The sequence below is a fragment of the Apium graveolens genome, chromosome 9 (assembly GCF_009905375.1).
Source record: "Apium graveolens cultivar Ventura chromosome 9, ASM990537v1, whole genome shotgun sequence".
Classification (NCBI taxonomy): domain Eukaryota; kingdom Viridiplantae; phylum Streptophyta; class Magnoliopsida; order Apiales; family Apiaceae; genus Apium; species Apium graveolens.
In genome coordinates, this window is record NC_133655.1 from 276,996,746 (window position 1) to 277,068,834 (window position 72,089).

Below are 72,089 nucleotides of genomic sequence, written 5' to 3' on the forward strand. Positions count from 1 at the left end.
AATTCCTCCGTCAACAGCCATCACCCCTTCAACATCGTTTATTTTTGTGATCGATGTTAAAGAGGTTTTTTACATCACTTTTACTAGAAGCGGTGTTAAATTAATTTATAGACATCATTTCTAATTGAAATCGAGGTCTCAAACACTTTCTTAAAAAATAAAACACACGGAACTCTCTTTCCCCCTTGGTAAAAAATTTCTCGTTTATTTTTTGTTCCCCCCTTAGATATTTTCATTTCCCCTTCCCCCTCTAAGAAAATTTCATCCCCCCGCTCCTTAAACTCAGTCACCATAGTTTCAATTTCCAAACTCACTCACAAACTAAATTCAATCACTTACAAATTCACTAAAGAACCCTAAATTCAAACCCCCACATTCAAATCTTAGATTTCAAAAATGCCAAATTTGAATTCAATTAGGTTGAACCCTCGCTTTCGATTTTTATTAGTTCGTTACATAAGAGGCTTTAGATTGTTGTACTGACTGCAAAAGAGGTTTCATCTATCTCGGATCCCCTCAAACTAGTAAGTATTTTTGTAATTATTTTTTCAAAATTCAAATTTTGGTTTTTAAATTGACCTTTTTTTACAGATTTGTTAATTCTTCAGCATGGGTCATCTCTAAAGTAAGTCATTCTTCAGATTTAGTGTTATAGATGTATGTTTGTCAATTTTGGTTTTTGATTCAGCTTTGTATAGTTTTTTAATTTTAGTGCCTGATTGTTATTGATTGTAGGGTTATTTGTTTGAAATTTTTATAATAATGCTTTCTGACTATGTTACAGATTATATATTAAATTTTACCTTTTCAATGTGTTGAAGTGAATAATAATATATTTTTCCTTTCTTAATTTTATAGCACAAAAAATGCAAATGATGTATGCATAAAAATAAGATTTAGGATCGGAACGCCTACAACATGTACTCTATTAACCATTTTCACAGACGAAAATAACATCATATGACATATCTTTATAAGACGTTTATGGCTATATTTGAGCAGGATTATAATCCTAGGAGGTCAGGACTATCTGCATTTTTCTATCTTTCACTATGTTTGAAATCTAAAAGTAATAACTAATATTGGTGTTTTTCCTGTAGTGTCTCTTGCCAAAAGACTCGGTAGCACGCCTCGAAAGAAAAATTTTAAAATTATCTTTTCTGTTCTCTTATCTTCTCTCCATTTTCAAATTATGATTAGAGCGTAAGGGACAAAGGGAGTATAATTTATTTTTTGTAGTTTTTTGTTATAATTAATATTTTGTAGTTGTTATCTAAAGAGCAAAATAATATATATGCATTACTTTATTAAAAAATTAAAGGAAACACATGTTCCATGTAAATTCATAATTAATAAAAATTGGGAATGTAAAATTTCAAAAATGTTATTATGTAATTAATTAATTTTATTAAAAGAATTAATGTTAATCATGCAAGAATAAGTTTCAGGGGTTTTTTTTGTTTTGACTGAAGCACTGATATACATCTTTCATCTTTGTAATCTTTCTCCTTATTGTTAATTCTGGGATTATCAAAAAAGGAAGGAGTAAATGCAGCCTGTTTAACACACATACATATGCTAAAAATACTATAATACCCTTTCATTTTACAAAGCAAACTGACGATGTTAAAATAAATTGAAGGAAGTATGCTTTTGCATGCTTTTCCAAACTCTAGCGGGCATTTCGCTAGATATCAAACTTTAAGTACACAAAGTGCATAAATCTCAAATTTCAGGTACACAAACCTCAAATTATTCCAACTTTTATTGCAATCATACTGAAAAAAATAGATAATACATTTTCAACTTAAATTTATGTGCTTTGAACAGAGATCTCGACTGGAGTAGGTGCTATCCGAGAATTTATACTTAAATGTATGTACTTTGAACAGTGCATACATGATTTGAAACTTATAGATATAAATAAGTGGGAGTTAGAGCACCCACAGCGGTGGTGCCTGTTTTAAATATGCTGAGCTTATTCTCTACTTCACGTAAGAAAAAGTAACCCAGGAAAGGAACATGTATGTCTCCAACGCATGGTCACTTCATCTCACTTTTCAAAATTATTTTCACAATATTTTATACTCCCACACTGATTGTACTAACTTGATTATACACTAGTTTATTAACTTGAGCATTGAACTTATTTATTCATTTTCTAAAATTAACTCGATTGTACTAGTTTAAAATTCCAAATTAAATAATAATTTTAAAATTATAATAATCAAATTAAAGTGATTAAAATTTTAAATATGTTAATTAAATAAGACAAAAAAATGTAATTAAAATATATTATATTATTATAAATATGAAATAAAAATACATTAAATTTAAATGTGACAGTTAAAAAAATTAAAGATTATTATGAAACTGCGAGATATGCTCAACGAGGTCATATTTAAACTGACAATGTGTCTGTCTATCACGCATCTGCATACTATTTTGGACATATGTTTCATACGGGACAAAAGGTTCTTCCCTAAATATGGTTCCGGTAAACCATTTGTTGTATCATCATAGATTGGTAGTGGACCAAATTGAGTGGCATATGTGTCTCTCTCATTTTTAGCAATCATATTATGTATTATGATGCATGCTCTCATGATTCTCCCAAGATCTGCTCTGTCCCAAAAGCGTGTCGGACCACATACAATTGCGAAACATGATTGTAACATACCAAACGTTCGTTCAACATCTTTTCTTTGGCTTTCTTGATATTTTGCAAATAATATTGTTTTCACTGTGTGGACGAGTTATTGTTTTAACGAATGTTGACCATTTATGATAGATTCCATCTGACGAGGTATTATTTTAACGATCTAAAACATTTATGTCATTATTTGACCCAACAACTCTAAAAAATGCATGTCATATCCATAAATCAGATATAACAATTGCTTCCAGTATAATTGTTGCAAGTCCTTTTTGACCACTCATGAACATTCCCTTCCATGCTTTTGGACAATTTTTCTATTGCAGTGCATACGATCAATACTTCCCATCATACCAGGAAAGCCACGAGTTTCACCCATCAGTAATAGACGTTGCACATCATTCGAGTTCGGCTTTCATAAGTATTCACTCTCAAATATCGTACATACAATGTAGACGAATTTTTTCAAGCATTTAACCACAGTACTCTCTCCAGTACGAACATAATCATCAACAACATCAGCAGAGACATCGTATGCTAACATACGCATTGCTGCAGACCTTTTCTTCCCACTGCATCAATCCTTTGTTGAAAGTATGCATCAGAATTTGAAACATCGTCCACAATACAAAGAAAGACATTTCTTCCCATATGGAATCTTCGTTGGAATATATTTTCTGGGTATACTGGATTTAGTGAAAAATAATCACACACTAGACGTTGATGACCTGCTTCACGATTTCTGTAGATACTTGGACGAGGCGTGGATGTTGTTGAGCTTTGTTCATATATTTTCTGAAAAAACTCGAGTCGACGGTTGTGTTTAGCGTCATCGCAGAACTCTTCAATGAATTCTTCAGTGAATTCCTTAGAAAAACATTCTGATCTGGGTGTTTAATTCATGTTGGTGTTTGATGTGAATTGAAAAAACTAACACATCTAGTTTATATATAAGGTAAATATATTCCAACGATTTGATTCCAATGACTAGTTTACAAGCAAATAAAAATAATCACTACCTTCCCGCGGCTAGTTTACAAACACTAGCTTCCAACGGCTAGTTTACAAATAATAAAAATAAACAATATCTTCCAACGACTAGTTTAAAAATAAATAAAAACAAACAAGAAAAGACAAACACTAGCTACTTTCTTTCAATAATTTTCTCAAGCAGTTTAGCATGAGCCATTCGTTGAACATCATTCATTTTAGTAGTATCTACCATAATGACTTGTAAGTCTAGCTCACTTTGCTTCATCGCAAGCTCCTTTAGTCCAATTTCGTTTATCGATTCCATTATATCCATTCTTCTTTTGTCTGCAACTTGTATAGATTCATATTCGGTAACTTCTACAGCGGTGGCCTTCCCCTTTCCCTTCCTACTAGTTGCGGCTTTTGTAACTTTAGGACGAACCTATTCAATTTCATCTGATGTTGGTGTATCGTTATTTCCTTCTATATTCTGTATGATAGTCTAAATCTGTATTCTGAATTGTATTTATTGAGTCTGTAAAATTGTTAGAACATTAGACTGAGAGATTTTTCTATGAACATATTCAAGCTAAGGAATAAACTCTGGAAGAAGATCAATCAATGATCATGCCTCAGAGAAAAGATGTAGAAGCTTGGAGTTGAATAAAGCTATTCTATGAAAAATATTCAAAGTCAAGATATCGACAAGTCACATATCAAGTTATATCAAGAAGTCATTCGAGAAGTCCAGAATGACTTGTAGAGAAATCCAAAATGGCTTATAGAGAAGTCTCAGAGATATCGACAAGTCAAATGAAGATGTAGAGAACTGGAGATATCAACAAGTCATTTCTGCATGTAGAGAACTCAGATATATCGACAAGTCAAATAAGATGTGAAGAATTGGAGATATCAACAAGTCAATTTCTCATATAGAGATCTCAGAGATATCGATAAGTCAAATTATGTATATATAGATATCAGAGATATCGACAAGTCATTTCTACATGTAGAGATCTCAGACATATCGACAAGTTATTTCACATGCAATGATCTAGAGATCTCGACAAATCAAGTATACCTATAGAGAACTCAGAGATCTCGATAAGTCATTATACATATCGAGATGTCACTTCTCTATATGAAAAACTAGAGATCTCGACATACTTCTCAAATTTGGAATGCATACAAGTTCAAGATTCAAGATTATCAATCAACAAACGATCTATTCACTAGATTGAAAAGTATACAAAGTAGCTGAAAGAATACAAGATCAAGGGCCAATATTAACTGGACAAGGGTGGTCACAGACCTGCAAGATTCTGCACAGATTTGCTAAACTAGAAATGGAAATAGAAAAATGTTGCTTTAGAAAGTAGTTTAGTACATTTTAGTGCAAGTCTTGTAAACCCGTGTTGCTAGTCTATAAAGCATGCACAGGTCCTTAGTTCACAAGTAACAAACAGATCTAGATTTTCTTGTATCCTCCCAAGATAGAAGTTGAGTTCTTATTTTCTTAAGAACACATAATTTGTAGCAAGACAAACTTAATTAATACAAATTAAGTGAGTTTTGAAAACATTGTGCTTGTTGATTAATTATGCAAACATAATATCTCTACAATATCTTAACTGCTTTGTTCACCTACAAAAAAGGCTAAAAATCCAACAAACACATTCACCCCCCTTTCTGTGTTGCATTCAATATCTAACAGAGCACCTTCATTTATTCGTTACCACCTTTTTTTTGTTAATTGATAACACACGCTAGGGATCGAACTCCTGACCTCCCGCAAGGGGGTACAAGAGCTCAACCACTGCACCAACACTTTGTTGGCACCTTTTTTTAATTGCCATAACTCTTCTTTTAATGACATCGGGAGATTTTTCTTCGCAATATTATTGAATTTGATTCCAAAATGCCTCAGCCTTTTGATCAGTACCGATTAGTGGATCAATTGACACATTCAACCACACACTTATTGGGAGTTTATCTTCAACCCACTTCCACTGACCGATATTTTCTCGTACATCTTCGCTTTTTTCACAATCATCATTTAGATCAATAATATTTTCGTGGCCAAAGACCGGCACTTGTGTTTTGGGAGAATTTTGAATATTAATTGGTATTTGTTGAGTTTCAAATTGTGAATTTGGAATTGGAGAAAATGGATAGTGATAGGGCGAATTTTGAGGATACGAAAATGGAAATTGAGAATTCTGAGAAGGTGAAAATTGGTATGAAGAATTCAAATTTTGACAATTAAAGTTTAAATTTTGTGGGTTTGAAAAATAGGGATTTGGATATGGATATGGAAATTGATGGTTTATATTTTGAGAATTTGAATTTTGGTTTGAAGATGGGGGATTATTTGACTTCATTTTTTGTTGAGATTTTTTTGAAGTAAGGAGTGTGATTGGTATTTATAAAATTAAAAATGTTACCGTTTATATAACCGTAACGATTTTAACGTAAATATCACAATCTCACCTAATCACATGCATGTACAGTTTTGGCAACAAAGTATTATTAAAAAAATTAATGACCCCGACCCTTGACAGTGGCTGTGGACACTTTCAACTGTCCACTCCAATGTTTGTTTTTTCACTTGTCCTACCACTTGGACAATTTGTGTGTCGTCGTGCACGACTTGACCCCGTACTTATAGATGATGTATCGGCGACTCATTTCCTGACACGTCTTACTTTACGGGCACAATAAGAGCACCAATGACGACAATACCATGCTTTCTTTTCCTTGTCAGTGTTGAACATTGAGAATTTGATCTCTCCGTAGCCAAATAACGAAAGCTTCACTATTCCGTGTACTGGGCACAAAACTGGCCAACGCTTAAACTTATTTTTTTTATCGTTTACCAATTGCGAACAGTAATACTGCTTGGGGTCATGCTTGAATCCGTTGGAATCAGTAAGTGTGCAGCTCAACGGCCCGGTAATGCGACAAGTTTTCAACAACTCTACCACAATCAGCACATTATAATTCATTCCTTCTGTCAATGAATATATCCCGAATCTTCCATGCACTTGAATGAAGGCAGAAGTGATGTCTAAGCAGGTAAAAGACATCGGGTTTTGGCCTCTAGAATAGACATCACCGACATCAATATCAGTTGGTAAACAGTATAGACATCGGCCAAAAACCGATGTCTATTGTAGTGATATATTGTTCCTAGCTAGCTGTTCTTACCGAATTGCTCTGGCAGTGCTTTTCCAGTATCTGCTGTTTGAGCCCAAGTTAATATGAAAATTGCTGGCCACTATATACCCGACGACACTCTAAAAAATACAATCATAAATACATAAAAGCTACAAATTTTGTATGATTTAATCTTCTGAGCGCAACAGTAAATAACTTAATACCGTATTATTGCGCTGGGAGTACTGACCAGGAAGTATAGTTTATTAGCCCTTTGTTCGTTTATATCATCAACTCAACAAGAATAACTTATGTGTTCTCATTTACAATGTTTATGAGGTCAACATTTGAGGACCGCAGCCACGATTTAACTAACGAATGTTCGGTTGATAATTTAAAACAGCTACGGAGTATATATTATGATCTTCGTGTGTTTAATATTAGGATAACTAACATGTGTGTAAAGTAGTTCATTTTTTTAGGCTGAATGATGCTCTATATATTTATTGTCTGTTCCCTAGCCACGGAATATGTTAATGTTCTAATGTACTTCTTAAAAATGTTCTAATTATTGTTCAATATGTTAATGTTCTGGAGTCTGGGATGAAGTCAGTGTTCTTACAGAAACTTAAACCACCATCTTATAATTATTCATTTATATGATATTGCATGATCATCAAGCCACCATCAGTAGTAGATAGTTGATTTCTATTACACATCATGCTAATAGCAACCATCCCATGTCTGAGTTGCTTTTATTCATATTTGACAGATGGTATTTAGGACTAGTTCACCAGATACTGGTTTTATGTAGTTATATAAATTTGGGCACCACAACGGCTCCGATGACAACCATGCCATGCTTCCAAAAGCTATCATTGTTCATCATAGAGAACTTGACTTCTCCACATCCACAATTGTTGCGGGGGGTCTTAAATTCCCCAGCAGTGATGGATATGATTTCATTTCTTGGCATTGCCATCATGTTCTCAGTATGCTCTTGCTTGCATCCCTCTGGAGTAGTGAGGCTAAAGGTCACTGGTTTGTCAATGTTAAAATTGTTCAAAAGCTTCACCACAAACTTCACTTGGTAATCCAGTCCTTCTGTAAGTTTTTTCATCGCATATTTTCCATTAATTTCCAGCCAGCAGACATTAATTAATTCAGCAACTTCCATGCGATGTCCACTGTGTAATATCAACAATAAACAAAAACTTAATGCATTTGGTTAAATACTAATCTAGAATGAAATTTGATTAATTGATCTTTTTAATACTTCTGATAAGGCCATGCATTAACTCACTCAATTTGCATGCCCTCCCATTTCCAGTATCGGGTGTCAGAACCCCAAACGATTGTTAGTTCCCTCGCATCCTGATGCCCAATAAAACCCTGCACAGAAAGATCATCAAATATTTATGCAGTCTTTGTATCAATTATATATATGTCAAAACCTGCAAGGAATTTACATAAAATTTTTACTAATTAGCACTTATATATACCCACAAATTCACAACCAGGGCTTACCCATTTGTCCTGGTTCTTGGGACACTGCAACTTCTGGCCTGCCTTGGCGTGGCACAAAAGTGACTGACCATCAAGAGACCTAGCTACCTGAGCCATTTTCGAGCTTGATTAAAAAAACAAGTGCTACTTATTGTTTTCCTTTCAACTGCAATGACTTAAAACTATAACAGAAACCAGCATTTATAGTACTCTGAAATGAATCTCCAATAACTTCCAGAATAATGCATGCATAATCTTTTTCATTGCAGCTGGATTTTTGTTCCCACTTATTGTGGTCTTTGTCAGAAGAATAATTTTGATTAGTCCGGATGCAAAGAGCTTATCATATCGATCCCTTCAATTTTACACAGTGCTGATACAAGAAATTAGCATAAACAAAAGTATCTATCATGCTTCAAAGAATTTACATGCATGTAAGTAACCCTCATCTTCTGGCATATGTCAATGTAGTGTATGTCAATTGTTAGAATATATACCATCTATCCCTTTGTTTTGGACAGACACCCATTTTCTGATCCTGCATGTTCAAATTATTTTGGCTAAATAATTGAAATCGGCCTAATATAACAATCTGTTGTAGCGGCTTCTAAACCCACATTCAACACTTTTTTTTTCTGATTTCCTGGCAACAACACAGTTGTAGCCTAGTGTAAAAGCTAGGCAGTCCGGCAAGCTTCCGGCAATCCAACTGTTTCTCAGATGTTATAGAAGTTCAAACATGGATTTTCTTTAAATAGCAAAACGCTTATGAAGGTTAAACAAAAAAAATATTCGGATATAATTCTAATTAGTCTTTTTGACCAATAGTCGAATTCAGAGTTAAATGGGCATTTCTGAGCACACAATTACACAAAAATTGACTTGCGACGTAAGTGATGCATGCTTTGTAAATTTACCTGTTAAGTGAACAACAGATAAATCATCTTTCACAATTTTTTTAGAGTCTAGCCAACTAATGCCAGGTATAATTAGCAGTCCTCATCATCTATCTGTAAAATTCATTTGCAACACTGCTCATTTATGTTAATTGTATAAAGTTTCTTTGATCTTTGAAACTTCTGTGATGTGTTGTTTTACAAGTCGGCGACTCACCCTCGTCGATGATACATGTCAAGCTAATGTCACGTGTCACCGATCGATATTGTAGCTGTAATTAAAATGAGATCCTATAACCTGAAATATATTGATAATACTAACTTGCTTGGAGGTATGAACATGCACAACATTAAACAAAACAAATCTCAAACAGCATCAATGATGCAACCTACGTTACTCTGACTCGAATACGGAGTGTCGGACACGACACGTATCCGAATATCGAACTTACCAAGTCCAAAAATTGGGGACACGGGGACACTATCCTATTTTTGGACACGGGTACGGGACACGGCATATCTCAATAATAAACAAGTACGTTAAGATAAACATCTTAGTATAAAGTAGCAATAGAACTTTAATTAAACTTGATTTTCTATAAAACTTTACGAATTTGGCATCTTCTCTACTTTTCTCTCGTTCTTACTTCCTTTTTTCTTCTTAAATATTAGTTTTGAATATTAAGTGTGACTAATATTTGGTCTATAAATTGGTCAAAGTGTCACAGTTTTAGTCAAAGGATCCAATACAGAATAAGTGTCGTGTCCGAGTGTTCAAATATCCAGTACGAGTACGGCAACCTACAGAAGAGTCGGAGTAACATAAGAGGCAACCTACAGAAGAGTCGGAGTAACATAAGAGGCAACCATCGTGGATATGCTTTTATGTTTTACTATGTTGGCCACTACAGGTAGCCCTCACCCTTCTTGGATATGCTATTTATGCTTTAAAGCCAGTTATACAGATTAGGTATTCTTCAGTAGTGTATGTCAATTATTGGAATCTATCCTTTGGGGTCTATTCTGAGAACACTGCTATTCTCGATCTCCCTAGTTTCAGATGAATACCCGTATTTTGTGCCAAGTGGCATATGCCATATGGAACCATAAAAAAGAAACTATCAATTTAACCGGAGGTCAATTTTTGATTTGGGCAATTCCCGCCTATTGAATCATTAAGTTTTGACCTTCTTTCTGTTAGCGTTTTCATAATCCTACAATCATTTATTGCGATCTATAGTGCGCAATTAGACCCTCAAATGGGTTAAGTCGTGTAGAATATTTCGTGTATTTTAGATTTTTCGTTTAAGATCTCTAAAATTAAAATCATTTGGGTGACACTAGGGGTGAGCATCCGGTACATTCAATTCAATACTGGACCGAGCCGATCGGATAGATCGAAATACGTTACTATTTCTGAACCGGACTCAGTGTTATAGACCGGATCAAACCGAATCAAATTAATGTGATTCGGTCCAGTTTTAAATCGAACAGACCGAATTTTTTCTCAAAAAATGTATACTCTAAATAAAATAAAAAAAATTATTATTCATCAAAAAGCTCATCAGTTAATCATTAGAGCATATGCACCATGAGCACCTTTGATTTATGAATTCATGGATGATTAAATTGATGGAGTTGATTACTACTTCCTCCATCTCATATTATGTCTTATTTTAACTATTACGTAGTCAAGCTGACTACACTTTGACCGACAGACAAATATATATGTTATCTTAAAATATTGAAAATTACATTTTGAAGAGAATTAGATATATTTTCTAATGATACAAGTTTTTAATCATATTTAATTATAAACAAAGTGTAATTTACGGTCAAAATATAAAAAGTTGACCATAGACTAGTCAAAACAAGACACATTAGACTAGTCAAAACAAGACACATAATATGAGATGGAGGGAGTATTCATTAAAAAAATAACTATTTTGGCTACTTTTAATGCACCCATACAACACAATCAATTCATGGGTTAAATAATTAAATTTTTTATCATAAATTTATATTCATCTTTATTATTTTTGTTTGTATATCGACCGGTAATCGGATTAAGAGATTGTCGAGCATATGAAATACATAATTATAAATCTACAGAAGGAAGCTAATTAGTATCCATTTTCTTAAATATGTATATTTATTTGTATAAAACACAAAATATGTGAAAAGTTGCAAGTGTAAAAATATGTGTTACAAATAAATTTGAAAATTATAATTTATAGGCCAAAATATATCATCGTTAAAAATTGAAATATGGTTGTTAATTTTTTTGTACAGACTGTTGTATTGGACCGTTGCAATGGGTGAATATTGACCAAGAAAGTAGAAAAAAAGTAAGATAATTTATGCGGGATCCAGCTACTCACGGACATGGACAACTCCATTGATAATTAAAAAATTGATGGACTTAAAACTAGTCCGATACATGTTATATTTGGATTGAAACATGGATGCAGCCCATGAATCAATTTTTTTTGCTGCCCGCTGCATATGCTCTTAGCACTAGGAATGGCCATTGACTCCGGCCTGACTGATCCCGCTCTGATCCCCGCACCGAAAGTGGTGAGGATTCGGGGACTTTTGCGGGTATGGGCCGGGGAACGGGGACGATTTCAGAAAAAAAATCGGGGAACGAACTGGAGACGGTATTTTATGACTACACGACCCGATTCCCGTCCCCGGCCCAATTTTTCCCCGCTCTACAATATAATTATATATATCTATTTATCTTCAAAAAATATGTAAGTGTTAGAGATGTTGTTAGAGATGCATTTTCTATGTTGTTAGAGATGTTTTAGATGCTATCTTTTTCAAAGTATGAGGTGATAGTGAATTACTATAAATGTACTTTGATTTTACATAATATTTCATGTATTAAAAGACAAATATATTAAAATTTGCAGTATAATATTTAGTTTTTGCTATTTTTTTCTACATCTTGCATAAAAAAATTATTTAGTACAATTTTTAATTTAAATAAAATATCCTCTATTACCAGTAGAGATCCCCGTTCCCCGTTTGGGACGAGGACGGGGAATGATATATAGTCCCCGACGGGGAATGGGCCGGGGACGGGGATCAGGTTTGAAGTCGCGGGCTGGGGGTGGGGATAACATTACCCGGTCCCGTACTGACCCGACGCCCATCCTTACTTAGCACTCCACCAACATAAATAATTAGAGAGTTTAAAAATAATATTTAAATTAAAACAAGTCTTCAATAACTATTATAAATTATAAAATTTTAAATATTATTAAAGTAGTGTGATGCAAAGAGTTCCAAGAATCTATTCTCTATAGAATATAAATACCCTAAAAATTAGGATTTAAAATTATAATTTATAAGATATATTGTTAGGACCCAATTTGTTTGTAGAAGGGGGGTTGAATACAAACAGTACCAAATAATCGAATAAATGCGGAATAAAAAAATGTGAAACAAAATTCAAGTTAAATAAAAATATTATTAAACTTGAAAGGTGTTACAACAACTGTATCGATTACAAGGTATTAATCTCAAATCAATTATCACAAATCTAGAATAAATTCGACATGAACTTTTTCTATTTTTGCAATAATTAGAATCAAATGCTAAACGCGATTTGAGATTAAGTTCTAGGGATTTTGATCCGCTAGATTGTTACACAAGAACAAGATAAAGATTTCTAGTTGATTGGATTTAACTTTACAATCTAGAAATTGATCTTGAAGTTTGCAGAGAAGAATGTAATATTGTTCTGCTTCTTTTTCTTTTATTCTCGGATTCTGTATGTTGGATTATTGAGTTGAATGACTTCTGCTTCTATTTATCAACAGCCGAATTAATTGAATTGGAATGACAATCCTTTAAGCTTGTATGACAATCGGTGAGACTATCCTTTTGAGCTAGCAAGACAATCGTTTGAACCAGCATGACTATCGGTAGGACAATCTTTTGAACTGGCATGACAATCTCCTTCCTAGTGTAACTTTCGGTATGACAATTGAAATGACTTGGCATGACAATCGGTATGACAATCCAGATTGTCATGCTAGTTCATTTTCAATTGTCTTGCTGATTTAAGATTGAATTTAATCCAATTAAACTTCTGAAAATTCCTAAAATTAATTCTGAATTAATTAATCAATTAATTTAATTAATCAATAAATTAATCTTTGCAGATATAATTTATTTACTTAATTAAATTATATGACTTAATTAATTAATAGAGAATTAATACGAACCCTGAGCAGCATCCATTCTTCTGAATATCTTCTGAAAATCACTGAGAATTATGAATCAATTCCGCCACTTCAACGTTGACACTCGATGTACTGTCTGGTTCATGAGTGACTAACTTCCGTGACGTTTCTTCATGTCTTGACTTTGACGCTTTGATTTTCTTCAGATTAAATCCTTGTAATTAATGATACTCTGACGAGATCTCTGTCACTTGATTAAATCCACGATCTTGATTTATATCACTGAGGCATGATCAACTTCTTGAACTTCTTCCAGTGAATTAACTCCTCAAGTCTGTAGATGAACCTTGTTTCTGAATCCTTTGACAGATATTACTTTGCGAGATCTCTCTGACGGTCGATCCACTATTTACTTATTACATTCTTATTTGAGTTGAGTTGAATCCTCGAATATACAAATAGGTCTATGACATATGACTTACAATCTCCCCCTATTTGTTTGTTAGACAATAACACACAAATACCTAGAGGATAACTCAACTAACAAATAAGAAAAAGATATAAACATACATGCAAAGTAAATAGCAGAAAAGTTCTGGATGAGATTTAACATTTTCCAGATTCCAAGTAGATGTTCCTCTAGACTGAACATATCTTCAAGTAGTTCCATCTTCATTTGTACAACCATATTTCCTGTTGAGAAGCCCATATCTCTTGCTTCTCCCCCTATGAGAATCAACTGATTAAAGAAGATCACCTTCGTTTTACCACATCTCCCGTACAATAGGATCCGCAGATAAAAACCAATGGTACTCCCCTAACTGCTTCTTCCCTTACTAGGAAATCACCTTGTGTTTACCACATCTCCCATACAATAGGATCCGTAGTTAGAAACAACAATGGTGTGGTGTAGTGTACATTTTTAGGATCTTTTTCTTCCTCCCTGCTATTTCTCCCCCTTAGTTGAGGAATCCTCCAAACTATTACTTAAGCTTTTATCTCCCCCTTAACGAAGGAATGTATGCCGTCGTCTGAAGGAGTTCTCATATTTACTTGGTTGGAAAAGAAATAACAAGTGTTTCTCTTTCTTCCTCACTGTGAGTGTGTGATTCTGTTTTAGTGTACCTCACATGTGTTTCACTCTTCTCTCCACTCGTGTTTACCCTCATTCTCACAAGTGTATCACTCCTCTCATAGCTCCAAAAATCAGCTGTACCTGCAAGGAAAATCACCTTAGCCATCCTTAAGGAGGTCACAGGTGGTGCAATGGGAGTTCACAAATCCCCATCCTTGTTAAACTCGTCAGATGAATCTGAGTCATAATCTACAAGTTGCTAGTTTCCCTTTTAGGGTTCCAGATTTGAATTCTGGGAAGGTAAACAATGATCCAACGATTTTAGCATAAAGATCAAAGTTCCCTTCTAATGTCTGTGAAGACACTTCCTTGTGACTTATCAGGTAATATCTGAATCTGCACCTATGTCAGATCCACTATCCGCAGATGCATCCAGGGGATTTAAGCCTGGGGAGGTAGACACTGACCACTGACATATGGCTTTTGGATCAGTATCCTCTCCTAACACCTGTAAAGGCAATTGGTCCACTAACGAACCTTGAACAATCGAATCTGACCTTAAAATGGTCGAAACTCTTGTTTCCGTCAACTCATCCTTTGTGTGTGTAACCTCTCCTTGTGCATCAAGAATTAATTATGTTTGAAGTGGTGACACTACATCGGATACCTTGGCCGACAGGCAAAATTCAATAGACGCACCCTGTTGAGAGAATGAATCTAGTAACTATTTTTATGCCTTTTCAGCCATTACATCTTTTTGAGAAGATGTATGGGGGCTAGCAGTTGTCTCGGTTTAAATACTACTCATCTATGTAGGAGACAGAGCTACTGGGTTGACTACAGAACCTTCCTTATGTGGTGCACTAGGCACTATCTCCCTCACGCTCATTCATACTACATTTAGTGGTAAGAGAGTGTTGGTTGGTTCTGTTTTTGTGTTTGTCTTTACAGTCTGGGATAGACGTTGTGGGTTTTCAACCTCATGACTGTCAATGAAAGAAAGTCATTGGAGACTGAACCTGTAACACAGAACATATGGTAATAGAGAGAAAATGATTTACAATAGTGATTTCAAAAGATTTTACATGAAATAAGAAATCACTAATGTAGAAAGAAGTTTGATTTTGTTTTTCAATATGAATGAGTTTTCGATAAAACATTGATCACTTAGGGTAAAGTCTAAGTAATTCTCATTCATGTCAAAAGCTTACAAATATCTGCAACATAATGTTAACAACATATCATTGACCGATACTTGTCAAGTACTTTAGATACTAATTGTTATGTTGCATTAACAATATATCACTGCACATATAAAACAATATGATTGTGCCTAATGATAAGAGAGTTAAAAATATGACGACTCTACTAGTTCATATTAAACAATAACTTCAGTTAGAGTGCCATACCATGTTCTTGACGATTGCTTGAGTAGTACACTAGTTCATACCAACCTGAAGTGAGATTGTGAAGAAGAGATTACATAGTCCAATAGATCTGCATCTGCAAAGTCCATGAACTGTGGTGCATTGACTTCCTCTTTTGACTCACCAACCAGGAGTACACTTGTACACATCTTACTAGAGTCCAATTCCAAGTGTAATGTGCAGCAGGTGCCTAATATGTCGTAATATTCTCAAGTCTCGTCACCGGTGCTATATGTTAGATGATGCTTCCTGATAATAACCTAGCACACTATACAAAATTTTCAATGATAACATTCCCAGCTTGCAAACAGCCATATCCCTCCGTTAAACCTTTGCTGTTATCTCCAAAGGTAACCACTGGGCCAGCTTTCTCAACCACATTTGATAGCAGGGCTCTATCTCCGGTCATATGTCTTGACGATCCGCTGTCAAGAATCCACACTACCGGTTGTACCTGTTTAATGCCCTGCAATACAAATGGATTAGAACTTCTTCGGAACCCAAGCTTGGATGGGTCCGGCATACTTGTAAAATTGTCCTTTGTCATGCAAAACAACATTTTTAATTTTAACGATCTCAACATTCTCAATGACTGAACATTTGACCTTGTAAACAGCCTTAACAAATTTCTGTTTAAGCTTAGGCACAAATGTCTCCTTTCTAGCCTTAGAAGGACTAGCAGTCTTAGACCTATCATGCTTCTTGTTATTCACATGCTGACGAGGAGTAGTCTTATCATTAGACACATGCTTACCATTAAAATAAGCATACATCATATTAAAAGCACAAGACATACAATTAGCAACACCACATGCTTTATGAGAGTGATTAACAACAGGCAATTTATGCATGGTAGACATGGCATTATTGTTATCCAACTCATGTGTGTCTGAGTTAGTCTCAGTTGCTTTCACAACTTTGACTGGAACTTTCGACTCACTTGACTTGGAAACAATCTTCTCATTAGCATGATCCTCAGCACGTATTTCTTCTTGAATAACAGAAGAGGTCGCATCAAATGGTTCAGCAATTGATGCTTTATAGAGGGGTTCATCAACACCCTTAAGCACATGTGGTACTTCCCTCCCTTTAGCACAGACATGAGGAGGGGAGTTTATGCCTAATTCTCCAATAGCAGCATTGTAATCATAACCTATTCCAGATGTTTGATTAACAGCTTGCTTACTGTAGAACTCTTTAGCCTTCGAACAAGAATTGAAGTAGGCTCTAACCTTAGTCTCAAGACCGGTGATCTTGTCTTTGAGAATAGTTTCGAGTTTTCTATAACAGTCAACTCTATTCTCTAGAAAAGATACATGTTCTTTTAATTTGTCTTGATTAATATGCACAAGTCTTAATTCATTGACCTCTTTCTCAAGGTCTGTGATCTTTAAACTTAACAGTTCATTATCACGACGTGCACAATCTAAGTTACCTCTTAGATGATAAACCATTTCAGCATCAGAAAGTTTTACCTCTATTCTTGACGATGAAGCTTTTCCATCAATAGCCATAAGAGCAAGATTTCCTTCATCTTCATCTTCACTGTCAGTATCATCCCAGCTTCTTCCCTTTGCCAGATAAGCCCTTTCAGAGTTCTTTCTTACTTGCTTTGGCTTCCTACATTCTGAGGCAAAGTGTCCCAACTCATTGCAGTTATAGCATCTAATGGTGCTCCGATCAACCATCCCTGTTTTGTATCCACCACTGCTGGTGTTAGAGGATGAAGATCCACCTTTCTGGAATTTGTTGTAGTTGGACTTGTACTTAAGCTTGGGATTCTTCTTGAATCTGACATGGGAGAATCTCTTGACAATTTGGGCCATTGACTCGTCTTCCAATTGCTCCAGCTCTTCCAAGGAATAAAAATCATCACTTGATTGATTTGTAGTAGGAGGATCATATTCTGCTACTAACATATTTTCCTCAGCCTTGGAACACTGTACCATTCTCTCCAATTGTTGAGATTGGTGTTGTTGTTGACCTTCAGCTACAAGTGCAGTAGATGTGCTGACCATTCTATCCTTCCCGTAGACTTCCTTCTGTTGAATCTGCTCCAACTCATAGGTTTTTAACACTCCATAGAGCCTGTCCAAAGAAATCTCACTCAGATCTCTAGCTTCTCTAATGGCAGTGATTCTATGTTCAAGATGAGCTGGCAGTGTTAAAAGGAACTTTTTGTTGACCTCCCTGATTGAATAATACTTTCCATTGATGTTCAGGTTGTTGATCAACGCATTGTACCTCTCAAACACTTCAGTAATTCCTTCTCCTGGATTTGATTTGAAATGTTCATATTCAGAGGTTAGGATTTCCAACTTGTTCTCCCTAACTTCCTCTGTGCCTTCATTAATCACCTCAATAGTTTCCCACATGTGTTTGGAATTTTTACAGTTCATCACATGTCTGTTCATCAAGGGATCAAGGGAATCAATTAATATTAATATAAGGCTGGCATCCAAGGAGGCTTCTTCCTTCTCAGCAGGAATAAAATCTTCAGGCTCTTTTGGATAGGTTCTAGCTTCAGTAGTCACCACACCATCTATTATTACCTCCGGTTCAATAACCATCGGAGTTTTTATACCCTTCTTTAACAAGTTTGAATATTTGGGATTTGCAACTTGTAAAAATAATAGCATCTTCTTCTTCCACATTATATAATTCTCTTTATCAAATTGTGGAATTTTAACGGTTCCAACTTTATGTGAAGTCATTATGAATTTTTGAATAAATAAAAATTCAAGGAGTTGAAAAATCACAAAAGTCTAGGATCTTGATATGTTCGTTAATCAGAAGGCTCTGATACCAATTGTTAGGACCCAATTTGTTTGTAGAAGGGGGGTTGAATACAAACAGTACCAAATAATCGAATAAATGCGGAATAAAAAAATGTGAAACAAAATTCAAGTTAAATAAAAATATTATTAAACTTGAAAGGTGTTACAACAACTGTATCAATTACAAGGTATTAATCTCAAATCAATTATCACAAATCTAGAATAAATTCAACATGAACTTTTTCTATTTTTGCAATAATTAGAATCAAATGCTAAACGCGATTTGAGATTAAGTTCTAGGGATTTTGATCCGCTAGATTGTTACACAAGAACAAGATAAAGATTTCTAGTTGATTGAATTTAACTTTACAATCTAGAAATTGATCTTGAAGTTTGCAGAGAAGAATGTAATATTGTTCTGCTTCTTTTTCTTTTGTTCTCGGGTTCTGTATGTTGGATTATTGAGTTGAATGACTTCTGCTTCTATTTATCAACAGCCGAATTAATTGAATTGGAATGACAATCCTTTAAGCTTGTATGACAATCGGTGAGACTATCCTTTTGAGCTAGCAAGACAATCGTTTGAACCAGCATGACTATCGGTAGGACAATCTTTTGAACTGGCATGACAATCTCCTTCCTAGTGTAACTTTCGGTATGACAATTGAAATGACTTGGCATGACAATCGGTATGACAATCCAGATTGTCATGCTAGTTCATTTTCAATTGTCTTGCTGATTTAAGATTGAATTTAATCCAATTAAACTTCTGAAAATTCCTAAAATTAATTCTGAATTAATTAATCAATTAATTTAATTAATCAATAAATTAATCTTTGCAGATATAATTTATTTACTTAATTAAATTATATGACTTAATTAATTAATAGAGAATTAATACTAACCCTGAGCAGCATCCATTCTTCTGAATATCTTCTGAAAATCACTGAGAATTATGAATCAATTCCGCCACTTCAACGTTGACACTCGATGTACTGTCTGGTTCATGAGTGACTAACTTCCGTGACGTTTCTTCATGTCTTGACTTTGACGCTTTGATTTTCTTCAGATTAAATCCTTGTAATTAATGATACTCTGACGAGATCTCTGTCACTTGATTAAATCCACGATCTTGATTTATATCACTGAGGCATGATCAACTTCTTGAACTTCTTCCAGTGAATTAACTCCTCAAGTCTGTAGATGAACCTTGTTTCTGAATCTTTTGACAGATATTACTTTGCGAGATCTCTCTGACGGTCGATCCACTATTTACTTATTACATTCTTATTTGAGTTGAGTTGAATCCTCGAATATACAAATAGGTCTATGACATATGACTTACATATATGCCAAATGTCTATATTATGAAAATTATATTATATGTTATTCAATCCAGACTAAAAGATTTTTTTTGAAAATAGGGTCGAACCAATTTTTAATTGTTATCTATTCGGTCATGTTTAAGAAACCTTATATATGAAAGTTTCTCAAAAAAATCTTATATATGAAAATTAGGATCGAACCAAACCAAATTAGCTCGGTTTGTCTATTTTTCGATTTGGGTCGTACCTATTCTTATATTGAACTTAAAGATCCCTTATCTAGATTGTAATTATTGATACGTATCTTTTTAATTAGCAATTAGTTCCATAAGTTTCTGAATGCAGGTCAAGATTACAAAATGCAGTTCAAGTACATTACCCAAATGACCCTCTTACTAGTTTTTTGTGCATACGCATGACTTGAAATGTATACATATATATATATTATAATATTTTAACTGTTAATTCATTTAACTTGTATTTATAGTACAACTAATAATACATTGAATATATATTTTACACATAATACATTTAACCTCATATAATTTTCATTTTGACTTATATTTACAATACACCTATTAAACTTATATTTTACACATAATACATTTAATCTGATATAATTTTCATATTAACTTATATTTACAATTCACTTAATAATACAATAAACTTATATCTTACACATTATACAATTAATCTCATATAATTTTCATATTCTATCTCACCTATAAATATGTGACTAACTCTTACTTTTTATTTATATCTCTCTTTAAAATATCTTAGTATAATGTGCTCATTTTCAATCCATCATCTGACCGAAGAGTAAGAAGAGAGCTTCATCATCATCTTCAATCTATCACCATCATTTAACCGCTAGTAAGAAGAGAGTTTCATCATCCTTAACTAAGGCCACATAAAAATTTTGTCCATTTTTTTCAAAGTCTTGTCCATTTTTTTAATACACAAAAACTTCATATTTTTTTGCTCTTTTGATGATATTATTGTTTTTTTATTGAGAAATCTATATAATATGTGTTAAATTAATAAATAACTTTATTTTTATGCCCATTTTTAATCATTAATTGTAAATATGTGTTCTAGTTAATTTTTAACTAACTTATGCTCTTTTGATGGTAATATCTTTTTCTTGGAAATTTGTATAGTATTGCTAAAATTAATAGATAACTTTGTATTTATATCCTTTGCTAGTCACTGATTATAAATATATATTGTAGTTAAATTTTTAGCTAATTTTATGCCCTTTTGATGGTACTCTTTTTTTCTTGAAAAATTTGTATAATATGTGCTAAATTAATATTTAACTTTATTTTTATGTCATTTTTTAGTCACTAGTTATAAATATGAGTTGTAGTTAATTTTTAACTAATTTAAAAATAAATATATATATGAATACTAAATAGCTGCTAATACATGCATGTAATGTAAGATAGAGTAGTATTTTCACACTATTTGTTTTATCTTTTTTCAACTAATTTATAATAACTTTAGTGTTTTCACACCATTTGTTTTATCTTTTTTTAAAAAAAATTAAATTTTAGTTTTGTGCATTTTTTGTAATATATGCAATATCCATTAAATATAAAATAATTTTTCAAAATGCATATATGTTTTGCCATCATTTTTTTTGCCCTAGTAGAATTAAGATACAACATTAAATTAATAAATTTATATATATATATATGTATATTGTAAATTAATTAAATTATGTAATGTATTCAGTCTTGATTAATAAATTTAATTACTAATTAATAAAATAATAACTAAAAAGGTATATAACATATATATTGGTCTGGTTATAAATGAATCTAAAATATATATTATTTTAATGAGTAAAGTAAATGTAGTTGAAAAATGAAAATAATTGATATTAAATATAAAAGAAATTAATGATATTCAATGAATATTTTAAATTTGATGTGTTATATTTTCAATAAAAATTGACATGATGAATTATTTTATAAAAAGTTAAATATTTATAAAATATAAAATCACATATTGTTTTATATGAATAATAAGTCTAATTATTAATCTACTTAGTAATCAGCAACATTACTTAATAATAAAAGTACACTTGTATACATTAATTAGGGTGGTTGAATCATTTATTTAACACGAGAGGTTTTAACGTAATCTAACTAAACTCTATTTGGCAAAAGTGACCTGCATTTGGCACCGCCCGTTCCATATTCTTTTATATTGTGTGTGCATTCTTCTTAGTCGTTCCAATGCAAGTAATTTCATGTACGCATGATTCACCACTTATTATTGACCTTTATCATGCACATGCCGAAAATAACAAAATATTTAAATCATTTGATGATGCACCTATAATTTTTGGTATTGTTTAAATCCAATGTCAACTTAATTATTCGAAAATATATGTATTGATTCGTCGACTAACCGGCAATCAAAATCTTGCTATAAATACATCTCTCTGATAGATTCTATAATGACAAAGCTGGCTCTGCATAATAATCAAGATTCAGGAAAATCTCTGTATACTCATATATAAATGTCTCAACATGACATCTCTTCATTGTGGTCTGGGGCCACAGAAAGCAAGAAACCCCCCAGTAATTCGGTACGTACTTAAAATTTCGATATTGTTTTTACATGTAAATATATGCGTTCTCAGGGACACAGGGACACTCTGGTCACCTGCACGTATCGCCATGTCCAACACATCAAATCTTTCATAATATCAATTTGAAAATTCTATTTTCAGAAATTGTAGTCAAAATCTATGTCAACAAATTATTTCACAAAATTCATGTTGATTAGTTTTTATAAAAGTATCAATTCTCATATTCAGTTTTTCATAAATTAAAATATTTTACTTATTATTTTAGATTAATAAATTATTCATTTCCATACAATTTTTGGTTTTATTAATGGTTTTAATATGATTAACATGAAATGTATATAATTTCATTTATTTATATAGACGGCGTCTTCCGCACCCGAATCCCCTTGTTATTAATTTGTCGAATTTCTATATCACCTTATTATGCATTCACATTCTCGCACCTGTGTCTTGCTTCTTAGATGCATACATACTTGGCCATAAACTAATATATGATGTTTTGTGACTTCTTCAATTATAAAGAGTGCTACTGTGGGGAAGCTGAGTGCAAGAAATCTCTCAATCGTATGGAGCTCAGACTCTCGCTACTGGAAATCAACTACCACAGATATAGGGTAAGCTAGCTGCAAATTCCCAGAATTTTTAGTTAAGAACTTTTTTCTTTTTTGTTTATATTGATTTTAGTTTGTTTAAGCAGTGGTCTATTGGTTGACGCTGCTAACCTGGTGAAGGTATGCTGGCTACAAGTTGATGGAAAATATGAGATTAAAAAACTCAGTAAAGGAGTGCATTATGAAGTTATGTTTGTAGTGAAGCTGTTGGATAGCCTTAACATTAAGAAACCAGTGACCTTTAGCCTTACTCCTCCTGGTGAATGCACTCAGATGTGTCGAAAGAAGTTGATGAAAATGCCCAAGAACCAGATTTTAGGTATTGTAGTCGGAGATTTTCAGGCTGGGGAGGTGTTTGGATGCAGTGAAATCAAGTTTTCTATGGTGAATGTTGATGAATGTTGGAAACAAGGCTTGGTTGTAATGGGTGTTCTTGTTGTGCCTAAACTATAAAACGTACAATTGTTTTTGGTGCATGTTTATTTTTCAAAGGATCCTATTGAATATTGATTGAAAATGATAAAAAAAAAAAAAAGCATGCAAATGGCCCAAAATTGCTGCATGCTTCTTAGTGTATGAAGATATATTAAAATGATGGGCTTTTTATTTAAATACAAAATATTAAAGTAATTTCATTTATTTGAAATATTAGACTGACATTACAATAAACATGGACTTTTATGATCAAATTAACACCGACCGACGGTAGCGAGAGTTCAATTACGATCGGCAATAAAAAACGGTTATTTTTCTCAATCTTAATAAAAAAGAAAAGTATGGTCCATATTGCTGATGACATGTCGTTGTCACGTTAGCTGAACTCATACACGTGTGCACTTATCAGACTTATCAGTCTTTAGCGGGTCCTCAAACCATTGACCCGTGGATGTGACCAAAAAAGTAAATGGTCAGTGTTTAAATAACCGTCTTTCTTTGACTGTTATTTACCAAACTAGCTATTTATCCCGTGTAAGACATGGTCAAATTCTATAATAATTATTAATTTTTTTAAAATATTAGATATATCTACGTATTATGATAAATGAGTTAGTACTAAATTAGTTATATGATCGATATCTTAACATGATAATATTTTGTAATATTAATAATCCCTTTTATTTAATTATTCTTTTAAACATAAAATTTCAATATTTATTAAATTGAGATGAGTTTATATTTGTTTATAGTCTAAATATAATAATTCAATATGAAAGAAGACAGACAAATTATATGTGTATATATATTATTACACACATGCGCATTTTCTGTTTTATAATTTACTTTTCAGAATACGCAAATTATAATTATTGTATAAATGACTCTTCATATTGATTTGCATGTGTATTCTGAAAATGTCATTCTAAATTCATTAACAAATTCCTTCACATACGATAACAATCACTACCATAGTAAATTTGGCGTTTACGAAAACTCTAATTTGACTATATTTATGTTTAGTTTGACTCGAACGATGTTCTTATAATATTCTACGGTATTGTTACCATTAAAAATATTTTACATTTTTCATGCTCGAGTGCATTAACTCTAACAACGATTTTTCCTTGAATATAATCGGTATCATGATATATCCCCTCAAAATGATAAATTCTATACATTGTGTTATCGATTTGTGTTAAAATTATAATCTGATAAATATAATTAATGTAAAGTACTAGACTGTCAATATAAATAATTAAATTGTAATGTTTATATATGATAAAAACTAATACATGTATGTTAAATTCAATTCAATTCCTATAAAAATATTAAATACAAATAATACATACGCATTAAATAAAATGTCATTAATATATAATGATATGGGGCAATATATTAATTTCAACATGAATAAAATGTCTAACAAACCCCATAGATTATTTTATAAACGATTCACATGTGTATTCGTTCTAAATTCATTGACAGATTCTCTCACTCTACGATTAACAATCATTGTCAAAATCAATTTGTCATTAACGAAAATTTCAGTCCGTCTCTATTTATGTTTAGTTTTGGTTGAACAATGTTCTTATAATAATTTCCATTACCTCTACCATTAAAAATTATTTTACATTTTTCGTGCTCAGATCCACTAACTCTAAAAGCGTTGTTTTCGTTTAATATAATCGGTATAGTGGATATATCTCCTCAAAATAATAAATGTAAAATTAATATAGAGTACTTAATTGTTAATATAAATAATGAAATTGTAATGATTATATATAATAATGACTAATTAATACATGTACATAAATTAGATACATACAATTAATACATGCGCATTAAGTACAATATTAATAATATATACTAATATGGGGGAAAATAGTAATTTCAGCATGAATAAAATGTCTCACAAACCCCCTAGTTGCTCTCCTATATATATAATAGATACTGGCCGATTTTTATTGAATTATGACGGTTTTTTGCGGTCTTTAAAACTCCAGTTTCTTGTAGTGTGGATGCAAATTAACCATTAATATGACTAAACTAAATTTGACTTAAAAAATCTTTAAAAAACCGTTTTTGATGTTAATCGGATTAACATATTAGACTGACTACACTAAATCCGATCGAGAAGAAGCGGTCCAATAATGCTAAATAACCGTTTTTGAGGTTAATCCGACCATATTAACGAATTATAATTGATAATGACATGTTTCGTGTTTGGATTATGAAAAGAAAAAATAGATTTGAATTTATTTCAACAAAATAATAATTAAAGTGTACAAAATAGAGATTTGAGAACTGAAAGGATAAATCAGTTCTGTCCTTTAAAATTCATGTTAAGTTTATATTTTCAAAACACAACTTTTACTAAATTCATGGATAAAAATAACCTTATAACTTATAAGTTCACAAATATTGATACAGTCCAAGTTACGGACAACACAGTGTGTTGTAAATTGTGATGTATTTTAAACCCGGTGCTGTCAATGTCAACTAGAACATATATTTATTGCACAAGCTCACTACTCATCATGGACTGTCACATAACTATTTACATACCTAAAGTTTCGATGTACTTCAAATTTAAGTATATGTTTTAAAACAAGTTATGCAAAAATATATTGCAGAGAACATGTTGCATGAATAATTCTATCTAAAGGATTTAGTAATCTAATTAGTTTTAAGTTTTAACCCAGTAATAGAAAATATTCTGGTTAGCTTGGTGCGACATATATGGTGCAGTTGTCAAGCAAACGTGTGACTTGCTATAAGTTACTAACAAATGTATGCCTGCTACAAGCGGATGGAATATATGGTATTATGGTGTACATAGTTTGACAGAAGAAATGCAATATGAGGTGAAGATTGACAAAATCGGAAGACACATAATAACATCCATTTATTGCTTTTATTTTTTAGTATTAGTAGTGTGTAGTATTTACAGATGACGTGTGATACAGATAAAATATAGACAACACACAGCACCAACCTCGACATATTTACATGAGCATTACAACAAGTTCCTTATTTAAAAGATAATACAGCCATCTTTAAGCACTCGCAGAGACACTGACCGCATTCAGTTCAATATGTTGCTTCCCCTCGCTCTGCGGATGAATTGTAACGGTCGCTTGTGCTGCTTCACTGGGAGACCGGTCATCCCCCGTATGAGAAACAGCTATTGATCCAACCATGGGCCTCGAATCAGCAAATGTATTGTCCATTTCTGCATCATCCGCGGTAAGAATCTCCCACTCCTCTTTAAGGGAAGTAACTTGCAAGCCTTTCTCTTGGTGAGTTTCAATCTCGAAAGAGGTTGGTAGGATCACATAATCATTTATAGGATTGTAAAAAGGATCATGATCGGCCTTCAGCCAGTGTTTGACAATGCGGAACACGTGACGATCACATAGGATTCCTCTGTGCTCGCCTGGGACCCCAACTCGGGCTACTGCATCAAGCCCATCTGCCTGCAAGATTTAATTTCCGACTTAAAGATTATGCATGCTATGAATAAAAAAATAGGTAGTTCAATGGAACTACTATATAAGTGAATGGCAGAAATGTACTTTCAATTGTAACATCAGAAATATAATGCAGCATAAATAAGCACAAGTATGTGGCATGCAAGTCAATACCTTATAAAAGCACTAAATTTGAAAATACGTGAGAGACTGGCCATTGAAGATTAAACTTCCAGAAAGATTCAACTCAAAAAAAGATAAATCTTGCTTTACATAATTATTCTAGCATTTTAAAAATCTCTTATATAGAAGCATCCCCACAAGGACTTGCTGTGCAAGATAAGATTAGGAAATGATTTTCTAGAATATGGCAACTGTTGTTATGATACACACAATGAAACTACAATTTGTAATTAATTAACTCTGTACAAGAAAATTTCCAATTTATCCAAAAAAAAAAAAATCAAGGAACAATGCATTTAAGTGTACCTTTGCAGATTCCATTGGGACTGTACCATCACCATCAACGCATATGTAATTGGCCTGTAGAAATGTGGTTGGAAAATAAATACACAATTGAAAACCCTATTTACATATCCAAAACAAAATCACAACATGAACAAATAAACGAGTTTTAGTAGATAAAATACCAAGAGCAACGGTATCTCATGAATATCTGTTATAGGTGCATCTTCGCTTCCATAACTGCAGCAATGAAGAAAGTCAGGAAATATTTTTTCATTCTTACAGTAAAGTGTAAAACAGTAAAGTGTAAAAAAGTATAGCACAACTAAATTATTAAAAAAACAAAGTATAACTTTAGACAGCATTACCATACACTATGAGGTGTGTCAAGATTAGTGCCATATATATTGTAGAACTTAACTCCAGGAGGAACCTTGGCACAAGATAGGATCTTTTTTGTCTCATTGGACCATTTTAATATCTCCAAATTAAATGGTAGAGGTATATCCACACCATCGTGCTCGATCTGAAAAAGAAGAAAAAGAATGTATTTACTCCGTCATATTACAGCAAACCATACACTTACATCTTTAGTAAAGACAACTGACAACTTTCAGGACAGCTAAAATTCTAAGAATAATTGACCGTGTAATCAACAATTAAAAAAAATGTAGCACGTTAGCCTGTACACAATTTTTCCATCATGTTTTCTTGGGCATAATTACAATTTGGTGAAATTTAAAAATGGTTAACAGAAGTCGAGGAGAACACTTAGAATAGTAGTTTATAGTAAATTATGGAAGCTTAACTGCTCAACATATAAAAAACTCGGGTTGAGACTACCAAATTGAACGTTAAAATGACATCATGTAACAGATAAAGTACTGTTTTACTTTATTTTACATACTGAATATATCATTGCGATTATTTAAATGAATAACAGTTTATAATGACATTATTTAGATAAGGCAAAATCATGACGTGAATTTAATAATCATGCCAAGTTCATTGAATATATATCATCCTCCTTTCCAGAAAAAACTTCTACACAAAAGAAATGGTATACCTTATTTATTGAAAGTGCTTGAGTAATAACTGATACAGCTTCCACTGGAGGGTAAGACTCCAATAAAACGCTGGAATTTCCATCAACATCAATATTCTCCTTCCAAAATTGTAAAAGTGGAACATGGTCCCAACTAAAATCTAGAGAAGCCATCAGTTCATACAAGGACGGACATTCAATCAACTGAAATATCAAACAGTGTCGTTCGTCAATCAAAAAAACATCGCCAAAGCTACAAACAGATTATTTTTAATACAATAATAGCAGAATCTTTTAAATTTGCATCCAAAATTGGCATCACGGAAACATATAAAAAGGAACCAAGAAAATAGTACCAAGAGAAATATCACTGTAATATATCCTGGCATGATAGCACAATAATTAAATTAGCACCCACAAATTAACCCGGTTGTTAAAAAAGTAGAAAAAGTGCAAGTAACAAGAGATATATTATAGATAGAATAAAGAGAGGCGAGATAAATTACAAAGGAAAATATACATTTGATTGATTCTGATTGCAGAGTGCATGCGGGTTTATTATTTTTTTAAAAAAATCACTAAAACGAGAGATTGTAATTTCTATGTAGAATCAAAGAGAAAAACTACTGAGAAATAGAATGCTGGCAACATAAAAAGAATTCTACTTACGAAACATATAAACATTAGACTGCTCTTAACATTTAAGATTATAGTAAAATAATTTGCAGTCAGTTATTGTTTAAAGTTAAGAGAATATGTAGAAATGTAAATAAAAAATAAGTTATGCTTTTTGAAGAGAAAAAAAAAACTATTTAAAAAAAAAGTAAACATAGATAATATAAGGTTATATTTATAGACAGGTGGAAACAGAAATCATTAACTTTAATAGTAATATTTCTTATAAAATAAATCACTTACAAATTATAGAGTAGCATAGAGGAATTTTGGAAATTATGGGGCCTCAAAAATTTAGGGTCTTAGGTGAATGCTTTCAATTAATTAAAGAGAAATAAAACATTCAAAAGTATTCAATGTTCACCGAGTGAGAAATATTCACGGCTCGCACTAAGAATTAAGCACTACAATCACTATGAAGAGTCCTTAACGTATCTTTGTGACATGCTCGTGTATGGGTACAATTCTATAGAGGTTTGTAGTCGTATATACATTATAGACAGCTAAAGAACTACACTCTCTTTAGGGAACTGATGCTGGACAAGGAATTGTAAAGAAGAAAGACAACAAAACGAAAGATATAGATAGATCAACCAAGGAAATAACCAGAAACCTGAAGTTGATCCAACCTCGGAAGAACCACTACCCCTAGGATTTTGCAATCAAGAAAGAGAAGAATTTTTTAGGATCACAACACATTAAGAGAGAGCGAATGATATTGATTTAATAATCAATCGATGTCTTCCGATAATAAAAGATTACGTATCCTTTATATTTCCAAAGCCTAACTACCAGGTAGCAGCCTAATTAAAAAAGGAAATGAATCCTATTTTTTTCTCTGCCTAATTCCATATTATTCCTAATTATCTATATATACTATATCTTTATAAAAAAAATCAATTAATTCTAGTTCTATAATTAACTAATATCATAAAAAAATTACAACTTAATATTTTCATTTCTGTATCCGAATAAGGAACAGTTCCAATTTTAGCTAGCTTTTGATACAAACAAATTACTATAATGGAACATATTTCCAACAGTGTCAAGTAAAACAATATCCCGCAATTAAATTAATATTTAAGATAAATGTGCAAATATACATACCAGCTGGTGCATGTGCCATTTAGATACAAAAAAATTCTGTTGCCACCCCTCCACAAACGACATCCCATTCAAAAAGGATGATGTGACATACCCGGGTGCACCTGAAATTAATTTATATTTTATATATAGTTAGTCGATACTTCTAACCTGCAAAATTCTAGAATTCAGGTCATGGGTTTCTTGGTTAATGATTAGTACGTATAATACATTTACGGGAAACTGAACTGAATAGGATGCATGTAGGGAAGTTTGCATAATGTCAACTACTCGTATAGTTACGTATGTGAAAATTTAAGACACATGATAATTGAGTTGTTAGATGAGATACATTAAAGTCCCTGACGAAACCGATCTGTAACATGACTTCAGACTCCCGAAGATATGAGTCCCGTTTCAACAAGAAACAAACATTTTTTACAATTTGAATATGTCATTAAGTAGTTACACAAGATGACAAGCCAGCAGCTTACTCTATACATATGCTACATACTAGAGGGCTAAATACCTTGAAATGGGGCCGCAATTGCTATCCAGCTCTTCACATAACGTTCAAATAACTGCAAGGTAATAACATTCTTCAAGTTACTTTTATATCTAGAAATACAACTAGGTCAGGAAACCAGCAACCACACATTAAGAAGTCAAGGAAATAAAGCTAGATAGTTTTAAGAAAAGCCAAAATATCTAAATGTTTGCATGCTTACATCGCTGTGCAGGCTCATGAAGCATTTGACAAGAAGACCACCCATAGAATGCGTTATAATGTTTATCTTTTTTCCTCCTGCAGCAGTAAACATCAGCTCCAGTTTTTCAGCAAACTGCTCCAATGTTTCTCTAAACCTAATACATGAACAGGTAAGCAAGTAAATGGGTATCAGGTATCATTTTTAATAACTAGAACCACATAGCTGAGAATTTCTGATGTCCTAACACATGTATGTATCCTCACAAATAATAAGATGGCTCTAAATCAAAATTACTCATCAGGAAGAAAAAAACTGATTCTATTATTTTGATTATTTATAATTATTAAATCAGTAACAAGATACCACTTCAAAATTAATGAAGTTAAAAGCAGATACCCCTGACTCGACCCTAATATGACTTCTCTTGATGCTACATTGCTGGTAAACACTAAAATTTACAGTAGAAATGTCCAAGTAAATTCCAATGGAAGTCCTTTAGCTGTTGTCAGCTTAGTCACCACTGAAAAAATAAGGACTTGAAAACTGATCAATTCTTTTCCCAGAAACCACAAAGAATGTTTTCTACAAGTGTTCCCCAAGCAGATTTAGTGTTACTTAGCAATGTTAAAAGGACTCTGCATCGCGCCCGACACCCGAGAGTTAAAAAGGGACATGCATACTGAATATTTATTTTTGAGTGATTGAAAAAGTCGAGAGTACATGTGCTGGACAGTGATCGTTTGATGAAACATGCATTCAACACATGAATGACTCAGCTCATCTAAAGGGTAGCTAGCAGCTAAAGAAAAAAGGACAAAGGAGGTATTCATTTTCAGTGTGAGCCCATTAGAAGGATGGATTTTTACTCCATGCAATAAGGGTATACTATTATCCCCTAGGGAATGAATTAAGTTCAGCTTATTGCTTAAGCTTAGAAAATCCAACTAGTTCACAGATGTAATTCTTGATCTGACCACTTAAAACTCCAGAGAGGCACATCATTACAGGTAGTAAGATATTCAGAGATATAATCTAGAGCTAAGAATCGGGAATATGGGTGTGCGGATGCAAGTGTGTAGTGCAGGGATACACAATCTGCAAATATCATAATATGGGAAATCAAGTGTGAGGTGTTGCTGCATATATAGTACTTTATTAATACATATGATATTTTGCATGATAAAAAAGATATACAGAATTAAAATCTTTATGTGAATTGAATCAAATGCACAAGAATACCATCTAAAACACAAAAATTTAAGTTAAAACTTTTAATTTATGTGCACTTGTAAAAAGAATACGAGTATCTGTGACAGGGTATGTTGGCTAACGAAGTATCGCTTCCTGGATTTAGAGTATTAACAACAAAAATAATTAGAAGGAAAGATATATATATATATATAATATAAACATATATGTTTAAAAAAATAATGACTTCAGAAAATTCAGGCATAGCCTGGTTAACACTCATATGTCATAGCCTCATCCCTAACACATGAAAAATTCATGGGTTTGAAATTTCGTCCCCTCCCCTCGTACATAAAAATAATGAATTCAAATGTATATAATACGTAAAAAAAATTCATGGACAATGTAGATGGTACCTGTTGCTTTGCCGAAAATCATATCCAAAACCAAAAAGTGTTTTTCCCTCTTGGTAACCCCACTTGGTCATTTCCATGATCATATCATGAAAATAATTTACACCATCACGCCCAATGATCTGCAAAAGAAGAAAAGGAAGATCATAACTAGCTTATCCATGATCATATACTAAAACTGATTGCCAGGTATGAATAACTGCTTTTCATTATTTTTTGCAGATGAAGAACTTAAACAAAATAACTTCTATTTGCTTTTTGCACAACAAAACTTTTGATTTGGTAAAAGAATACTTCTTCTAATTTTTTGTTGCAAAATTGTTGGATTGTTCCAGTGACAATTTGTCAACTTGCTAACAAGGAATTTTTCTGGAAATCTTTGTATTAATTTTGTGAGTTCTCTGACAAAGATGGGGAGTTCTCTTAAAAATGAGCATCCTACTTTTGATGGAGAACTGAATTTTCATTGTTTAAATTCATAATGTAGATGGCACTATAGCTGTAAAGATGCATTAAAATAATGAGAGTAGTCAAAGGGTTGTATGGAAAGAAGACATTATCGTAATGTACCTAAATCAACAGTTGTATTCATCTGGTAAGAATTAGGATTCTAGACATAATTACTTTTAAGAAAGATGGTTGCACCAATAACATTTACAATGAGTTGATTCTGATTGTAAACTTTTGCACATGCAATCACTTTATGCTTCTACATATTTACAAAAGTCTAACAAATAAATCATACGTCAATGTCCAAGCTAAAACCGATCAACTGAGCATTGTTGGACTAATATATGCCATCTAAACACCTTATTCATCGCCAATGAAACACTTCCCTCTAATTGTTTAATTAACTCGAGTATCTATGCTGTTAGATCATCCTATTAATGCATACTGGATGACTAGTTTTCTTATCATCATAATCCATAACATCTTACACAATGTAAGTGGTTAAGTCCATGTCAATACTAAACATACCATGTCAGGATCCAATACGTCAATCGCATAAAGTCCATCTCTATCCTGAGGAACCACAATATTCGTCTTTTCATCCAATGACACAGATTTTCCTGTTACAACAAAAACCCTCGTCAGCCTTTAAATCACCGATCACACGATCATCCAAAATACACAGTAAAATCACTACAGTAATCATATTTCCCCTTCCGTTAAATTAAATTATGTACTTCAGTCAACAAATTCAAGTATTTTAAATTACAACTAACATCTATACATACAAGAGAGAGAGAGAGAGGAGGGAGGGAGGGAGAGAGAGAGAGAGAGAGAGAGAGAGGGAGAGAGAGAGACCTGATTTAGGATCAAACCTCGACCAAAGCTTGGTACAAAACTCACGATCCGACCCGAAAATCCGGACCCAAACCCGCTCCTCTTTCCCCTTCTCATCAACAGCTTTCAATATAGAACCAGCAATACCAGGAACAAGCAGAACCGGGTCAAGATTCGGGTCAACAAAAGGCTCCGGTTTCTTCAGTAACTTCAACCAAAGCTCAATTGATTTCACTATATCTTCCAATAACACCGCCATATTTCAAAACCCTAGTCAATTATACTTACAAGTTTACTTACAATTGAGTTTGAAATTGTGTAATTAGAGTGAATTGGAGTGATTAGGGTTTCGAATTGGGGGAAATTTGTGGTCAAAGATAGATAGATACAAATAGATAGATAGATACAAATAGATAGATAGATACAGTAGAGATAGGAAAAGATAGAGAAGGAGTGTGATTTGTATTACGCAAAGCAATTATTGAATTATTGGTTATATTTTGTCAAAGAGTCCTCTCCAACTTTAATTTTGGACTTCTTTGTCATTACGTATAAAATTAAAACTGCTATAGTTGATTATTTATTACTCCTAGTTAATTTTTTTTGGTGTATTAGTTGGTAATCTCTCTATCCCGCCCATTTATTTACATTTGAGTTAAATATGGACGTTAAAAAAAATAATAAAATAGTGGAAGAAAGTTAGAAAAGTGAGTAAAGTTATCACACCGATCGATATTTTATGTATAAAGTAGGTATAGGAAGGTAAGTAATGGATATGATTAATTTTTATATAACTAAAATTTTACTATTTTTAAAAAAATTTGAAACGTAAGGAATTTAAAGGAATATCCAAAAAATGAAATTATAATGAATTAGTTGAGATAGAGAGAAGTATAATATTCTAAGTAATTTAATGTATCTTTTATCTCCAACAATGTTTTTTATATTCAACAATTTTTATATTATTAAAAGTAACTTGAAGTCATGAAATTACAAAACAAAGTGAAAAGATAGAGCGTATATGTTGTACGAGACATGTCTGTGCTATAACAACACTAAGTCAAATGACAACCCTAAGTAAGTTGTATGATAATCTAAGTTTGCATTTTGTATTATAACACTTAAGTTTCTAAAAGTGTAATTAGATTATACTGGAGTACAGTTTCAAGCCTAAGAATAAAACTCTGGAAGAAGATCATGAATATCATGCCTCAGAGAATGTGTGAAGAAACTTGAAGTTGAATAAATCTGTTTTGGGAAAAATATTCTAAGTCAAGAAATCTACAAGTCACAGATTAAGTGTTATAGAGAAGTCATTCGAAAACTACCGAATGACTTATCGAGAAGTCAAGAAAAGCTTATAGAGAAATCTCAGAGATATCGACAAGCCAAATTGAAGACATGAAGATTGGAGATAACGACAAGTCATTTCTTTACTAGAAGTCTCTGAGATATTGACAAGTCAAAATATCACTAGAGAACTCAGAGATATCGATAAGTTGATTCTACATGCAAAGAAATGGAGACCTCGATAAGTCAAGTTCATTCGAGGACTCAGAGATCTCGATAAGTCGAGATTATACTCGAGAACTCAGAGATCTCAACAAGTCAATTTCACATTCGAGAACTCAGAAACTTCGATAAGTCATAACAACTATAGAGTAATAAGAGATCTCGATAAGTCACTATACTTATCGAGATGTCGAGTTCTCTATATACCAAACTGGAGATCTCGAGGTAAAACTCAAAGTACAAAATGCAGACCAGTTAAATATCTAAGATTATCAATCAACAAACAAATCAATCAATGATGTGAAAAGTCTACAAAAGCAGCTTGAAGAGTACAAGATCAAAGGTCAAGATTAACTGATAAAGAAAAGTCACAGACATGCACGATTTGCAAAGATACACTAAGCCAGAAATAGAAAGTTTTGGTTAACTTAAAGTAGGTTTTAGTTCATGTTATTGCATTCTGTGTAAAACCAGTGGTTATTATTCTATAAAGTAAACACTGGATGTTTTATTTCAGTTGTAACAAATAGATCTAAATTCTTGTAACTCTCAAGAGAGAAGCTGAGTTCTTAACATACACCACTAGAAAAATGCCCTTAGACATCGGTTATAAACCGATGTTTTTTTTTTCAAACCGATGTCTTCGCATGTGTAGAGAAAGGTAGGGGTCTTTAACATCGGTTTTTAGCCGATGTTAAAGATGTACATAGACATCGGTTTTCTTAGCAAACTGATGTATATTTAGCCCTTTTTTGAATAACATGTTAAATCTAGATTGTGAAAAATGGTATTTAGGAGGTTAAAAAGTACTATAAACATATAACAGGGAAGAACTTTTAACTAATAGACATCAGATTCTTAAAAAAATCGATGTCTTAGTCTGTATTTTACATCGGTTTATTTACTTAACCGGCGTTAAACATAACTTATAACATCAGTTTTACTTGAGGAAGCGATGTGAAACTTCTACTTTAACATCGGTTGCGTAAGTGAAACTGATGTACATTGTTCTGGAAGACATCAGTTTTCTTTTGATTTACTTTTATATACTTGCACAAAGTGATGTGTTTTAACATTTTAGACATTGTTTTATTCCTATAATTCGATTTATTTTATTAGTTTAGACATCATTTTTAGTTTAAGCAGGTGATATTTTTTTAGTTGCTTCACATCGTGCTCTTTATTTAAAATAAAAAGCTATATTAATAAAAATCAATCTGAAACCAAAATAAAAATATATAAAAAAACTTATATACCAACATTCAACCAACATATTTCTATATCTACATCAACATAAAAAACTATCTAGTTACAATCACATTCCTAACCTATCTAACTCACCAAAGAGCAACATCATATATTGAAGAAGGTAGAACTTGTTCTGCTAGAATTTGAAAAGACTCATCTTCCAAATTGAGAAGACCGGATGCAAAGGGGTCTGAACTTCACGAATGATTTCTAAAGTGAAAAAAATTGATCTTCATCGGAACATACTCAATTAGAGGTGTTCAACATCAAATCACCACTACAACTGCTCTAAGCAAGCTGAAATATACCAAACATCTTATTTTTTTTAAATGCTTAAAAGATTGTCATGCATACATTAAACAAATAAGCTAGATAGTAGTAGCTCAATAAAACATGGGCCTATAGAACCACTACTGAAAAACAAAAGAACAACGGGAAAACAGGGCCATAGGACCACTACTAAATGCAGACCTATGTTTCCCAGTCTCTTGATTTCACCTAAAGTACCAGTATGGGAAACCAACACTCGAGAATGGGTATATACCCGTATTCAAAATATTACTGAGGCGGACACTCACACATTGCCATGATAACACTTCCACCCGAGTCCGAGTACATAACTGTGAAAATAATAAAACTAGTACCAAAACCATACAAAACAACTAACACCTCAATCCATATGTGCAAGATGCAAATAAACTAATACATTTATTATATGGACTAAAATCAGTGTGTGTGGAATCAGTTAAGCAGACAAAAAGTGGAGAACTGTCAAACTAAAATATGGATCCGACCATATTAAGAACCTCATGTGCTTTAGTCTGTAGCTTCTCACTATCATTATGCAAAAACCATTGATTCTTGCAGTCAGTCTACTGCAACAAACAAGGAATAGTTAATTCTGTTATTCCTAGTGGACTAACAATGAGATTTACAGAAGGGGGGTTGAATGTAAATCTCAAAACTTTTTCAAGTTTTGAGCAGTTTATGAAAGTTGTGTGTTCAAGAAGAACAAGTGTGTGAATTGCTTTAAGCTAATACAGACAGATATATATTCAAGCACAAATGTAAAGAACACAACAGACCTTAAAAACTTTTCTGGTGGATTTGTTGTTCCACCAGAGATGGTATTTTAGAAAATCTGTGATTAAACAATGTTGATCACAGCTGCATCCTAGTACAAACTAGATGAATTTTCTCTCAATATTTTTCTAAACAGCTCTAGAAAATCTCTCCTCTAATTACTAGCTTCTACTTGGTTTATATATTACCAAGTGTACAAGTGAAGAACAATATAAAATACAGTAATAAAATAAGATCTTCACTTGCTTCTTTTCCTGTTCACTCCAGTACTTTGTTGACTATTGCATCTTTGTACTAGAGAAGAACGGCTGCTTTTTCTGTTGTTCCTGAAATTCGGCTACCACATCTCAGTTGTCTCTATCAACCCATGTGCCTCTGTTTGTAGGTACAACTACCCCTTATCAACGGCTAATCATCAGAACATCCGTTGAAGCTTTCATCCGTTGATGCACTCATCCGTTGAAGGATGTTATCCGTTGAAGCTTTCATCCGTTGATGCACTCATCCGTTGAAGGATGTTATCCGTTGATGACTTTATCCGTTGAAGCTTTAGAGACATCCGTTGAAGCTTAGCTTCTCATCCGTTGAAGGTCTTTAAGTCATCCGTTGATACCACTTCACTTATACAAAATTACAAGGCATGAAGTATTTACAATTGGCCTTCCTATCTGCATATCATCTAGTAGTCAACATGACTCATAGTTTCTCTCAACTTCCAAGAATTACATTTTAAATACAGAGACTGAAATATGCTACAACACTAGACTTATTTCTAAGTAAAGCTACACCATCAACGGATAGCCAAAGTGGTCTTATCCGTTGAGGCTACAGACACTAAATTTCTACTTAAGTATTTTGTTAAACATATCATCAAACTAATGCACATACATTCCTAACAATCTCCCCCTATTTATGTCTATAAGAATTGTAGGCATAAATTCAGGGTTAACTTGATGATAACAAAACACTTAACAGATATATGAATTAAAACTAAGTAGAAATTTAAAAATGCTGCAATAGTGTATGTACTAGGAGATAATTGAAGATTTACAGTGTTTCCAAGGACACTCCTTTAGTCTGAGCAAATCATCTTTTTCTTCTTTGTTCCCTGGTTTTCTTTCCTAGCCTTTTGTCATTTTCCTCAATTTGGAGTTGGAGTTGTCTGAAGAATTCAGCTTCATCTTCAACACTGACATCCAACTTAGATTGCATTTCTTTGAGAGTTTCATTGCTGGCAATCTTGAGTTGGTCTTCAAGTCTGAAAAATCTTCTGACTCCTTTATCATCTCTAAATTCCATCAACCAATGAGGTGATTTGTGAATTTTCATTTCCCTTTCTTGAATGAGTAAAGTCCTGGGTAAAGCATTGGGCTCCCTCCAAGTTTTCCTTATATTGGCTATCTTGTTGAGAATTTCAGTCTTGGCAGTTCTGGTAAAGCCAGAATCCTTTTGTATAGCTGAATAGACTCTAATCAAGGTAGAGTAGCCTTCATCCAGAATCCTGTGGAGAGGCCATGTTCTTTCCCCAGCTCCTTTATATCTGAACACTAATCTCTCTGGTAGCTGTCTGTAGGCAGCTATTCCCCTTACATCCTCCAGCTCATCCAGATAGAGTTCAATGTCTGAAATTTCTTTTATGTCACTGATGTGAACATAATCATCTTTAGAAATGGGTGACTTAGGCTTAGGTTTTTGTTTTTGAGTGAATTTCTTAGAGGTTATGGGAGGTGTAGATTTTGGTTTTCTTTTCTGTTTCTTTGGTAGTGGAAGAGTGGTTAGAAAGGTAGGCAATTTGATAGTGTCCCAATCAATAGGTTCCTCTTTTGGAATGATTGGTTCACCATGGATGTTTATTGTGGGATCAGCAACAAGGGGTTCAGGTATGGAAGGTAGTGGTTTAGATATAGATTTGGTTACTTCAGTGTTATCTCCACTCCTTCTATGTGCCTTGGCCTTTCTTCTGTTTCCCTTCTGCCATTCCTCTCTTTCTTCCACACTCTCACCAAATATACTCCCTAAAACCTCATCTAGGTTTGTAGTCTTGTCTTCACCCCTGACTTCAATCCCTTTTTCTTTTTCAACTAGACTTGACTTTAGCTGTTGTTCAAGCTTTGCTTGTGCTCTTTTGTCAGCCTTTAATTGCTTGTCTTCTTCCTTCTTGGCTATTGAGAATTTGGGATGTCCTTGCATCACACATATGCTCTTTCCCTCTCTAATGATAATAGCTCTATTTCTCCTTACAGCCTCATCCATGGTCTTTTTGAGATAAGCAATACTTCTGCCTATAATCTTGTTCTCATCAGCTTTTGGAGGAGGAAAGTCCACTTCTTTTAAAGGATTCTTTGTTGAGTCCTTATTGGATCTTTCATTGGGCTTGAGAATTATAGCTTGTAGTTCTTTGGAAGAAGCTTCTCCATCCTTATGACTCCCTACTGGCATGAGCTCCATGTTGATTGGTTCAATTTTTGTGCTGTATTTCACAGATGTTGATTTGTCTTGTGTAGAACCAAACAACAGTTGCAACCTTTCATCAATTCTCCTCCTTTGTTCTTTCACTTGAATTTCAGCTGCTGCTAGCTGAATCAAATCAATTCCATCAGGCTTGCCCTTGATTTGAATGATTGGAGAAGTAGTGATGGCAGGAACTAGCACTTTAGATATGTTGACTTTTGTAGATGGCTCTCCTTCCCCTTCCCTTTTACTCTCCCCCTTTTTGTTATCATCAAGGAGAGGGGTCAAGCCTTGTGCTTTTGCCAGCTGCATTAGGAGACTGGTTTGAGATTGTTGATTGTGAAGAATGGTGGCCACAGAATCTTCAATAACTTGAACTTTGTCTTCTAACTTGGCCAACCGTTTTTCAGTAACAGATTCTTTCTTCAATCTCAAAACCAAGTCCTGCAATGTACCATAGGGCATGACTGAATCCAATTTTTCTGAAGTATAGGTTTTCAAGTCAGCAATATCCTTCCTGAGATCATCCATACTCAGATTCTGCTTCACTTGCTGCAGCTTCATGAGATGCAGTGAGTCCAGGTGAGCTTGAAGGATAGCCTTGATACTTGCATGTGAAGTATTCTGAATGGCCTGTTGAATAGTGTTGATTTGTTTGACTAAAGAGACATTGAATTCCCCTGATCTATACTCCTTAGTCAAGGCCCATTCAGGTAGATTTGGAATTGAACTAGGGCCTTCATCTCCCCCTAAGTTCATGCTTCCATCAAAAGAAATAGAGTCATCATCATCAGAATTTGCTCCAAATTCCTCAGATGGCTCACCAGCTGTAGAAGGCATTTTGTTAATGGCAGCTTTATCCCTTTGAAGAGATTCTGTTGTGTGCACTAGATGTAGTGACCTTGCTGCCTCCTCATTGCCCTGAGCAGCCAACAGTTGATAGGCTGTCACAGGATGAGTAAAAGTGTCAGCATCCAAGGAAATGTTATCAATTACAGCTTTGTAATGTTGCTGAAATTATCTTTCCTTTTCAGCATCATCCACAATCATTGACTCATTAGCAATGGCTGGTTCCACCCTTGTATCTACGGTACCTGCTTTTCTCTCTTTTTCTCTATGTTCTTGCATCAGGGGCTCCCCCTGGCTCACACATCTCACTCCCTCACCTTCACCTACTAAGGTGGTACTCCACTCACTTACTTTTGCCATGCTGGAAGAAATAGCATGCATTTTTGAGCTCTCAATCTCTCCTTTTGCCTGGGAGCAACCCAGCCTCTCACTCAAATTGTCACTCCCTTCCCTCAATCCTAAGAGTGATTGCACAGTATTCATGTCTTCTACACTTGGAATTAATTCAGTTATTTGTGTAGAGACTGTCAACGGATGTGGAATATCCGTTGAAGATGAAACTGATGTTATCAACGGATAACTGCTGTTAAGCTTATCCGTTGAAGAACAACCACTTGTCAACGGATGAGTGATATCCGTTGAAGAAGGAAAAGAAGTTGAAATTGAAAGTGATATAACTGTTGAATCTGTGTAGATTGATTTGAGATGTGGTGACACAGATCCTTCAATTATATCTGAAAGAATTTGCGGGTGATCCAACAAATCATCTAAGAGATGATGATCACCTGTATTTGAGTGGGGCTTCTCCCTGAGTTGTAAAGAGGGAGAATCAGGAATTGATGGGAATAACATATCCACATCCAGAGATGGTGATGAAGTGTTTGGTGATTGATGTGTGATTATTGTGAGAGAATGGGGCTGTGACTCCACATTTATTGGAGTCACATCAAACTGAGTTTGAGAAGGCATAGATACAGATGGATGTATCTGTGCAGTGTGTGCACCCTGTGTTGAAGATTGGGTTCTGGCCTTCTTTCTTCTAATAAAGGCTTTTGTTGGTGAGTGTTTGGCTTTAGTGTCCCTCCCTCTTTTGTTCTGTGTTCCTGGTTTGGAACTATTTTCAATAGTAACATCCTTTTGGGAGGATGCTACTAGGGATGTGCTAGATACCTTTTCAACCACCACAACTTTTTGAGAAACTGTGGCTTGGCTAGCTTGGGAAGCACTCAACTTTCCTTCCTTATCCTGGGGGTTTCTTTGATGTTCACCCCTCCCCTCATCACTCACACCCTGTTCACTCACCTCAGGGTTAATAGTTGGTGTTACAACTGTTGTCTTTTGAGAAACAACAGAGGTGGATTTCTTTGTCTTGGATTTTGAAAGTTTAGTTTTGGTGACCTTGGTAGAAATCTGTTGGGGCATCACAGATTTCATGGCCACACTAGAAGATAAAGAAATAGAGAGGTTGGAAGAAGTAGGAGTTGTAGAAGCAATTACCTCACCTACCTGAGGTGCATTCATGATTGGTAAATATACCAATGGCACACTGCTGTTAAGATCCATTCTCTTCAAGTCTGCAAGAACTCTTTTCTCTTGTGCCCAGCACTTGAGTTTATTATTCTCATTGATTATGACTAAACCTTCAGCAACATGGTTAGCCAATAACATAAAGAATCTAGCATAATAGATGTTATTAGGTCTATTAGCTTTGTTACCCAATCTAGTACCTAATTATAGCATCACATAGTTGCTAAAGTTAAAATACCTATCAGAAACAAGCATATAGAGCATATTAACCAGAGATGAAGTTATGGCATCAAAATTACTAATTTTCCCAGAGAAAACCTTTATAAAGGCATCCCCAAGGAAACTCCATTCTTTCCTAAGGCCTTTTCTTCTAATACTCCCTAAATTAGCAGAGTTAAGAGAATAACCTATGGAATCTAACATGCTGGATACATCACTATCAGTGTGTGGTGTCATGGCATTGTTCTCAGGCAATTTAAAACATGCTTGTAAATCATCACAGTTAATACAGTGAGTTTTACCTTTGAGAGTGAAGGAGATAGTCATATCCATGGAGTTGAACTCAGCAGTTGTCCAAATCTCCTCAACTACTTCACAGAAAATTGTTGGGGCTTCCAGCATTGCATAGCTAAGTTTACAGTTTTTGATGAAGTCCATCATTTTGTGATAGTCTGAGTGGGCTTCATTCTTTTCTACCAAAGCTATGAAATTGTTCTTTTCATAGATGAACCCAGATTGAGACATAATCTTCACGACTGGTGCCATTGTTGTGAGTAGAAATTGCAGAGAATAACTTGAAGTTTTTGCAGAGAGAAAATGGTAAATGCTTGAAATTTTAAGAAAGCGTAAAGTAAAAATGAACAATCAGAAGGACTTATATGCTTTCTCAAATTAATAAACAAAAATATAAAATAAAGATTTATCAATAAATATGCGTTAGTGAATTTCAGCCGTTTAAGAATAAACTGTAAGTATTCTAAAAACTACCTTTAAAACCAATACATACAGATATATGTATGAGTATCAACGGTTAAGAGAATAGAATCAACGGCTGTTAAACACCTGAATCGATTGATGTGACATTTCAACGGATAAGGCAAATTGTCATCCGTTGAAAGGTACTTCAGTTTTATCCGTTGACGGATAAAAATTCCAGAAATGTATTTGTCTTTCAACGGATAATGACTATCCGTTGATAGAGCAATTTTGACTTTCAACGGATAGGGAACATCCGTTGATGGAATAAACTATGTTAAAAGTCAAATTTGTTCTTAGCAACTAATATATTTCAGGCTTCAATTCAAATTGCAATAAAGACATGAATTTTAAGAGTAATTAAGCATACCTAGCTCACTTACCAATCTTGTGAATGATGATTCATCAAGTGGCTTGGTAAATATGTCAGCAATTTGTTGTTCACTTGGAACAAAATGTAGTTCCACTGTACCATTCATGACATGCTCCCTAATGAAGTGGTACTTGATATCAATGTGCTTGGTCCTTGAGTGCTGCACAGGATTCTCTGTTATGGCTATGGCACTTGTGTTGTCACAAAAGATAGGAATTCTATCAACATGAAGTCCATAGTCAAGGAGTTGGTTCCTCATCCATAACACTTGAGAACAGCAACTTCCAGCAGCAATGTATTCAGCCTCAGCTGTAGAAGTAGAGACTGAATTTTGCTTTTTGCTAAACCATGATACAAGCTTGTTTCCCAGGAATTGGCAGGAGCCTGTTGTACTTTTCCTATCTATTTTGCAACCTGCATAGTCTGCATCTGAATAACCAATTAGATCAAAGCCAGATTCTCTAGGATACCAAATACCTAAATTTGGTGTACCCTTGAGATATCTGAAAATCCTTTTGATAGCAATTAAGTGAGACTCCCTAGGATCAGCTTGGAATCTAGCACATAGACATGTAGCAAACATTATATCTGGTCTGCTAGCAGTTAAATATAAAAGTGAACCAACCATGCCTCTATAACTTGTAATATCCACAGACCTTTCAGTCTTATTTAATTCAAGTTTGGTGGCAGTGGCCATGGGAGTTTTTGCAGATGAACATTCCATTAAGTTAAACTTCTTTAAAAGATCATAAATATATTTAGTTTGACTAATGAAAATTCCATCACTAACTTGTTTAACTTGTAAACCAAGAAAATAGGTTAGTTCTCCCATTAGGCTCATTTCATAATTACTTTGCATTAGCTTAGCAAACTTTTTGCAAAGTTTATCATCTATAGAGCCAAATATTATGTCATCTACATAAATTTGAACAAGTATACTAGAGCCATTAACATCCCTAAAGAAGAGAGTTTTATCAACAGTACCTCTAGTGAAGTGATTCTCCAAAAGAAATTTTGATAAGGTTTCATACCAGGCTCTAGGTGCTTGCTTCAGTCCATAGAGTGCTTTCAACAGATAATACACATGGTCTGGAAAATTTGGATCTTCAAATCCTGGAGGTTGACTTACATAGACTTCTTCCTCTAATTTCCCATTTAGAAATGCACTATTGACATCCATTTGATAGACTTTGAAATTGGCATGGGCTGCATGGGCTAGAAATATTCTGATGGCTTCAAGTCTTGCAACAGGAGCATATGTTTCATCAAAATCTATTCCCTCTTGCTGAGAATAGCCTTTAGCAACCAGTCTGGCTTTATTCCTTATGATAATGCCATTTTCATCCATCTTGTTTCTGAATACCCACTTTGTGTCAATAGGACTCTTGTTCTTTGGTTTGGGTACCAGCTTCCATACTTGGTTTCTCTCAAATTGGTTCAGCTCTTCCTGCATAGCTAATATCCAATCTGGATCCAATAGAGCTTCTTCCACTTTCTTAGGTTCCTCCTGAGACAGAAAACTACTATACAGACATTCATCTTGAGTGGCTTTTCTTGTTTGCACTTTAGATGATGCATCACCAATGATCAGTTCAAAGGGATGATTCTTGGTCCATTTCCTTTGTGGTGGAAGATGTGCTCTAGATGAGGTGGCCTCAGTATTGTCATGATGTGAGACAGAGTGTTGACTAGTTGAAACTCCCCCTGAGTTGTTGGTCCTTTGCAGGGAACTTGGAGTTCTATCAACTGATGATGTAAATCGATTATCCGTTGATGAACTATGATCAACGGATGCTTCATTTTGTACTTCAACGGATGATGCACTATGTCTTTCAACGGATACTGCATTGCCTCTATCAACGGATGCAGTATTTTGTGCATTATCCAAGGGCATGTTTTGAATCCCTTTTGAAGTGTCATCTCCATCAGTCTCCTCTTCACTATCATCACAATATATCTCAATGTTGTCAAATTTGAGTCTCTCATTATGTCCCTCATCTGTTAGTCCATCAATCTTTTTATCATCAAACACAACATGCACAGATTCCATAACAATGTTGGTTCTTAGATTGTAGACCCTATAAGATTTTCCAGCTGAGTAACCAACAAATATCCCTTCATCAGCCTTTGCATCAAACTTCCCTTTATGGTCAGATTGATTCCTCAGTATAAAGCATTTACATCCAAAGACATGAAGAAAGTTTAGAGTTGGTTTTCTTCTCTTGAACAACTGATAAGGAGTCATGCCTTTAGCTTGATTGATCAAAGAAATATTCTGAGTGAAGCAGGCACAATTAACAGCTTCAGCCCAGAAATATGTTGGTAACTTTGATTCTTCAAGCATTGTTCTGGCAGCTTCAATTAAAGATCTGTTCTTTCTTTCAACAACCCCATTTTGCTGAGGTGTTCTTGGAGCTGAGAACTCATGCATGATTCCATTTTCTTCACAGAACAGCCTTAATGTCAAATTCTTGAATTCAGTTCCATTGTCACTCCTGATATTTCTAACCTTCAAGTCAGGATGATTGTTGACTTGCCTGATGTGATTGATAATGATTTCACTTGCTTCATCCTTTAATCCAAGAAAATAGACCCATGAGAACTTTGAGAAATCATCTACAATCACTAAGCAATATCTTTTTCTTGCAATAGACAATACATTGACTGGTCCAAACAAATCCATATGTAGCAGCTGTAATGGTTCATCAATTGTTGTTTCAAGCTTCTTTTTGAATGATGCTTTCCTTTGTTTGCCTTTCTGACAAGCATCACACAAACCATCCTTTGAGAATTCAACTAGAGGGATTCCTCTAACTAAGTCCTTTTTGACTAGATCATTCATTGTCTTGAAATTCAAGTGAGATAGCTTCTTGTGCCATAGCCAACTTTCAACTGTGCTTGCTTTGCTGAAGAGACAAGTAATGGATTCTGCATCTGTAGAGTTGAAGTCAGCTATGTACACATTTCCTTTTCTAACTCCAGTTAGAACCACTTTATTGTCTTTCTTACTAGTGACAACACAGGCTTCAGAATTGAAGGAAACTGTATTCCCTCTATCACATAGTTGACTGATGCTCAGTAAATTGTGCTTGAGACCATCAACTAATGCAACTTCATTAATGATGACATTCCTTGTTGAAATCAAGCCATATCCCATAGTAAACCCTTTGCTGTCATCTCCAAAGGTTATGCTAGGGCCAAGCTCTCTCCTTGAACTCTGTGAGCAGGGAGAAATCTCCTGTCATGTGTCTTGAACAACCACTGTCCAAGTACCATAGATTTCTTCCATTTCCCTGCACACCATAAAATCAATCAATTTGATTTTGGTACCCAAGTTTCCTTGGGTCCATTCTTGTTAGCCTTTCTCCTAGACTTCATTCCTCCTGCATCTTTAGACTTAGGTAAGTTTGAGTCAACCTTGGTCTTAGATGTAGTTGGTTGAGGTGTAGGGTTAGTCACAGAATCATTTAGCACACTTGTAAAATTATTAGGCATTGATTGTGCAAACATGTTATTCCATATGGGCATATTGTATGGCATTTGAGGCATACTAAATGCAGCAAGATAAGGATTGTTAAAATATGGCATGTTTACAAAATGTGCATAAGGATTTTGTTGAGACATAACAGGCATAGCATGCAGAGGTGATGCAGACATATTAGGCATAGAAGAGGGTACAGTTATGGGAGTCTTCTTAATGGATTTACAATTAGCAGATAGATGATTAACACTACTACAATGCACACAGCTTTTTCTAGGAGCATACCTATCAGGTGTGTAATTGTTGTGTTTATTAACTCCTACCTTCCCATTTCTGTTGGATTTTCTTTTAGATTCCTTTTTATCCTCAACCATCTTGAGCCTATTATTTAACTGTTCTAAGGTCATGTGCCCTACATTCACCTTACTGACATCTTTGGATGTGCTTGCTTCTTCTTTGACAAAGTTCTTTGAAGTTGAACCAAACTTTTTGTTGAGTTTCTTTAGATTCTCTCTTTTAGAAACATCTGCCTGTTTTGATTGAGGAACCTTCAACGGATGCTCCTTTTCTTCCTTCAACGGATAACTTTCATCATCCGTTGATTCCACATCCGTTGACAGCCCATCAATTAATTCCAGTTTCTTTTTATTTTTATCCCAGGCAGTTTCACAGAATGATTCAATTCCTTGGACCTTAGCAATTTGAGCACTTACATCCCTAGATGTCTTCCAGGCTTTAATCACCTCTTGCTCTTTCTCTAATTGATTGGAAAGTATTTCTACTTTCTTAACAGATTCATCTAGTTCATTTTCAACAAATATACAATGCAACTTTGTTTTCTCTAGGTCAATCATCTTATCTTCTAACAAAGCATTTCTATTACTTAAAAACAGATTGTTCTCTCTAATCCTACTATTTTCTTTAGCAAGAGATTTGAGAGACACACACAAATGATACAATTCGGTAGACATGTCATTAAAAGCATCATTGCACTCTTCTTTAGTAAGCTGTGTTAAGTCAGTAGTGATTACCTGATTGCTTGATGAACTAACTTCATTTTCTTCAGAATCAGCCATGAGAGCAAGGTTGACATACTCCACATCTTCATCCTCTTCATCTCCATTAGCTGCCCAGTCCCTTTCTTGAGTAATGAAAGCCCTCTTCTTTTGCTTGAGTAGATCAAAATATTTCTTTTTGTAATCTACTTGTTCAAATTTCTTCTTTTCAGAAGTTGGCTTTCTGCACTCACCTGCAAAGTGTCCACTTATACCACAATTGAAACACTTGAACTTGGATTTGTCCACAGTGTTTTTGTGAGGTTTAGTGGCTCTAGTGTTTTTCTTGAATTTCATCTTTGCAAATCTTCTGGACAGAAATGCAAGATGCTCATCAATACCATCTGAGTCATCTTGGCTGGAGTTGTCTTCATTTTCAGCAACTTGCTCTTTCCCCTTGCTTGATTCCTGATTTCTTATACCATCTTTGGAGTTTGATGTAGATCTCGCAGTTTCTTGTCTGCATTTCCTCTCATCTTCAGCTACCAATGCAACTGAACTTCCTTTCTTTCTCCCCTTCTCCAATACCTCATCCTGTTCCAGCTCTAGTTCATAAGTCTTCAAGATTCCATACAATCTTTCAAGAGTGAAGTCCTTATAATCTTGAGAGTTTCTTAAGGAGACAGTCATGGGTTTCCATTCCTTTGGCAAGGATCTTAAAAATTTAAGATTTGAATCCTTCACCTGGTACACTCTTCCATACAACTTCAGTCCATTCAACAGCTTTTGGAACCTATTGAATGTTTCATTTAAAGATTCATTTTCTTCAAAATGAAAGTATTCATACTGTTGAATGAGAAGCTGCATTTTGTTTTCTTTCACTTGTTCTGTACCTTCACACAGTAGTTGAACTGTGTCCCAAACCTCTTTGGAAGTTGTGCAATTTATCACATTATCAAACATATCCATGTTAAGACCATTAAACAAAATGTTCATAGCCTTCTTATCCTTGTGGACTTCTTCTGTGTCTTCCATTGTCCATTCTGCTCTAGGTTTTGGAATGGATTGACCAACAGCAACTGTGGCTGTAGCAACTGTTGCTACTTTGTGGGGAATGTGAGGACCATTCTCAATGCAGTTTACATAACCTTCATCTTGGGAGAGTAGATGAAAGTGCATTTTCACCTTCCAATGGTGATAACTGTCTTTGTCAAGAACTGGGATCTTTACTCCAATATCCTTCTTACTCATCTTTGTTAGATTCCAAGATCTTTAAACTCTTTGTATGTCAAGAGCCTGCTCTGATACCAATTGTTATTCCTAGTGGACTAACAATGAGATTTACAGAAGGGGGGTTGAATGTAAATCTCAAAACTTTTTCAAGTTTTGAGCAGTTTATGAAAGTTGTGTGTTCAAGAAGAACAAGTGTGTGAATTGCTTTAAGCTAATACAGACAGATATATATTCAAGCACAAATGTAAAGAACACAACAGACCTTAAAAACTTTTCTGGTGGATTTGTTGTTCCACCAGAGATGGTATTTTAGAAAATCTGTGATTAAACAATGTTGATCACAGCTGCATCCTAGTACAAACTAGATGAATTTTCTCTCAATATTTTTCTAAACAGCTCTGGAAAATCTCTCCTCTAATTACTAGCTTCTACTTGGTTTATATATTACCAAGTGTACAAGTGAAGAACAATATAAAATACAGTAATAAAATAAGATCTTCACTTGCTTCTTTTCCTGTTCACTCCAGTACTTTGTTGACTATTGCATCTTTGTACTAGAGAAGAACGGCTGCTTTTTCTGTTGTTCCTGAAATTCGGCTACCACATCTCAGTTGTCTCTATCAACTCATGTGCCTCTGTTTGTAGGTACAACTACCCCTTATCAACGGCTAATCATCAGAACATCCGTTGAAGCTTTCATCCGTTGATGCACTCATCCGTTGAAGGATGTTATCCGTTGAAGCTTTCATCCGTTGATGCACTCATCCGTTGAAGGATGTTATCCGTTGATGACTTTATCCGTTGAAGCTTTAGAGACATCCGTTGAAGCTTAGCTTCTCATCCGTTGAAGGTCTTTAAGTCATCCGTTGATACCACTTTACTTATACAAAATTACAAGGCATGAAGTATTTACAATTGGCCTTCCTATCTGCATATCATCTAGTAGTCAACATGACTCATAGTTTCTCTCAACTTCCAAGAATTACATTTTAAATACAGAGACTGAAATATGCTACAACACTAGACTTATTTCTAAGTAAAGCTACACCATCAACGGATAGCCAAAGTGGTCTTATCCGTTGAGGCTACAGACACTAAATTTCTACTTAAGTATTTTGTTAAACATATCATCAAACTAATGCACATACATTCCTAACAAATTCATTTACTGAAGGCTAACCAAACTACTTGTACCTAGATATTTTGTGAAAGAAGATACAATAACCATGAAGTTGAGAATACATCTATACAAAAAATTGATATAAATACTACTTTTCATTACATATAAGTTATAACAATGAACACCGAATAAATAATTTAAAATTTAATCTCAAAATATCGCAGTGCAGTTGTACACCTGTAAAAAAGGGGAACATGGCTAATGCATCAAAAAAAGTACATCTACAGAGATCATCAAAACCATCATTGCTGCTTGCAAGAGGCAATCATGTATGTGTTCACATACCTGCCTAACAAACAAGAAGCCAACTGTAAAATGTTCTTAGAAAAAGAATGACGACATATTTGGATAATCTCAAAGCAAAAAGTATAAAGAGAGACAATGATATGCTGTAGCATAATACACGATACTAAAATTCATAATTTAGAAAATGTAATAGATGATAAGTATCAACAAGCAATATTACCTCTTATTAAGGCAAGTATTACCTTCTTAACTCATCTTGCATTTTACTCATTACCAAAAGTCTCGTTTTCCTTTCTTTTCTCGCATAATTTTGCATTTCGTGCCCATTGATACTGACAGCACTGCTATAGCAGCGTCTGCGACGCCACAACTTGCAGCAAACAACCACCACCATGATATTCTCCCTTCTCCTACCATTCTTCTTATTGTAATGCCAATTACAATAATCATCTTACTTCTTGCAGTATTATTTATAACATTTATGCTCCGAAGGATGAGACCTACAAAAGGCAATGACAGTTTAAGTAGTAGCCCCGAGCATGAAAATTGCATGTTCATTGCTCACAAAAATGCAGCTCTTTCTACCCCAGGTAATAAATAATATATATATATATATAATCATGTATAATAGGGAAAATGTGTCTATGTGTGTGTGTTTGTGTAAAATATTCACATTTTGATCTGGTGTGGAATTGCCATAAATGTGAAAGGAGGGTGTATGTATGAAGTAAACTCGAGCAGATTCCCTCCACCAAAAGTTAAAGGCATACAAGTTTTCACATACAAGGACCTTGAAGTGGCCACAGAGAAATTTAGCGAAACTAATGTTATTGGAAATGGAGGATTTGGAGTGGTTTACAAAGGAATATTGAGTGATGGGAAAATGGCAGCAGTGAAGATGTTACACGGGGAATGGAAGCGAGGGGAGAGAGCTTTCAGGAAAGAGGTTAGCGAATTTATTCAATTTATCTCTATTTATCTGTCATGTACCAATATAAGATCCCATGTATTTAGAGAAGTGTAAATAAACACTATCATCATCTTTCTGTTAGCACCACAGACAGAAAGTATACTCAATTAAAGTTTTCCGAGTAACCCCTATGACTTGTATTTTGTAAGAAGAGAGAAGGATGAAAAATCCATGATGCAGATGTACATTTCTGTAAATAATTTTAAGTCCTGGACAACGGAACCCTAATCACACTTAATATTATCTTGCATTCTTCCTGGTGTTGACTTAGATATTTCTATTCATTTGCAATATGTACTTAATAAGTCATATTATTAGTGTCAGGAATATACTCACATCCCCCCACCCTCACATTCATTTATTAATGTTCTACAGTCCTAAAAGAGAAAGCACATGGCTACAGAAAAAAGATGAGAGAAATTTATTGTTACTCGTCCTCTGTTGCTTGATTTATCTACTTTCCCTTGCGGCATGTGGATTTACTAAACACCCTGCACTTTCTATATCTGATGGAGCTTCTAGGCTACTGTGCAGACCAGCGCCACCGTATCTTGATATTTGAATTTATGCCCAATGGTACTCTACAGAAGCACCTCCACACTCCTCATAATCGAGCTCAACCATTAAAACATATTACAGTAGCAACCAACATAACACCCGTTACTTTACATATTTGTTTCTCTTTAAAATATAAGCACAAGTGTTTCGGATTACTTTACAATGTAAGCAAAAAAGTTATCTAATCCAAATAACCATCCATGATGAATATTATATCAGAAACAAACCTTGTCCAAGTACAACTCAGTTGTCCATGTTGAAATCATACTGATTTGGCATTTATCATCTTTATCAAGATTGTCAAGCTTTCGTAACAAAAAAGTCCTCAATGAATCCTGCCGATGAAGTGAAAAAAGGGAAAAAAAATATAGTTCACATATAATAACTTCATTAAAGCACATCTAATATTCATGAAATGCTTCATGATAAACTCTGAACTAGTAAGTTAAAGGTTGTTCAGACGCTAATAACATTTTACTCTGAACCAAGTAAAATGTTTTTGTTGTGTTTATAATGAGTTACCAGAGCATTAAAATAGAATCGATATTTATCACCATCATCTCATTCTGAAAGCTCTCTCAGACCTTTAGTCAAATAGTTGCTATGCAAAAAATACATAAACTCAACAACTAATGTACAGAATTCTCAGATGCTCGGATATGTAATCATCCCAAAACTTTGAAATAAAATTAATCATACCTTTGTTATATAGATTGTAGTTCATACCTACCACCGTCACACATAAATTTAACAACAATCTACTGAAAAGAGCCAAGAATCTGAAGTCAAGGCCATTCCCAATTTGTAGAGGATCTCGAGAGCTTCGCGTGGACTTCTTATTCATCAAATTCTGACGAGTGGAGCAAAAGTTACAGCAAAAAGAAGAAAATTCAGAATTCCAACTACAGAAGCATGGCACGCCCACACTGGGAAGCAGGGCGGCCGTGCTGAAACAACAGAAGCACGGTGCGCCCGCGCTGGAATGCGGGGCGGCCGCGCCAGAAGGACAGAAATAGAGCGCGCTTGCGCTGTGATAGCACGCGGTCGCGCTAGGTCGTTTTCACAGAATCCTGATTCCAGTCTGATTTTGAGAGTCTGGAAGTCCAGAACGACCGGAAGCCTATATATATCAATAAAAATACGTTTTTAAGAAGAAGGCGTCCTAGGAGAGCAATAAGAAGACCTAGAGAGCACGAGAAAGCTACAGAGAAGAAGACTTTTTTTTCTTTAATATAGTTGATACTTGGATGCTTGTTTTCGATTTGTCTTTAAACCCTAGTACTCTTATATTGTTTATTATCATGCTTTCATTGGAACCCATGGTGATGATGAGTTCGATTATGAACTAATTGTTATCGTGGGGTTCTGACGGATTTACTTATGGATTTCAATAGTTAATTTGTTTCAATATCTTGGTATGTGGTGATTGATTGATATCCTAGTATTGGTTGTGCTTATTCGTCTTATGAGCGTAGCTAACATATAAGATAGCGTGTTAATCTCTATTGAAGCAAAAATGAATATAGAGGTTTAGAACTTTCCATGCTAGCATAGGTTCATGTATTTGTTATGCATTATTCATAGGTAATTTTAACCATCTTACTTGTTCTATGTAAACACGGTAGATAACGTGCGCATTAAACCGTTATGTTTTTAATTCTTATAGACATATAAGGACTAAGCATAATTGGTGTCTATTCAACTTCTATCTCTTTTGTGGATTATTGGTAGTAGGGTATTCGTACAATAAAAGTTGGTGTTTACTAGTTTTGTATTATCTGATTAGTGTCATCACCATTACATGCTAAGGTTAAGAACAAAAGGCTATTGAATGAAGTATTTGTTGTGTATATGTTGTGTACTTGATGATTTCATGAACAAAATACCTTGGTAGATTTTACTTAGTGAAATTGTAGCACTCGACGGATAAGGATTGTAGTCCCGACAGATGACTCAATATAGTCCCGACGGATGATGATTTATTATCCATCGAGTGAGTAGCTTATGTAACAATAAGTCTGTAGCACATTTCTGCATACACATTGTTTAGAATCTGTAGTAGTACCTAAGTCATGTTGACTTTAACTAGATATGCAGAATAGGTTAATTAATTGTACATAGATGATGTCTTGTAATTCTGCATAAATGAAATGAAGTCAAGTGCCAGATTGCTACCCGACGGATAACCAACAATGAATTTGACGGATGATCAACAACCCGACGGATGATCAATAACTCGACGGATGATCATAAACCCGACGGATAAAGAATTCAAATATTTGTTAACAGTGACAACACAGTCACATGCGTCGAGTGTATGCAAATGGAATGTGGTAGCATTGTACAAAGAAGCATTGTCATTTCCATGCTATTATGAAGATATTCAAAGATGCTGGAATAGAGTAATAAAGTAGCATTGTATTAGACTTGATAGTTTTTGTTTAATTATCCTGTCTTATTACTTTGTAATTTTTGTGATATATAAACCAAGAAGCAACAAATAGAATAGTAACTAAGGAACTAAGCAACCAAGAGAGAAACATTTGTAAGCTGCATTCTTAGCATTTCTCTCATTCTTAGTTGTTATCATTTTGTAAGCAGCTGTGAGCTTTTTTTTGCACACAGAGTTCTCTCGATATATATTATATATCTCTGGTGGAATCATTCAAATCCACCAGAAAGTTTTTAAAGACTCTTGTTTTTAATTACTTGTGTTTTGATTCATTTCAAGTTACTATTCCGCATTCTGCTAATCAATTCACACTTATATATATATTTGAGTTAGAACATTTTTATTCAAGAAAAAATTTCAAAAATTCCATTCAACCCCCCTTCTGTAATTCTTGTTACATTGTTAAGGGACTAACAATTGGTATCAGAGCAAACTCTTGAAGAACAAAGAGTTTAAATATCAAAACAATACAGCAAGATGAACAAGAAGGATGTTGGAGTCAAGATTCCTTTTCTGGATAAAGATAATTACCATCATTGGAAGGTAAAGATGCATATTCATTTGCTTTCTCAAGATGAGGCCTATGTGGACTGCATAGAAAGAGGCCCTCATGTTCCAATGAGAGCTGCAACTGGAAATGAGCCATCTGTCCCCAAGCCAAGGCATGAATGGTCTGATCCTGATATTGAACAAGTCATGAAGGATAAAAAGGCCATGAATATCCTGTTTAATGGAGTTGATGGTGATATGTTTGACAACATTATCAACTGCAAAATTTCCTAGGATGTTTGGGATACAATACAGATCATATGTGATGGCACTGAGCAAGTTAGAGAAAACAATATGCAACTACTGATTCAGCAATATGAGCATTTTCATAATGAAGAAAGTGAGTCACTCACTAAAATTTTTAGTAGGTTTCAAAAACTGTTAAATGCTCTAAAGTTGCATGGAAGGGTCTATCAAACAAAAGACTCCAATTTGAAATTCCTTAGATCTCTTCCAAAGGAATGGAAACTAATGACAGTTACATTAAGAAACTCACAAGATTATAAGGAGTTTACTTTGGAGAGACTGTATGGCATCCTGAAAACATATGAGCTTGAAATAGAGCAAGATGAAAGGATGGAGAGGAAAGAAGAAAGGAGGGTCAATTGCACTAGTTGCTGAGTTAGAGAAAGAGAAGGAGATGAAGATGGAAGCTGTTGAATCAATTTCAAGGGTCTGTGAAAACAAGGGCAAGGGGCTTGCAGTAGAAAGTGAAGATTCTTTGAGTCAAGATGACATGGAAGACATTGATGAACATTCAGCATTTCTTTCTAGAATATTTTCCAAGCTCAAGTTCAAAAAGAACTTTGGAGCAGCCAAGCCAAATAGAAACATGGTGGATAAATCAAAATTCAAATATTTCAAATATGGCTTGGCAGGGCACTTTGCTAGTGAGTGTAGAAAGTCAGATTTCAGCAAGAAAAAGTTTGAGCCTGTGGATTATAAGTAAAAATACTTTGAGCTGCTCAAACAAAAGGAAAGGGCTTTCATTACACAAGAAAACGACTGGGCAGCAGATGGTCTGGATGAAGATGAAGATGTCAACTATGTCAATCTAGCCCTAATGGCCAAGTCTGATGAAACAGAAACAAGTTCTTCAAGTAATCAGGTAATTACTACAAACCTTGCACATTTATCTAAAGCTGAGTGTAATGATGCTATAAATGACATGTCTACAGAGTTATATCATTTGCGTGTTACACTTAAGTCTCTTACTAAAGAAAATGCTAAAATCAAAGAAAACAATTTGTTTTTGAGTGAGAGAAATAATGTGCTAGAGTCTCAGTTCATTGATTTTGAAAAATTAAGAATTGAGTGTAAGATTGCCAAGGAGGAATTAATCGAGTCCTTGAAGAAAGAAGAAATTTTGAAGAAGCAGCTTGAGCGTGAACATGAGGTGATTAAGGCATGGAAAACATCTAGAGATGTCCATGCTCAAATCACTAAAGTTAAGGAATCGAGTCCTTTTGTGATGCAACCTGGAAAAAGAACAAGGAGAAACTAGAACCAAATTTGGTGGATGGAGTGCTAACAGATGTAGACTCGACGGATGATGAGGGTCATCCATCGGATAACCAAAAGGGTTATCCGTCGACTGATGAAAATCCTCATCCGTCGGTTGTTAGCAAGCCTATCAGTAAAGCCAAACTTTTTAAGTTGAATGAAAAGTATGGATTTGTTTCCAAGAACTTTATTTCAGGAGAATCGAGTCAAGTTAAGAAAGGGAAAAAGGCTAATGTTGGTCACATGACTGTCAAACAGTTAAGTGACAGACTTGAAAAGATTGAGGTGAAAATAGAGGCTAAAAAGAAAAATAATAGAAATGGTAAAGTAGGGATTAACAAACACAATAATTACACACCTGATATATATGCTCCTAGAAAAATCTGTGTCAAGTGTGGTAGTGTAAATCATTTTTCTGTTAATTGCAAATCTGCCGTGCCTACTCCCATGTATGTGCCACCTCACTTTCCCAACATGAATGTCATGCCTCCCATGCCTATGAATGCTATGTCTACACAGAATATGTAATAACCCCAATTTTTGGAATTTTTGAAATACGGATGAATAGTAACTTTTGCTGATGATGCTTATTAAGGAAAATTATCAGACCACACTATATAGGAGTACTATTATGGAAATTCTAAGATCGTATTAGTACTCCATATGGTATATTAGTGTATTTAAAGATCGTCGGAATCCAAATTCGAACACTTTGATTTTTTCCGAAAATCCACCAGATAACAAAAGAATTGAGTATAAGGTAACATGATTAAAAGGATTTAAATTCAAGGATTATAAGAGAGGATCATAAAAGGAATATAATATATTACGAAAGGTTTAGGGGAACCCAAGTAATAAGATCCCGGATATGATTCCTCAAACGATTAGTAAGAACAAACGATAAACGAGTCGTAAAACAATTAAACGACAAGTAATGCAAGAGAGATTAGTTCAAGGATTATGGATGATAATCAAGCAATTAAGCAAGGATTAGCATAAGAAGATGCTTCCACCACCAAGTGATGACAAGTGGCAAAAGATGAAGTCACTAGGATGATGTCATGCTTAGTCATATTCCACTCACTTTAATCAACCAACAAATCATCCAAATATCCCATTCACTTCATTTTCCACCACAAATACATTCAACAAATAACAAACCCTCCCAAGTGTTGGGAACCACGGACTTAGGGTGTTACTACATTTTACGATAAAGATTACGAAAATAGGATTACCTTGTTAATGGTTGATTCCACGCTCTTCTATTGTATTCCCAAATTCCCTTGAGCGAAGTGTGGCCTTCGTCTTCTCAAGTTATCCTCTCTTCTTGCTCCTTAGTGGCTACAATATGTTTTCACACAATCCCAAGCAAGAAGAGAATAAGAATATATATAGGCTACAATAGGGACCATGGATAATTAGGTTGGGCCTTCTAATTACATCTTGAGCCTAGCCCAATGTAATTAAATATTAATTCAATCCACTAAAGAATTAATATTTGCACTACCTTTCCTAATACCGTAATTTAATTAATTCGGTTCCAATATTATTTGCTTATTAAATTCCCCATGTTTAAAATATCATATGTCCATTAATTAAATAAATTACTGATAATTTATTTAATTAATATCTTTTATCCTTGATTATCCACTCAACCTTTATTTAATTATGTCAGAATAAATTCCACCTGCAGGGTTTCACATAATTAAATCTTTTTGAGCTTTCAAGGGGACATCATTAACCCGAATATTATCAGGACATGGATTCCTTCAATAAATAATATCCACCATGTATATAATTCCATCACCCAAAATATAATGATATAATTCAAAAGAATTATTTCATATATAAATCAAAGCATGTAAATAATATACACGTGTCAATTACTATTTCCGGATTAAGAACCTAAGCATTAATAATAACATAGAATCTTAGTTCTCCTTCTTAATCAGTATTAAGGGAACAATTCTAAATTTGATCATGTTCAATATACACAAAGTATACTAGTATTATTTATTAGTCAATATAAACTAATCTAAATAATACTATAGCCATACCAGTGGATTGTCCAACACCACCTGTGCTGTGAACCTTATTATATTATATAACCGTATTTAACAATCTAATATTATGTATCCCATTTGATACTAGATTGTTCACAATATATAATATTAGACAACGTGTAAACATTCAAATGATTCTCAAATAAACTGGCCAGAAATAAATGTACATACTTCAAATAAATATTTTCAGTATACACTAACAATCTCCCACTTATACTCAAAATATTCTATGTGTACATCAGTGTTTATTTAATCCACTATTACATAAAAATCTATGTGTCCATCCATCTGACTCATATCGCTTCCACATGCTTGTCAAAAACCTTGGTTGGCAAGCTCTTTGTGAAAGGATCTGCTCGGTTGTCTTCTGATGATATATGAGCCACAACTATATCCCCTCGCTTTACGATTCCTCGTATGAGATGATACTTACGTTCAATATGTTTAGCTGCTTTGTGGTCTCGCGGTTCCTTTGAATTTGCCACAGCACCAGTGTTATCACAATACACCGTCAAGCTCCTAGGCAAATTAGGTACCACATCTAAATCCAAAAGGAAGTTCCTGAACCATACAGCCTCCTTGGCAGCCTCAGAGGCCGCCACGTACTCGGCCTCCATGGTGGAGTCTGCAATGCATTTCTGCTTTACACTCCTCCATATAACGGCTCCACCTCCCAAAGTAAAAACATATCCCGAGGTTGATTTCCTCTTATCCCTATCTCATTGGAAATCTGAATCAGTAATCCCAAAGGAAATAGATCTGAGGCCTTGTAAATTAACATATACTCCTTAGTCCTTCTCAGGTACTTGAGTATAGTTTTTACTGCACTCCAATGTTCCTGACCTGGGTTTGACTGATATCTACTAACCATGCCTACAGCAAAGCAGATGTCAGGCCTCGTACATAACATAGCATACATTAAGCTTCCATATGCTGAAGCATAAGGAACTGCTTTCATGCTCTCTATATCCTTAGGTGTCGAAGTACACTGCTTCTTAGATAGAGCAACTCCATGCTTAAAAGGTAAAAACCCTTTCTTGGAGTTCTGCATGTTAAAACGAGCTAATACTTCATCCTTTTCTTGCGATCCCTTATAACTTTGATCCCAAGGATGTATGCCGCTTCACCTAAGTCCTTCATGTCAAATTGTTTGAACAACCATGCCTTTACTGATGACAACATCTCAACATTGTTTCCAATGAGTAAAATATCATCTACATATAGTACTAAAAAAACCACTACATTACCTTCACTTCTCTTATACACGCACAATTCGCTTGGACTTTGATCAAATCCATATGACTGGACTGCCTGATCAAAACGAATATTCCAGTCTCTAGAAGCTTGTTTAAGTCCATAAATAGACCTCTTAAGCTTACATACCAGATGCTCTTGGCCTTCCTTAATGAATCCTTTTGGTTGCTGCATATAGATGGTTTCTTCAAGACTTCCATTAAGAAAAGCTGTCTTGACATCCATTTGCCAAATCTCATAATCGAGATGAGCTGCTATAGATAAAAGAATACGGATTGACTTAAGCATCACTACCGGTGAAAAGGTTTCCTCATAATCGATACCTTCCTTCTGAGTATACCCTTTCGCAACAAGTCTTGCTTTCCAGGCTTTCACCTTTTTATCTAATCCCCTCTATTTCTTGTAGATCCACTTACATCCAATAGGTTTTATACCTTTGGGTGGTTCCACGAGCTCCCAGACCTGATTAGAATACATTGATTCTATCTCAGTTTCCATTGCTTTTTGCCAAAGATCCGCATCTTTGTCTTGTGCTGCCTCTTCGTATGTACGGGGATCATCATCATGTTCACCAGGGACCAAGTCTGAAGACTCTCCCAAAAACATGAATCTATCAGGCTGTTAAACAACCCTCCCACTACGACGAGGCACTGGTGTGGTATTAGTAACAGGTTGTACATTATGTTGTGGTTGTTCTACTTGTACTACAGCTTCATGGGTATTATCTGTCCCTCCCACTAGTTCCTCTAAAATGACACTACTCATGGGTTTGTGATTCATTATATATTCCTCCTCTAAGAATCTTGCATTGGTGCTAACAATGACATCCCGATTCTTCGGAAAAATAAATATCCTTTCATTCCCATGGGGTAGCCTACAAACAACTTTACTTCTGTACGAGATTCTAACTTAGTCGCGTTCTTGTTCAGCACATATGCTGGACAACCCCATATTCGAATATGTCTTAGACTCGGTTTATCCCCGGTCCACAATTCTAAGGGGGTTTTAGGAACCGACTTAGAAGGTACTAAGTTCAGAAGATAGGCTGCTGTCTCTAAGGCATGTCCCCAAAACGACTTGGATAAATCCGAATAACTCATCATCGATCTAACATTCTCTAAAAGAGTCCGGTTCCTTCTCTCTGCTACACCGTTCTGCTGGGGTGTGCCTGGTGTAGTTAACTGGGATTCTATCCCATTTTCTGATAAATATTCCCTAAATTCTCTAAGCAAGTATTCGCCACCACGATCTGATCGTAGTGACTTGATACTTTTATTAAGTCGCTTCTCCGTTTTAGCTTTGTACTCTTTGAACTTATCAAAGCACTCAGACTTACGGTGTAATAACCCCAAAATTTTCAACTTTTTGTAACCCTTGTGAATAGTGTTTTAGCTGAATGAGAAAACTTTTCACGCCACACTATGTAGGGGTTCTGTTATGGATATTCTGGGATTTTATTAGTACTATATGAAGTATATAAGTGTATGTAAATATCGTCAGAACCCAATTCCGAACACTTTGGTTTTTCCCGGAAATCCACAAGATACGGAGAGAATTGAGTATAAGGTAACAGGATAAAAAGGATTTAAATTAAAGGATTATAATAGAGGATCATAAAAAGGAATGTAATGTATTGAGAAAGGTCAAGGGAACCTAAGTAATAAGATCCCGGGTATGATCCTTCAAACGATAAACGAGAACGAAAGTTAAGCGAACCGTACAACAGATCAGCGGTCATTAGGCAAACGATTAGGAAGCTAATCAAAGGGATTAAGGGGAGTGATGTCATCCAACCAATAGAAAGAAGACAAGGAAGGGAGGATGACATCATAAGGGTGACATAAGCATGACATGGAAGGAAGGAGGTGTGGTTGATTTAGGACCACACAAATTCAAGGACAAGGTGGTAATTTGCTAAATCAAAAACAAAACCAAGCCAACCAACTAGCAAATCATTTCATCAAAAAATCAGCCAAGGCATTGTTCTTCATTTTTAGCTCTCGACTTTCTTCATTTTCAAGGCATAAATTTTCAAAAATCAAGATCCAAGCATCCTTAATTGGTAAGAAAATTCCCTAACCATCTTTATGCTTAGTAATGGCTATATCATAAGTTTAAGCCATTAATTCTTGCTCTAGCTTCTTCATTTAATCAATGAAGAAGACAATGAATAGTGTTTTCAAGTTTTTAACTTGAACTTTTTCTTGTTTTCTTGAAGATCCAAGCTTTCCTAAGGCTTCTCCAAGCTTCTTAAGGCTTCCTAGCTCAACCCACCACTTCAAGGAAGGTATACCATTTTCAAACCCTAGGTTCATATATATTATAAGGTGATTTTGATGAGTAGGATGTTATTGTAGTTGTTGTTATGATTAGAGTTTGAGATTGGAATGGTAGTGAAATGAAATGGTAATTTTGTGGTTTTGATTTAAAGAAACTTAAGAATGATTAAAGTAAAGTTTAAGCATAAGTGTGAATGGTTAAATTGAATTGGTTGGGGTTGTTATGATGTGATAAGGATGGGTGTTTGTTGTGAGTTGGATTTGAGGATGGTTTGTGTTGATTGTGGGTAGTTTAAAAATGGGAAATCGCGTAAACATAGCCGTCGTAACGTCCGATTTTCTTTGGACTGTTTTTGTGCATAGCATTAGGACCCGAGAACCCCCTGCTAAATTGTGACCACTGCCATGTTTAGATAGCTCATGTTACGAGCTTCGTTTTGATATGTAGTTCGTCCGATTCCGATTTACGGTTTAGGAGAAACGACCGTTTCAAGTAACGGCGTTTCACGAACGAAACTTTTTTCCCTCGCCTTACTTTGGAATGTAGGTTAAAGACCAAAAAGGATTAATTAATGTGTGAAACATTTATGGTAAGTGTGTTAGGCAGTTGGTAAGTCATTCGCGAAGGAATCGCTTTAAAACTCGTAAAGGTTAAATTATTAAAAATGGTGGAGCCGAGGGTACCCGAGTGACTTAAGCGAATCGGTGAGCGTAAAACAAGCAGTTAGAGTCTAAGTTAGTTAAAGTATAGATTTACAAGTGATTTTGGTTTAATTCCAACTTACTTGTTGTTTATAGGTTACCAGACTCGCCCCGAGCCTTTCTCACCCCCAAGTCGCTCAGGCAAGTATTCTATCCGTTATACTGTTGTTGTGATGTAATACACTATGTATATGCATTATCTTGTGATATTGCATGATTGGTTGATTAGCAAATTCTTGCGATATATTGTAGCATGTGATATGGTATATATGCATGCCTGTTTCATATTCTTGAAATTATATCTGTTGGTTCAGTTGATAATACCTATGCTAGAGGATAGTTGTATCTTGCATATACCCTTAGTATAGGGACCCAAAGGTGAAAACATTTTCTAAAACCGGGAGTCGAGGATCCCGAGTAATCTCGTATATATATGGATATGGATATATATATATATATATATATATATTATATATATATATATATGGTTATAGTTTTCCAAACTATTAATCGAATAAGGTTTATTCGATAACTTTAAACTTTATTTTATTATTGAATATTATTTCGAATATTATTCAAGGACTTATGACTCCTTTTATTTATTTATTGAATATTATTTGAATATTCATTCGAAGGCTTATGACTCTTTTATATTATTTATGAATATTATTTGAATATTCATTTGAGGATGTATGACTCCTTTATTTTATTTAATGAATATTATTTATAATATTCATTCGAGGTATTATGACTCAGCTTATTTTATTTATTGAATATTATTTGAATATTCATATGAGGATCTATGACTCCGATTATTTGCGGAAATATATTCTTTATTTTATTAAAGAATAAGGTGTAAATAATCAAACTTATTTTCGATTATTCAAATAAAGATAATACTTTCATATAAGTATATCTTGGGTTATTTAATACTCGTTTCAAGTATAAATTTAATACTTCTACTTCAATTATTTTTATAAAGATTATTCTTTATGGGAATATTATTTAATTAATAATATTCAGATATTTTCTAATATTCTGGGGACTGATTTACTTCATTAAATCAGTCTTACTCCAAACACTCTTTAAAGTGTTTTCGAGTCTTCAAACTGATTTTTAAAAGTCAGAGCGGATCCCAAAACTCATGTTTATATTTAAGATCTTCCTTTTCAAAGGGGATTTAAATACTCGCTCAAAAACCTGGGGAGTCCGGCTCTGTGGTGTATTTTATATTCGCAACAAGGTTGCAGATTTGGTAAATGAATTGATTACTTGCCCAACGTTCGGGAAGTAAGCCCCTCTCATTGAGTCGGCATAAGCGACAGGCCGAGGTACGGTCTATTATTGTGTAAGTGGCTCAGTGGGAGTCCATCAAATGCATAGGTGGCTGAGTGGCAGTCCAGCATAGGTCTTAATTATGACCAGGGTGATGACCAGTGGGGAATTCGTCCATCTACTAGTAGAAAAGGTTACTTATAGGTATCTTTGCCTGATCAGCGAGATATCGGGTTTATGCCAAAATTCTTTTCCTTTCCAAAATTCATTGGATGTTTCGAACTCTGTTCATACTTCACATAACAGAGGTTCCAGGAAATGTTTTCGGGATATATATATATGTGGATATGTATATATATCAGGACTAAATAAAGTATCTCATAACTTTTTCATTCAATAATATTTCAAAGATTGAATCTATTCAAGTTTTAACTTGTGATCTCATCTATGGGATGTTTTCTAAAACTTATAATACTTTGAACGGTGGCAGTTCAAGTAACTTTATATGATATAAGTGTGATGTAGTATTGGTAACTTCATTCCTTGTTTTTACTTATATCTAGCAAGTAATTATCTTGCATATGGTAGAGATGCTATTAAGTATCCATTTAGATACTTATGTTATTGTTACCACTATATATATTATCTTGCGAGCTGTAAGGCTCACTCTTGCTTTATTTCTTCATCACACAACAACAGTTAGGAGAGATGGCCAGACTCCAGCAGACCCAGCGCAAGCGCGTGGGAAGCGTCCCGCGTCTTCCCGCTGATATTGTAGCTGCTATAGCTGCAGAGGTAGATCCATTGTAGTTTAGACCATCTACTTTTGAGAATCCAATTATGTATAATTATAACTTGTGGCAGATAATGGCAATTAACTGTAAATTATCAAGTAATCATTTTGGGTTGTAATAATTTTAAATTGTGGATTCAAAGACTTGTACTTATTTCAATTTCATCTCTGAGACTATAACGAGTTGTGGTGTGTGTTAGTGTGGGGTCACAGCATGAGGGTAATTATTATTAATTAGGTAAAGTGATATTGTGGAAAGAAAGACCGTGACAACCCGGATTCCCGACCCCGGATCTGGGGGTGTTACATAATTAATTGATACTCTGACGAGATCTCTGTCACTTGATTAAATCCATAATCTTGATTTACATCACTGAGGCTTGATCAATTTCTTGAGCTTCTTCCAGTGAATTAACTCCTCAAGTCTGTAGATGAACCTTGTTTCTGAATCCTCTGACAGATGTTACTTGGTGAGATCTCTTTGACGGTAGATCCACTTTTTACTTATTACATTCTTATTTGAGTTGAGTTAAATCCTCGAATATACAAATAGGCTAGGACATATGCCTTACAGATAAGGAATATGATCTTGAAGATTCAAACCTTAAATTCCTGTTAGCTCTTACTGAAAGTTGGGATTTGAATGCCACAATTATAAGAGACAACTATAATCTTGAAGAAACAACTCTTGATGAAATTTATGGGATGTTCAAGACTCATGAACTTGAGATGGAACAAAGAAGCAAGAGGAAAGGAGGAAAGTCAAGGACAGTTGCTCTTAAGGATGAGGAGGAATCCCCCAAAGCAGCTACCTCAAGGAAAGGCAAGGGAAAAGCTCTCATCACAAAGTCTGATACTGATTCATCAAGTTCTGATAGTGATGATGAAGCTGTGTGCTCTTATGGTGAAAGGAATCACGAGGATTGCATACAAAAAATTCAGGAAGGGAAAGAAGTTTTCCAGGAAAGGTGCAAGTTCTGATAAGAAGAGTTTCAGAAAATCTGAAGGCAAAAGAGGGAAGTCTGACAGAGAAGATTACACAAATGTCAAATGCTACAACTGTGGTGAGAAAGGCCACATATCTCCTGATTGCAAGAAAGTGAAGAGTGACAAAGGAAATGCTCTTGTCACAAAGAAGAAAAGCTGGACAGACACTTCAGATTCTGAAAGTGAGGAGAACTATGCCTTGATGGCAAATGCTGATAGCAGTTCTGATGTTACTGAGTTAAAAGTACCTCAAACTACTTATGCCTTTCATAGTGATGATATTAATGTGTTGAGAAGATATCTTAAAACCATGTTCATTAGTTATAGAGATCAAACTTTAACATGTGAAAGATTAACTTCTGAAAATCTTGCTTGTAAAAAGAGGAATGGTTATTTAGAAAAAGAGTTAGTCATGTTCCATCAAACTCAAAAAGATAGAGATGATGCTTTCTATGTTAGGGATGAAGTACTTAAAATGAATGAATCTATAAAAACTGAGTTAGAAAAGGAAAGAGAGATTATCAGGACTTGAACTAACTCCGGCAGAACAACTCAGAATTTGTTAAGTAGTGGAAACTAGAAAGAGGGCTTAGGTTGTGGAGATGATAAGAATGATAAAGGAACTGTAGAAATTGAGCCTATAGTTGTTAAACAAAAGCCAAAGGTAAAACCTGTTAAGTTTGTAGTTGTAAAGTCTGATACTGATAAATTAGAAGTTAAAGAGAAATTAACTTCTGACAAACCAAAACAGGGTAAGCCAGCTGAAGTAAACATAGGCTTAATGACAAAGAAGCAGCTTAAGCATAAGCTGAAAGATGTTAAGAATGTAAACAAGGTAAAATCACCTAGGAAAAATAGGAATGAAAAGGAAGGTGTGAATAAAAGTAATGATTATAAGCCTGTTCCTAATGCTCCTAGAAAAACATGTCATAACTGTGGAAATTCCTAACCATCTGGCTTCTTTTTGCAGGAAAAATAAGAACATAAACTCCTTACCTTCAAAGTCAGGAGTTAAGAGACAGTCTGTTAGATATAAGCCATAAAATCCTTGTTTTCATTGTGGTAGTTTATGGCATTCCATTTATACTTGTAAGGAATATCATAGTTTGTACTATGATTATTATCAAATAAAACCTTCTTTAAAGAAAGTTAGCATTGTTCCTTCTAGTGTAAGTTCTGATACAAAGTCTGATAGTGTAAATGCTGATAAGAAAAATGTTAACATAAACTCTGATGCTAAATCCACTGCAAATGTTAACAAACTTAATAAGGCCAAAGGATCCAAGCAAGTCTGGGTCCTTAAACTAATCATTAATGGTCTTTGTGATTGCAGGGCAACAGGAAAAACATCCTAGTTCTGGACAGTGGATGTTCAGGACATATGACTGGAAATAAAGCCCTGCTATCAGACTTTATGGAGAAAGCTGGCCCAAGTATTTCTTATGGATATGGAAACATTGGAAAAACATTGAGATATGGCAATATCAATCTGGGGAATGTCATCATTGAAAAAGTAGCTCTGGTCTCAGGACTTAAACACAATATGCTCAGTGTTAGTCAAATCTGTGACAGAGGTTATCATGTGAATTTATTTGAAGAACACTGTGAAGTTGTAAGCAAATCTACAGGCAAAGTTGTTCTGAAAGGATACAGGCATGGTAACATTTATGAAGCCAAACTTTCAACAAGTACTGATGGTTCTGCAATCTGTCTGTTAAGTAGAGTATCAATTGAAGATAGCTGGAATTGGCACAAGAAACTCTCCCATTTAAATTTCAACAATATAAATGAACTAGTCAAGAAAGATCTTGTGAGAGGACCGCCAAAATCAGTATTTGCTCTTGATGGCCTTTGTGATTCATGTCAGAAGGCTAAACAAAGAAAATCTTCACTCAAGAGCAAGACTGAATCATCAATTCTTGAGCCTTATCACCTACTACATGTTGATCAATTTGGTCCAGTGAATGTCATGTCTATTGCAAAGAAGAAATATGTTATGGTCATAGTGGATGAGTTCACCAGATACACATGGGTGTATTTTTTGCACACAAAAAGTGAAACTGCATCTATTTTGATTGATCATGTCAAGCAACTGGATAAATTGGTCAAAGATTCTGTGAAGATTATAAGAAGTGATAATGGCACTGAGTTCAAGAATTTGATCATGGAAGAGTTCTGTAAAGACCATGGAATAAGGCAAGAATTTTCTGCTCCTGGAACTCCACAACAAAATGGAGTTGTTGAAAGAAAGAATAGAACTCTTATTGAAGCTGCACGAACTATACTTGATGAAGCAAAGGTACCAACCTATTTTTGGGCTGAAGCTGTGCAGACTGCTTGTTTCACTCAGAATACAACACTCATTAACAATCATGGAAAGACACCATATGAGATGGTGAAGAAAAAGAAGCCAAATCTGAAGTATTTTCATGTATTTGGATGCAAGTGTTTTGTTCTTAAGACTCATCCTGAACAGCTATCCAAATTTGATCTAAAAGTTGATGAAGGAATTTTCGTTGGATATCCACTTTCCACAAGAGCCTTCAGAGTCTACAATTTAAGAACAAGGGTTGTCATGGAATCTATCAATGTCTTTTTTGATGATAAGAAGATTACTGGACTTGATGATTTCAATGATCATAATCAGCTGAGATTTGAAAATGAAGATTCAAATTCTGATACTATAAATCCTGACAGTCTAAATCCTGATAATGCAAACTCTGATGGATTAAACTCTGATGTTATTGAAACTATGGTGACTACGCCAAAGGAAGATGCACCTGTGCAGGGGGAGCATACTGAAGATACAACCACATCTCAAAAAGCATCAGAACCTACGACTGGCTGTTCAAGTTCTGATTCATCAAGTTCTGATGAGCCAAGTTCTGATAATTCTGGAAACTCAAATTCTAAAGGATCCAACTCAGAGAGCATAATTTCAAGGGGAGCATCAGAAAATGTTGATGAAGACAACATGGATCATGGGGGAGCATCCAGTTCTAGAGAAAACCTTCCATCCGCAAGAAAGTGGACTAAATCACATACACCTGACTTAATTATTGGAAATACTGATGCAGGTGTCAGAACTAGAACAGCTACATCAAATGAATGTCTTTATAATTCTTTTCTTTCTCATACTGAACCAAAGAAAGTGGAAGAAGCTCTTCAAGATGCTGATTGGGTGCAAGCAATGCAGGAAGAGTTAAATGAATTTGAAAGAAACAAAGTCTGGACCCTAGGGCCAAGACCAAAGAATAGATCTGTTGTTGGTACAAAGTGGGTGTTCAGAAACAAAACTGATAGTGATGGCATAATTACAAGGAATAAAGCAAGGCTGGTTGCAAAAGGATATTCTCAACAGGAGGGAATTGATTATGATGAAAAATTTGCACCGATTGCTAGATTGGAAGTCATAAGGATATTTTTGGCTTATGTTGCTCACAAAAAGTTTACTGTCTTTCAAATAGATGTGAAAAGTGCTTTTCATAATGGAGAATTGGAAGAGGTAGTATTTGTTGAACAACATCCAGGCTTTGTAGATTCCAAACTTCCAAATCATGTCTACAGCCTTGATAAAGCACTTTATGGCCTTAAGCAAGCTCCAAGAGCATGATATAAGACTTTAGCTTTGTTTCTTCTGGAAAGTGGATTTAACAGAGGAACTATTGACAAATCTCTGTTCTACCTCAACTATGGAAAGGACTTACTTTTGGTGCAAATATATGTTGATGATATCATTTTTGGTTCTACAAATGACAGACTTTGCAAGAAGTTTGCCAAACTGATGCAGTCAAGATATCAAATGAGTATGATGGGGTAACTTAGCTATTTTATGGGCCTTTAAGTCAAGCAGAATGAAGAAGGCACTTTTATTTGTCAATCCAAGTACACCAGAAATTTGATGAAGAAATTTGGAATGCAAGATTGTTCAAGTGCATCCACTCCCATGGCCACTGCAACAAAATTGGATAAGGATACTGGTACATCAGTAGATATTACTGATTACAGAGGTATGATTGGATCATTACTCTATTTAACTGCAAGTAGACCTGATATCATGTATGCTACCTGTCTTTGTGCAAGATTTCAAGCAGATCCAAGAGAACCTCACTTAACAGCTATGAAAAGAATTTTCAAGTACCTTAAGGGTATAGCTGATCTGGGATTGTGGTATCCTAGAGAAACAGACTTTAAGCTAATAGGTTACTCGGATGCAGATTTTGCAGGATGCAAAATTGACAGGAAAAGCACAAGTGGAAGCTGCCAATTTCTTGGAGGCAGATTGGTTTCTTGGTTTAGCAAGAAACAAAAGTCAATTTCCACATCAACTACAGAAGTAGAGTACATTGATGCAGGAAGCTGTTGTGCACAGATTCTTTGGATGAAGAATCAGTTACTAGATTATGGGTTAACATACTTTAAAATCCTTATTTACTGCGATAATCAAAGTGCTATTGCTATGACAGATAATCCAGTTCAACACTCAATGACAAAGTACATCAGTATTAGGTACCACTTCATAAGGGAACATGTGGATGAAGGTACAGTGAAATTGCACTTTGTTCCAACAGAGATATCTTCACAAAACCACTGTGTGAAGCTACTTTTACAAGATTGGTAAATGAACTTGGAATGGTTTCAGGTTCTTTCTCTAAATCTGCTTAGCTTATGTTCTGTTACATCAGACTTTATGATCAGTATTTACAGATATTACTATCTTTGTGTATACTGTGCTTAATTTGAAATTTGCTTAAGTGCTGATTGTTTTCTGATGTGAATTTCTAAACTCTGATTGTGATATGCATGATTCTGTGACTATTCAATCCAATGAGGATAACTGTGCTAGATGCTGACCTAGTAGTCTTTAATATACTAAAGATCTCATGTATGAAGTAGTTGTTTATGTGGAAATCTTTTAACACAAGCAAATTCTGATATTGAGCTTAGTTAAAGTTTACTTTGTGTATCTTGTTACTAAGTCAAAAACTAGAATAGTGCTTCTTATCTGTTAAGTTCTGAAGTTAGTAAACCTGGTGAATGTACTAAGTGTTGATAAACCTCATTTATCAAAAGAAAAAGAAAAAGAAAAGGAATTAAAAATCAGGTACTCCTTTGAGATCTAGAGTAAAAATGTGGAAGGGAAGACCCAAGTGCATTGCTGGTATTAATATGCATTAGAAAAGTAAAATAAAATTTTCTTGGTGACTTTTCACCCTCTATGATTACTGGAGAAATACTCTGATAATAGCATAAATTCTGATAAGCAGTCGTGACCCACTTACACTGAGAAGCCACTGTAAAAAGGAATTTCAAAAGATGCATAAAATGAGCACAAAACAATTGAGGTGGACTCATGCATGAACTCATTCTATAGTTACTTCAGAATAATGACAGATTTTGAGCAAAGTTCTTAGTTATGCCTTATTTCTAAGATGTACTGAAGTGAATCAGACTTAAATCTTTATCTGATATTTAGCTTATTGCACACACATACACTCCATATGAATGATGAAAATTACTGTGGTGATATATGTTGTTTTAGATGAACAGGTTAAGTGTCAGTTGCATAAATTTTGAG

At 34.5% G+C, this 72,089-nt stretch overlaps 3 protein-coding genes across 3 annotated transcripts; 1 reads left to right on the top strand and 2 right to left on the bottom strand.

Annotated features, from left to right (window-relative positions):
* Positions 1-7,423: 7,423 nt before the first annotated feature.
* On the bottom strand, positions 7,424-8,477 carry LOC141682672 (lectin-like). Its single transcript, XM_074487375.1, has 3 exons — positions 8,312-8,477; positions 8,088-8,176; positions 7,424-7,971 (listed from the first exon to the last, which is right to left on the bottom strand). Exons 1-3 carry the CDS (start codon positions 8,405-8,407, stop codon positions 7,599-7,601), a joined length of 558 nt encoding a protein of 185 aa, XP_074343476.1. The 5' UTR covers positions 8,408-8,477; the 3' UTR covers positions 7,424-7,598.
* A 14,039-nt stretch (positions 8,478-22,516) lies between these two features.
* Positions 22,517-23,652, top strand: LOC141686404 (lectin-like). Its single transcript, XM_074491442.1, has 3 exons — positions 22,517-22,585; positions 23,111-23,202; positions 23,286-23,652. The coding sequence occupies exons 1-3, from the start codon at positions 22,517-22,519 to the stop codon at positions 23,650-23,652; spliced, it is 528 nt and encodes a 175-aa protein (XP_074347543.1).
* A 2,871-nt stretch (positions 23,653-26,523) lies between these two features.
* LOC141683612 (lecithin-cholesterol acyltransferase-like 4) lies at positions 26,524-34,424 on the bottom strand. Its single transcript, XM_074488348.1, has 11 exons — positions 33,995-34,424; positions 33,665-33,756; positions 32,690-32,808; positions 31,104-31,239; positions 30,905-30,956; positions 30,400-30,500; positions 28,639-28,821; positions 27,941-28,098; positions 27,758-27,812; positions 27,597-27,650; positions 26,524-27,113 (listed from the first exon to the last, which is right to left on the bottom strand). The coding sequence occupies exons 1-11, from the start codon at positions 34,230-34,232 to the stop codon at positions 26,694-26,696; spliced, it is 1,608 nt and encodes a 535-aa protein (XP_074344449.1). The 5' UTR covers positions 34,233-34,424; the 3' UTR covers positions 26,524-26,693.
* Positions 34,425-72,089: the final 37,665 nt, after the last annotated feature.

Excerpts from the sequence above, each read along its gene's own strand:
- LOC141683612 (XM_074488348.1), bottom strand. The coding sequence starts at position 34,232 with ATGGCGGTGTTATTGGAAGATATAGTGAAATCAATTGAGCTTTGGTTG. Across the intron at positions 30,501-30,904 it reads AATTGCGGCCCCATTTCAAG|GTGCACCCGGGTATGTCACA; the intron begins GTATTTAGCCCT and ends AATTAATTTCAG. Across the intron at positions 27,813-27,940 it reads GACACACCTCATAGTGTATG|TTATGGAAGCGAAGATGCAC; the intron begins GTAATGCTGTCT and ends TCATTGCTGCAG.
- LOC141686404 (XM_074491442.1), top strand. The coding sequence starts at position 22,517 with ATGTCTCAACATGACATCTCTTCATTGTGGTCTGGGGCCACAGAAAGC. Across the intron at positions 22,586-23,110 it reads AGAAACCCCCCAGTAATTCG|AGTGCTACTGTGGGGAAGCT; the intron begins GTACGTACTTAA and ends TCAATTATAAAG. Across the intron at positions 23,203-23,285 it reads TCAACTACCACAGATATAGG|TGGTCTATTGGTTGACGCTG; the intron begins GTAAGCTAGCTG and ends TTGTTTAAGCAG.
- LOC141682672 (XM_074487375.1), bottom strand. The coding sequence starts at position 8,407 with ATGGCTCAGGTAGCTAGGTCTCTTGATGGTCAGTCACTTTTGTGCCAC. Across the intron at positions 8,177-8,311 it reads CCAAGAACCAGGACAAATGG|GGTTTTATTGGGCATCAGGA; the intron begins GTAAGCCCTGGT and ends CTTTCTGTGCAG. Across the intron at positions 7,972-8,087 it reads TGGGAGGGCATGCAAATTGA|TGGACATCGCATGGAAGTTG; the intron begins GTGAGTTAATGC and ends GATATTACACAG.